General features: G+C 52.8%; 2 protein-coding genes across 2 annotated transcripts; one reads left to right on the forward strand and one right to left on the reverse strand.

Annotated features, from left to right (window-relative positions):
* The first annotated feature begins 20,337 nt into the window (after positions 1-20,337).
* On the forward strand, positions 20,338-44,626 carry STMN2 (stathmin 2). The gene is made up of 6 exons (XM_038766770.1): positions 20,338-20,367; positions 28,631-28,857; positions 40,196-40,291; positions 41,956-42,128; positions 43,220-43,411; positions 44,534-44,626. Exons 1-6 carry the CDS (start codon positions 20,342-20,344, stop codon positions 44,591-44,593), a joined length of 774 nt encoding a protein of 257 aa, XP_038622698.1. The 5' UTR covers positions 20,338-20,341; the 3' UTR covers positions 44,594-44,626.
* Positions 44,627-54,996: 10,370 nt separating this feature from the next.
* Positions 54,997-60,503, reverse strand: HEY1 (hes related family bHLH transcription factor with YRPW motif 1). The gene is made up of 4 exons (XM_038766716.1): positions 60,230-60,503; positions 57,744-57,827; positions 57,076-57,157; positions 54,997-55,607 (listed from the first exon to the last, which is right to left on the reverse strand). The coding sequence occupies exons 1-4, from the start codon at positions 60,479-60,481 to the stop codon at positions 55,015-55,017; spliced, it is 1,011 nt and encodes a 336-aa protein (XP_038622644.1). The 5' UTR covers positions 60,482-60,503; the 3' UTR covers positions 54,997-55,014.
* Between the last annotated feature and the right edge of the window lie 10,003 nt (positions 60,504-70,506).

Raw genomic sequence — 70,506 nt, forward strand, 5'->3', positions numbered from 1 at the left:
ACACAGGAGAGTGACACGAGACGGCCATGCACGACAACCGCGCTGCACCAAACAGCAACATCGCACGGGAAAACCATACGAGACAGCTCCACTGCACAGGACAGCCACGCTGCATGGGTCAGCCCTGTCGCACAAGACAGCTCTATAATATGACCAAGCAAGACTTCTATATAGAAAGATAATGCCACATGGGGCATCAACTCCAAACAGCACTGCCACAAGGGCCAGCCATGCTACACAGGTCAGGCACACCACCGAGAACAGCTGTATGAGACAGCTCCACTGCACAGGACAGTCACGCTGCCTGGGCCAGGCATGCCACACAGGACAGCCGTGCCGTGCAGGACAGCTCTACGAGATGACCACGACAGACTACTTCGTAGGATGGCAACGCCACACAGGACATCAACCCCGAACGGTTCCACCTCCCAGGCTAGCCACACCGAGTGGGACTGGGATGCCAAGCAGCTGTCTGAGGTGGCCACGGGGGACAGCGGGGCTTGACGCGGACCCTGGGGAAAGAAAGGGCTCTCAGCGCAACGGCTCGAGGGCTCACCGGTCCAAAGAACTCGGGGAAATGACTTTCTGGGAGACCTTCCAGGGAATTCCCTGCTCCTCCTGGAGAGGCAAAGGCCAGCCACCAGCAGCTCAAGCCCAGTTCCGGCTACTCCTTGCCGGGCCCACATCCCCACCCCGGCTGAAACCGACTGAACCCAGCCTCCTGGCCGACAGCCAGGCCAAGCAGGGTCAGTGTGGCAGACATGGCCTGCTCCACTCCCCCACATTTTCTCACCAGTGATCACCTCATGTCCTCCCGCCGGTCCGGGCCGCCACGGAGGTCCGGGGGCTCGGGGCCCCATTTCTCGGGTGAGGAACCCGCGGCCCACAAGAGGGATGCGACTTCCTGGGGGCTGGGCCGGAGCCGGGCCGGAGCCGGAGCCGGGCCAGCAGAGCTCCGTCCGCTCGGCTGGGCTGCCCTCTGTCTCCCGGGCTAAAGCCCTGGGACCGGCGGGAATCCGCGATTGGAAGATGTCACTCCCAGGGAATGTGGATTCTTATAAATGAGGAATGCCTACAGGATGTCAGCAAAGACCTCTGACCTCTAGAGTCCCGCCCTCAGCTGGCCTACAGCATCATGTTTTCCCACGACAGAGCCTCAGCCACCCGGTGCCGGGAAGGGTATGGGGGGAGCCAGGGACATCGCGGGGGCCTAAGAGTACCGGTGAGATGGGCGCTGTCGGGACTGGCTTCAGAAAAAACGGATCCTGGGCACAGAGGGGCTGGCCGGCTTCCTCTGTGCATGCGGGGGATGTAGGGGGCGGGGGTGGAGGGGTTCAGGGAGCAGACTGACTCCTCAGAGTCCATGGTTCAGAAAGCCCCCTCTTGGACTCGTTTTTGTAGCCCTAATTGAAAACACACCCTCCCTCCTACCCTTCTCTCTTTCCTTCTCCCATTCCTCAGGCCCCCACCCTCTCCATCCCCCGCACCCACTCCTCCATCTCTCTCCTGATAAAAAATGACCATCCAGTGACCGCAGAAGGCCCAAGGCAGACACATTTCTCACCAGCCCGCCAGGGAGAAGTGAGGCCCTTAGCAGAAATGTGAGAGAGCTTGTGGGAGTGCACTGCTTTGAGCACATGCGTGCCTAAGTGAGTGCACAGGGATTCATTCATTCATTCAATCGTATTTACTGAGCGCTTACTGTGTGCAGAGCACTGTACTAAGCGCTTGGGAAGTCCATGTCGGCAACATATAGAGACAGTCCCTACCCAGCAACGGGCTCACAGTCTAGAAGGGGGAGACAGACAACAAGACAAAACATGCAGACAGGTGTCAAAGTCGTCAGAACAAATAGAATTAAAGCTATTTGCACATCATTAACAAAATAAATAGAATAGTAAATATGTACATGGTACATGGATGCATACATTGTGGTGTATGTGTACATGTGCGTTTAGAGTGTGTGTGCATTTGTGTGTGTGTGTGTGAGCTTGCGTACATGTCTGTGTGTGTCTCTGTGTATACATGCTTTCCCCAGCCAGCCGGGCCTGGCCTGACTCTGGCTCTGATCCACAGAGCCCAGAGGCAAGAGCAAAGAGACAGGACACAGTGCAGAAAAAGGGGGTGAATACTGGGCTGGGCACCCCCTCCCCTCCTTCCGAACGGGCCCAGTCAGCGAGGGAGGGGCGGCCCTGGGCCTGGGAACTCTCCCTGGTCAGACTGCCCTGGTCACGGGCCCACAGGATGGAACAAGCCCACGATCTGGCCTAGATGTGTGGGGCAAAACCCAGCCAGAAGCATGGAAATCATCAACCTCTGCAGGGCTTGGCATGCAGTAGGTGCCCAGTCCAGGACTTCTGCACACAATGTGGGCACGGTCCAGGGCTCTGCACACAATGGCATCTGGTGGCTTAGTATTAGCAGCGTGGCTTATTAGCAGCATAGCTTAGTGGAAAGAACACAGGTTTGGGAGTCAGAGGATGTGGGTTCTAATTCCGGCTCCACCACTTGTCTGCCGTGTGATCTTGGGCGAGCCACTTAACTTCTCTGTGCCTCAGTTACCTCATCTGTAAAATGGGGACTGAGTCTATGAACCCCATGTGGGACAACCTGATTACCTTGTATCTACCCCAGAGCTTAGAACAGTGCTTGGCACATAGTAAGCACTTAACAAACACCATCATAATTATTATATTATTATCACTTAACTTCTCTGAGCCTCAGTTCCCTCGTCTGTAAAATGGGGATTAAGACTGTAAGCCCCACGTGGGACAACTTGCTCACCTTGTATCCCCCCCAGCGTTTAGAACAGTGCTCTGCACATAGTAAGCGCTTAACAAATGCCATTATTATTATTATTATTATTATTACCTGATCCAGTGCTCTCCCTGTAATCAGTCTATCACTTGTATTTATTGCACACTTACTATGTGCAGAGCACTGCACTAAGTGCATGGGAGAATACAATATGACAGAGTAAATAGACACATTCCCTGCCCACATCGAGCTTACAGTCTAGAGAGGGGAGACAGACATCAATATAAATTAATTACAGATATGTACATAAGTGCTGAGGGGTTCAGGGAGGGGTGAATAAAGGGTGTGAAGCCAAGTGCAAGGGTGAAGCAGAACAAAGTGAGAGAACAGGAAATAAAGATTAGCCAGGGAAGGCCTCTTGGAGGAGATATGATTTTAATTAGGTTTTGAAGGAGAGGGATCGTCTGTTGACTATGAAAAAGGAGGGCATTCCGGGCCAGAGGCAGGGTGTGGGTGAGAGGTTAGCTGTGGGACAAATGAGATTGAAGTACAGTGAGTAGGTTGGCATGAGAGGAGTGAGGTGTGTGGGCTGGATTGTAGAGGAAATTAGGAAGGTAAGGTAGAAGGGCACCAGACGATTGAGTGCTTTAAAGCTGATGGTAAGGAGTTTCTCTCTGACGGGGAGGTGCCTAAGCAATCACTGGAGGTTCCTGAGGAGTGGGGAAACATGGACTGCATGTTTTTGTAGAAAAATGATGCAGGCAGCAGAGAGAAGTATGGACTGGAGTGGCGAGAGGCAGGAGGCAGGGAGGTCAGCAAGGAGGCTGATGCAGTAATCGAAGCAGGATAGGATAAGTTCTTGGATGGACATGGTAGCAGTTTGGATGGAGAGGAAAGAGCAGATTTTAATAATGTTGTGAAGGTTGAACCAACAGGATTTGGTGACGGATTGAATATGTGCGTTGAATGAGAGAGGAGTTGAGGATAATGCTTGGGAGACAGGGAGGATGGTGGTACTGTCTACAGTGATGGGAAAGTCAAGAGGAGGACAGGGTTCTGGTGGGAAGATAAGGAGCCCTGCAGGCAGCGGGTCCCTCCCGCTCGCTGTCCAGGGAGCTCTGGCTCTTGAAACTTGTCAGAAAAGAGCCCAGCCAGAGTGTGGAGAGGCCGCTGACCAATCCCCATTCTGCCCAGGGCACACAACAGCCTTTTGCCCACTTGTGTCTGGCCATCAGGGCCCTTTCCCGGCTGGATCGTTCCGGTCACTCACGCCCAGCCACGTCAGCCCAGAGTGCCGGACTGTGTGCTGGGGAGAGCGGGGAGTCCAGGAAGTAACCTTCCATCCAGCTGCGCAACGACCCAACCCCGAGTCTGGACTCCCCAGCAACATTCCTTGGATAAATGTCGATCCCATCCTTCCTGCCCTTCCCGTCGGCCAGACCTGGGCCACCTCAAGGGCCACCCCACAGGCTGGATGCCCGAGGGTCAGAGCTGAACAGCTGACCATATGGCCCGGGCTTGGCTGAAACTGCCCTCTTTCCTGTTCCCAAAACAAAATTCCTTCCCTATAACTCCGCTCCCTCAATGAATCTCACTTCTCTCTCCCCGCTTTCTCTCTCTCTCCCCTACTCTCCCTCTAATAATAATCGAGCATTTGTTAAGTCCTTATTATGTAAGGTGGATGCAACATAATCAGACAGGACGCATTCCCTGTCCCATGGTCCAAGTAGGAGGGAGAATGGGTATTTAAACCCCATTTTCCAGAAGAGGAAAGAGGCATAAAGATGCTTAGCAACTTGCCCAAGGTCACTCAGCAGGCAAGTGGAAGAGCCAGAATTAGAACCCTCGTGGCACTGATTCCCAGGCCTATGATTCTTTCCACTAGACCACTCTGCTCCCTGTCTGTCTCTCTCCCTGTCCCAATTTCTGACCATCTGTCTCTGTATCTCTCTCAGCACTGTGCCAAGGTGGGGTTACCCTGGCCCCTCAAGGCATGGGTGTGTGATTACAGATTGTGGGAGAGGATTTTTTTTCTATGGCATTTGTTAAGTGCGTACTCTGTGCCAGGTACCGAACTAAACACTGGGGTAGATAGAAGCTAATCAAGTTGGACACAGTCCATGTCCCTTCTGGGGCTCAAAGTCTTAATCCCCATGTGACAGATGAGGAAACTGAGATACACAGAAGTGAAGTGACTTGCCCGAGGTCACACAGCAGACAAGTGGTGGAACCGAGATAATAATAATAATAATGACGGTATTGTTAAGCGCTTACTATGTGCCAAGCACTGTTCTAAGCACTGGGGTAGATACAAGGTCAGCAAGTTGTCCCACGTGGGGCTCACAGTCTTAATCCTCATTTTACAGATGAGGTAACTGAGATAAAGGGAAGTCAAGTGGCTTGCTCAAGGTCACACAGCCGATAAGTGGTGGAGCCAGGATTAGAACCCACGACCTCTGACTCCCAAGCCCTTGCTCTTTCCACTAGCCATGCTGCTTCTCTTAGAACCCAGGTTATTCTGATTCCCAGGTCCGTGGTCTATCCACCAGGCCATGTATATTCTCCAAAATACCATGTAACCCCCACCACCCCACCCCGTTCTTGAAGCCCAACCCAGCCCTCAAAATCACCCATGAATCACACACTTCAAAGGGTTCTGCTCCTATCAGACACGTTGCGATCAGTGGTTGGTTTCCTAAGGCCCCAAAGCTTCAGATATACACCTGTATATATGTATATATGTTTGTACATATTTATTACTCTATTTATTTATTTATTTTACTTGACATATCTATTCTATTTATTTTATTTTGTTAGTATGTTTGGTTTTGTTCTCTGTCTCCCCCTTTTAGACTGTGAGCCCACTGTTGGGTAGGGACTGTGTCTATATGTTGCCAACTTGTATTTCCCAAGCGCTTAGTACAGTGCTCTGCACACAGTAAGCGCTCAGTAAATACGATTGATTGATTGATTGATTGATTGATTGATTGATTGGGACTCACCTTGAACGCTCAAGTCAGCCACCCTGCGCTGCTGCTATTCGCGTGTCAAACGCCAGGGGGCGCGGACGAGCCCCGCACATGGTGCCTGGTTTTTTGTTTCTTTTTTTAAAAAAATGGTATTTGTTATTATTATTAATAATAATAATAGTGGTATTTATTAAGCGCTTACAATGTGCCAGGAACTGTTCTAAGCGCTGGGATGGATACAAGAAATTCGTGTTGGGCACAATCGCTGTCCCACGTGGGGCTCACAGTCTCAATCCCCATTTTACAGATGGCGTAACTGAGGCCCAGAGAAGTTCATTCATTCATTCATTCATTCAGTTGTATTTATTGAGCGCTTACTGTGTGCAGAGCACTGTACTAAGCGCTTGGGAAGTCCAAGTTGGCAACATCTAGAGACGGTCCCTACCCAACAGCAGGCTCACAGTCTAGAAGGGGGAGACAGACAACAAAACAAAACATATTAACAAAATAAAATAAATAGAATAAATATGTACAAGTAAAATAAATAAATAGAGTAATAAATATGTACAAACATATATACATATATACAGATGCTATGGAGAGGGGAATGGGGTAAGGTGGGGGGATCAATCAATCAATCAATCAATCGCATTTATTGAGCGCTTACTGTGTGCAGAGCACTGTACTAAGCGCTTGGGAAGTACAAATTGGCAACATAGGGGGAGAGAAAGGAGGGGGCTCAGTCTGGGAAGGCCTCCTGGAGGATGTGAGCTCTCAGTAGGGCTTTGAAGGGACCAGAGGTGGTCGGGTTGTGACTTGTCCAAGATCACACAGTAGACAAGTGATGGAGCCGGGGTTAGAACCCATAATATTCTGAGTCCCAGGTCCGTGCTCTATAATAATAATAATAATAATAATAATAATGGTATTTATTAAGCACTTACTATGTGCAAAGCACTGTTCTACGCTCTATCCACTACACCATATGTGCCAAGCATTGTACTAAGAGCTGGGGTACATAAAAGCAAATCAGGTTGGACACAGTCCATGGTCCCTCATGGGGATCACAGGTGTAATCCCCATTTTCCAGATGTGGTAACTGAAGTATAGAATAATGTAGTGATTTTCCCAAGGTCACACAGCAGACATATGTTGGAGCCAGAATTGGAACCCAGGCCCTCCTGACTCTCAGGTATGTATTCTAACCATTACGAGCCCGCTGTTGGGTAGGGACTGTCTCTATGTGTTGCCGACTTGTACTTCCCAAGCGCTTAGTACAGTGTTCTGCACACAGTAAGTGCTCAATAAATACGATTGATTGATTGATTGATTGATTCTAAGCCTCGCTACTGCCTCAGTGAAGCTCAAACCAACTCTGACTCCCGGGCCTGATGACAAGGCTGGTCTCTTGCAGCCAGCTGTGGGGTGTGTGGGTGTAATGTGTGTGGGTGGGCGGGCCTGGGGTGTGAAAGTGTAAATGGTAGAGGTGGGTTGGCCAGACAGTACTCCATTCATACGAGTCTTTAAACTCACTGTGGGCAGGGAACGAGTCTGTGATTTTATTCTATTCTAATCTTCCAAGCGCTCAATACGGTGCTCTGCACACAGAAAGCGCTCAGTAAATGTGATCGATTGATTGATACAAGACTCCCTCAGCCTTCCATCCTCAAAGAAACCAACCTCCCCCCGAGGCATAACTCTGTGCTCCCGAGGCGGCCCTGGACCTCAAAATAGAAGCTACAGGAGTTTCGGGGGGACGATAGCTGAAGAAGCAGCTCCCTCTGAGCTGAAGGAGAGAAGGAACCTCTCAGGTGCGCAGGGACATGGGAACCACTTCCAAGCGACGGGATCGGGCAGTAGCAGGAGCGGCGGCAGCTGGAAGCCAGAAGGTGGGCCCCCAAAGCACTGGACATTCAATCAATCAATCAATCAATCGTATTTATTGAGCGCTTACTGTGTGCAGAGCACTGTACTAAGCGCTTGGGAAGTACAAGTTGGCAACATATAGAGACAGTCCCTACCCAACAGTGGGCTCACAGTCTAAAAAGGGTTTTGCCGTGGACCCTAAGAAGGCCCTGGGAAGACAGGGACACGGAGAGACAGGGAGAGATAGAAAGAGAGAGAGAAATTGTGTGTGTGTGTGTGTACCCAGGAAGAGGATTTGGTGCCTGGGCATTCATTCCTTCAATCGCATTTACTGAGTGCTTACTGTGTGCAGAGCACTGTACTAAGCGCTTGGGAAGTACAGGTTGGCAACATCTAACATGGCTCAGTGGAAAGAGCACGGGCTCTGGAGTCAGAGGTCAGGGGTTCAAATCCCGGCTCCACCAGTTGTCAGCTGTGTGACTTTGGGCAAATCACTTAACTTCTCTCGGCCTCAGTGACCTCATCTGTAAAATGGGGATTAAGACTGTGAGCCCCCCGTGGGACAACCTGATCACCCTGTAACCTCCCCAGCGGTTAGAACAGTGCTTTGCACATAGCAAGCGCTTAACAAATGCCATTATCATTATTATTATCTAGAGACGGTCCCTCCCCAACAACGGGCTCACAGTCTAGAAGGGGGAGACAGACAACAAAACAAAACATGTAGATGCGTGTCAAAGTCGTCAGAACAAATATAATTAAAGCTATATTCATTCAATTGTATTTATTGAGCGCTTAATGTGTGCAGAGATCCAGAGCCACATCCACACTGCAGGGCGCGGACCAGCTGGAAACGGGACAGTCATCCTTGTTTCTAATCGGACAAGGGGCATCCTTCCCCAGAAGACTGAAGTCGGGTCCAACCTCCAATCCTGCCGGGACAACGACCAGAGCACGCAAGATGGCACAGTGGGTAGAGCACAGGCCTACGAGTCAGAAGGTCGTGGGTTCTAATCCCAGCTCTGCCACTTGTCTTCTGTGTAACCTTGGAAAAGTCACTTTACTTCTCTGGGCCTCATCTGTAAAGTAGGAACTGAGGCTGTGAGTCCCGCGTGGGAACTCGATTCGCTTGTGTCCACTCCGGCGCTTAGTACAGAGAAGCAGTGTGGCTCAGTGGAAAGAGCCCGGGCTTCGGAGTCAGAGGTCATGGGTTCAAATCCCAGCTCCGCCAGCTGTCAGCTGGGTGACCCTGGGCAAGTCACTTCACTTCTCTGTGCCTCAGTTACCTCATCTGTAAAGTGGGGATGAAGACTGTGAGCCCCCCGTGAGACAACCTGATCACTTTGTAACCTCCCCAGTGCTTAGAACAGTGCTTTGCACATAGTAAGCGCTTAACAAATGCCATCATTATTATTATTATTATTACAGTGTCTGGCACATAGTAAGCGCTTAACAAAGCCATAATTATTGTTATTATTTTGCCAGCTGCTCCTCCAGCGCCATCTGCTGCTTAGAGAAGCAGCGTGGCTCAGTGGAAAAGAGCCCGGGCTTTGGAGTCAGAGGTCATGGGTTCGAATCCCGGCTCCGCCACATGTCTGCTGTGTGATCTTTGGCAACTCACTTAACTTCTCTGGGCCTCAGTTCCCTCATCTGTAAAATGGGGATGAAGACTGTGAGCCCCATGTGGGACAACTTGATCACCTTGTATCCACCCCCAGCGCTTAGAACAGTGCTCTGCACATAGTAAGCGCTTAACAAATGCCATTATTATTATTATTATTATTATTATTATTATTATTATCTGCAGGACATGCTCAACAGCAGGACGGCTCCCCGAGGAGATAGATCGTTACTGTAGTGGTCGCACAACAAGGCAAGGCGCTGGGGGGCCGTGTGCGGAGGATGGACTGTATATATGTATATATGGTTGTACATATTTATTACTCTATTTATTTATTTATTTTACTTGTACATATCTATCCTATTTATTTTATTTTGTTAGTATGTTTGGTTTTGTTCTCTGTCTCCCCCTTTTAGACTGTGAGCCCACTGTTGGGTAGGGACTGTCTCAATGCGTTGCCGATTTGTACTTCCCAAGCGCTTAGTACAGTGCTCTGCACATAGTAAGCGCTCAATAAATATGATTGATGATGATGATGATGATGATGACAGCAGCAGGAGACCCAAGTGGTGGCTGCCTGGGGAGCTGGGAGTGGGAGACGCTGGCAAGAGAAGCAGCGTGGCTCAATGGAAAGAGCACGGGCTTTGGAGTCAGAGGTCATGGGTTCAAATCCCGGCTCCGCCAACTGTCAGCTGTGTGACTTTGGGCAAGTCACTTCACTTCTCTGGGCCTCAGTTCCCTCATCTTCTAGACTGTGAGCCCACTGTTGGGTAGGGACCGTCTCTATATGTTGCCAACTTGGACTTCCCAAGAGCTTAGTCCAGTGCTCTGCACACAGTAAGTGCTCAATAAATTCAATTGAAGGAATGAACATCAGTCTGTCAGTCAATCATATTTATTGAGTACTGACTGAGTGCAGAGCACTGTACTTAGCACTTGGGAGAGGGCAGTACAACAATAAACGGACACATTCCTTGCCCTTAACAAGCTTTCAGTCTAGAGGGGGTCTTGTAAGTTCTTCTGTCCCCAGGACTCCCCACAGCTGCAATGACATGCTTGGGCAGGCCTCAGTTCCACCAGGAACGTCTCCTCAGGTGATGTGGGGAGCCCGAGGTGGCCGGTCAACGCAGCCCCAGACCAGAGGGCGACCACCCCAGCCACCGTCGGCCAGACTTTGCTCCAGGTGACCAGGCTCTTCCTCAGGGAGGAGATCCCCCAAGTCAGTCAGTCAGTCAATTGTATTTATTGAGCGCTTACTACGTTCCGAGCACTATACTCAGCTCTCGGGAGAGGACACTATAACAGTATAACAGACCCATTCCCTGCCAACAGTTAGCTTACAGTCTAGTTGGGGAGTCGGACATTAATATAAATAAATAAATTACACATTTGGACATAATAATAATAATAATAATGTTAGCATTTATTAAGTGCTTACTATGTGCAAACCACTGTTCTAAGCACTGGGGAGGTTACAAGGTGATCAGATTGTCCCACGGGGGGCTCACAGTTTTAATCCCTATTTTACAGACGAGGTAACTGAGGCACAGAGAAGTTAAGTGACTTGCCCAAAGTCACACGGCCAACAATTGGCGGAGCCAGGATTTGAACCCACGACCCCTGACTCCAAAGCCCATGCTCTTTCCACTGGGCCATGCTGCTTCTCATGTGTTGCGGACACGTGTTGCGGGGCTGGGAGGGGGATAAAGAATAATAATAATAATGGCATTTATTAAGCGCTTACTATGTGCAAAGCGCTGTTCTAAGCGCTGGCACTGTTCTAAGTGAGCAAGTCAGGCGACGCGGAAGGGAGTGGGAGAAGAGGAAAGGAGGGCTTCATCAGGTAAGGCCTCTTGGTGGTGATGGGCCTTCAGTAAGGCTTTTGGGCGGGGGGGAGTCATTTTTGGATATGAAGAGGGAGGGTGTTCCAAGCCAGAGGCGGGATGTGGGTCAGAGGTCGGCGGCGAGATAGACGAGATTGAGGTGCAGTGAGAAGTTTGCCTGAACCCCCAGCCCCATAGACCATGCTGGGGCTGGGTCAGTTTAAAAAAATTAATTAATTAGAGATAATGGTATTTGTTAAGCCCTTACTATGTGTCAAGTGCTGTACTAAGCACTGGGGTAGATACAAGCAAATTGGGTTCGACCCTGTCCCACTTGGGGCTCCTGGCCTCAATCCCCATTTTACAGATGAGGTAACTGAGGTCCAGAGAAATGAAGTGACTTGCCTAAGGTCACAAAGCAGAGAACCCATGCCCTTCAGATTCCCAGACCCCTACGCTATCCATTAGGCAAGACTGCTTCTCTACCTGGCCTCACGCCCACCTTGTCGGCGACACAATCGCCACCAAAGGTGTTGGGGATACAGCTGCAGCCAGGACCCACCTGCTCGAACCCCCGGTGCCCACAGAGACCCAGAGTTGAACCCGCCTCGCCACCGCCCGGCTCCGGTCTACCTCGGCGCGGCCTGGCGCGGCCCGGGCCGCCTCCTGCTCCGCTGCCCGCCCCGGCCTTGTCCACCGGGTGCCTGAACACCGAGCCCAGAACTCGGCCATTTCCATGACAACCGCATTTTAACGAGATGAATTTCCCGTGAGACGGAGCAGCTAATCAAGGCGGCCCCAAAGAGGCTGAAATGGGGCGTCGGACCTCTGCCGCTGTGAGGCTGGGGCGCCCCGAGGGGAGCGGCACCCAGGATGGACCCAGGAAACGTGGGGGAGGAAAACGTGGACTCACCGCCCAGCTTCAACCACGCTCCAGCTTGTGACCCCTCCCGGGACGATCCCGAGTGGACCAGGCTCGGCTGGTCCAACCTCCAGACATGATAATCAATCAATCAATCAATCAATCAATCAATCGTATTTATTGAGCGCTTACTATGTGCAGGGCACTGTACTAAGCGCTTGGGAAGTACAAATTGGCAATATATAGAGACAGTCCCTACCCAACAGTGGGCTCACAGTCCTGGGTGGACCAGGGCCTGCTGACTGGACCTGGCTCTCTGGCAGGGGGCACGCAGCCACCCACTTCCAGCACTGTTGCCTCGGTGTGGGCGGGCAGGTGGGTCTCTCTACAATCAATGGTTGGGACGGAGGAGTCCAATATGCAGAAAGCCAAACTGAGCGTCCACGGTGGGCCTAGTCAAGGACAGAGAGGGCAGAGTCAGGGGCGTTAGAATGTCCAGGCAGGGTCACTGGGGGAGAGTCAGAGGGGTCGGATGGTCTGTTCTGGGTAATAATAATAATAATAATGGTGATGATGATCAATCAATCAATTAATCGTATTTATTGAGTCCTTACTGTGTGCAAAGCACTGTACTAAGCACTTGGGAAGTACAAGTTGGCAACATATAGAGATAGTCCCTACCCAACAGTGAGCTCCCAGTCTAAAAGGGGGAGACAGAGAACAAAACCAAACATACTAACAAAATAAAATAAATAGAATAGATATGTACGATATGATGATGATGATGATGAGGCATTTGTTAAGTACTTACTATGTGCCATTTACTGTTCTAAGCGCTGGGGTAGATACAGGGTAATCAGGTTGTCCCACGTGGGCCTCACAGTTTTAATCCCTATTTTACAGATTATTTGTTCAGCACTTACTATATGCCAAGCATCATCATCATCATCATCATCATCATCATCAATCGTATTTATTGAGCGCTTACTATGTGCAGAGCACTGTACTAAGCGCTTGGGAAGTACAAATTGGCAACAAATAGAGACAGTCCCTACCCAACAGTGGGCTCACAGTCTAAAAGGGGGAGACAGAGAACAAAACCAAACATACTAACAAAATAAAATAAATAGACTAGATATGTACAAATAAAATAAATAAATAAATAAATAGAGTAAAAAATATGTACAAACATATATACATATATACAGGTGCTGTGGGGAAGGGAAGGAGGTAAGATGGGGGGGATGGAGACGGGGACGAGGGGGAGAGGAAGGAAGGGGCTCAGTCTGGGAAGGCCTCCTGGAGGAAGTGAGCTCTCAGCAGGGCCTTGAAGGGAGGAAGAGAGCTAGCTTGGCGGATGGGCAGAGGGAGGGCATTCCAGGCCCGGGGGATGACGTGGGCCGGGGGTCGCTGGCAGGACAGGCGAGAACGAGGTACGGTGAGGAGATCAGCGGCGGAGGAGCGGAGGGTGCGGACTGGGCTGTAGAAGGAGAGAAGGGAGGTGAGGTAGGAGGGGGCGAGGTGATAGACAGCCTTGAAGCCCAGGGTGAGGAGTTTCTGCCTGATGCGCAGATTGATTGGTGGCCACTGGAGATTTTTGAGGAGGGGAGTGATATGCCCAGAGCGTTTCTGGACAAAGATGATCCGGGCAGCAGCATGAAGTATGGATTGAAGTGGAGAGAGACACGAGGATGGGAGATCAGAGAGAAGGCTGATGCAGTAGTCCAGACGGGATAGGATGAGAGCTTGAATGAGCAGGGTAGCGGTTGGGATGGAGAGGAAAGCGCGGATCTTGGCAATGTTGTGGAGCTGAGACCGGCAGGTTTTAGTCACGGCTTGGATGTGAGGGGTGAATGAGAGAGCGGAGTCGAGGATGGCACCAAGATTGCGGGCTTGTGAGATGGGAAGGATGGTAGTGCCATCAACAGAGATGGGAAAGTCAGGGAGAGGGCAAGGTTTGGGAGGGAAGACAAGGAGTTCAGTCTTCGACATGTTGAGCTTTAGGTGGCGGGCAGACATCCAGATGGAGATGTCCTGAAGGCAGGAGGAGATGCGAGCCTGGAGAGAGGGGGAGAGAGCAGGGGCGGAGATGGAGATCTGGGTGTCATCAGCGTAGAGATGATAGTTGAAGCCGTGGGAGCGAATGAGGTCACCAAGGGAGTGCGTGTAGATCGAGAACAGAAGGGGACCAAGCACTGAACCTTGGGGAACCCCCACAGTGAGAGAATGGGAGGGGGAGGAGGAGCCTGCAAAAGAGACTGAGAAAGAACGACTGGAGAGGTAAGAGGAGAACCAGGAGAGGACGGAGTCTGTGAAGCCAAGGTCAGAAAGCGTGTTGAGAAGAAGGGGGTGGTCCACAGTGTCAAAGGCAGCTGAGAGGTCGAGGAGGATTAGGACAGAGTAGAAGCCGTTGGATTTGGCAAGCAGGAGGTCTAGGAGGAGGCAAGCACCGTTCTAAGCACTGGGGAAGATACAAGGTAAGCAGGTTGTCCCACGTGGAGCTCACGGTCTTAATCCCCATTTTACAGATGAGCTAACTGAGGCATCAAGAAGTGAAGTGACCTGCCGAAGGTCACATAGCGGATGAGTGGTGGAGCCAGGATTAGAACGCATGACCTCTGACTCCCAAGCCAGGGCTCTTTCCACTAAACCACGCTGCTTCACTCTATGGGTCACTGTGGGAGAGCCAGGGGTGCTGGATGGTCCATGCTGGGTCAGCAGGGAAGAGTTAGGGAAGGGGAGGGCGGGATTTAGGGCATTGGATGATCCATGCCGGGCCAAGTCAGGAATGTGGGATGGTCCCTGCTGGGTGACTGGAGGGAGAGTCAGGGACAGAGAGAGGTAGAGGAGGTAGAGGGGCATTGGGTGATCCATCCCTGACCAGAAAGGTGGGTGCCCAGGAGGATGACCAGCCCACGGTTCTCCACGTGTTCTGGGGAAGCAGCGTGGCTCAGTGGAAAGAGCCCGGGCTTTGGAGTCAGAGGCCATGGGTTCAAATCCCGGCTCCGCCACTTGTCAGCTGTGTGGCTTTGGGCAAGTCACTTCACTTCTCTGGGCCTCAGTTCCCTCATCTGTAAAATGGGGATGAAGACTGTGAGCACCCCATGGGACAACCTGATCACCTTGTAACCTCCCCAGCGCTTAGAACAGTGCTTTGCACATAGTAAGCGCTTAATAAATGCCATCATTATTATTATTATTATTCAGGTCCAGGGCTGAGCCAGAAGTAACACTGCATGGTCTAATTCGCCTTCTGCTGTGGGCCAAGAGGTGACACGGCCTCTTGCAGAGAAGGGGCTCCTCTCCACCAAGCCCTGGCTCCTCAGTGCTGCTCTCCCGGACGCGGCCCTGAATAATAATAATAATTATGACACTTGTTAAGTGCTTACTCTGTGCCAGGAACCTTACTAAGCATTAGGGTATGATTGGGATATGAGGTAATCGGGTTGGATGCAGTCCTGTTCGACACGGGGCTTAAGGTCTTAATCTGGGAAGCAGCATGGCATAATGGATAGAGCCCGAGCCCGGGCGTCAGATGGTGTCATGGGTCATGTCAGGTCATGGATTCTAATCCCGGCTCCACTGCTTGTCTGCTGTGTGACCTTGGGCAAGTCACTTCACTTCTCGATGTCTCAGTTATCTCATCCGTAAAATGGGGAATAAGACTGTGAGCCCCATGTGGGACGGGAACTGTGTGCAACTAGTCACTTAACTTCTCTGTGCCTCAGTTTCCTCATCTGGAAAATGGGGATTAAGACTGTGAGCTCCACGTGGGACAACCTGATTACCTTGTATCCTCCCCAGTACTTAGAACAGTGCTTGGCACATAGTAAACACTTAACAAATGCTATAATTATTATTAATTATTAATCCCCATTTTACAAATGAGGAAACCGGGGCCCAGAGAAGTAAAGTGACATAGCAGACAAGTGGAGGTGCCAGAATCAGAAGCCTGGTCCTCTGACTCTCAGGCTCTTGCTCTGGCTACTAAGCCACGCTGTTTCTCCAATAGCTCCCCAGTCCTGGAGCAGCTGATTGGGCCGAGGGCATGCCCATTCCCATTCCCAGAGGGTAAGGGGCTGGTGTCCTCCTCCCCCGGAGTAGTGTGGGACAAGGCCACAGAGCTGCCATCGGCACAGGTGAAGCATGTGGGTCTGGGTGGTTTCCATGGTAATGACACACGCCTGTCCTTTGTCTGCATGCTATGTGGCCACCATGCAAGTGGGTCAAAATCCGTGGGCTGGAGACGTCAAAGATGGCAGAGTGTGAGCAGTAAACCAGAGCTGCGGTGTCCAGCGCAGGCTCGCCCTGATGGTGCCCCTATGGAAGCCAGCATGGTACCGGGTGACACCACAGAACCAGTCACTACTGAGCCCCAGAAGGGAAGTCAGGGCCCCCCGGCCTCAGAAAATCGCCCGGCTCGGACAGGTGGGTCACCCCCAGGTAGCAGGACTGACTGATTCCAAGTCATACTCCAGCTCCCTGGACTTCCACCACCAACCCCTCCCATCCCTTGCCATTCACCAGATGGCTTGCCCTCGGCCAGATGATCCTGAAAGACCCCTGAAAGTACAGTTGTTGGCCCTAAGGGCCTGGTCACGGCTAACGGGGGAAGAGGTCACCCTGAGCAAACTTAGTTATCAGAATGACCCCATATGGAAGACCAAAGTCTAGGAGGATGGCCCAGGCTGGGAAAGAAGGAATGACCAGCCCAGTGACGGGGCAGCCACGGCTGGGAAACTGTAGCAGTCTCCCCTTTAGGACTGCACTGCAGAATTGGACCCGAAGGCCCTTGGAGGGACCTGGAGTGGTCCAGAGCCTCGGCTGGCCCAGGACCAGTGCACCCTGGAGTAGCCCGGAGCCTCGGCTGGCCTCTCAGTGGAGGTAAGCGCACAACCAAGTCCTTTCCCGGGTCTCCAGAAACGGCCAGGCCCACAGTTCCGGCAGCCAATGTCCTCTCTGAGCTGTTTTTCCTCTAAGCCTGCTTGATTGCCTGATGAGCATCTTGTTTAAGTGAACAAGAGTAACACCGGTGACTAGAATTCCTGGAAGTGGTAGGAAACCAAGGGATGGAATGTGATGGACCTTTATGTCTGAACTCCATTTTGCCCGGCCAAGTTGCCATTTACTCAAACCAGGCACATCCTTTGTTTTGTCCTGTCCAGATGTCTGCCTTATCAGGGAGCTTGGCATGCCCAAGGTCCTGAGAAAGGATGGAGCCTTTTCTTCCTTAGCAAGGTCTGGACCTCTGGAAAGTGACACCGAGTAAAAGTTTACTGCTGCTTGGCTTAGAGTATATACCTTGTATTGTGCTCTTTGATCATGTGTGAAGCTCAGACACTGTACTAACCGTGTATAAAGAAACTCTGTATTAATAATAATTAAAATAAAATTTGTTAAGCGCTTACTATGTGCCAGGCACTGTACTAAGTGCTGGAGGGGTTACAAGCAAATCAGGTTGAACAAAGTCCCTGTCCCACATGGGGCTCACAGTCTTAATCCCCATTTTGTCTAGTCTTATGCTGTCAAGTTGTTTCCGACCCATAATGAGTCCATGGACATGGCTGTCCCAAAACGCCCTTCCTCCATCTGCAATCGTTCCGGTAATGGATCCGTAGAGTGTTCTTGGTAAAAAGACAGAAGTGATTTACCACTGCCTTCTTCCGCGCCGTAAACTTGAGTCTCCGCCCTCAGCTGTCCCATGCCGCTGCTGCCCAGCATAGGTGAGTTTTGACTTGTAGCCGACTGCCTTCCACTTTCTTGACTCTGTCCCATAGCCAAGACCGTAGAGTACTGGAAACTCTCCAGGTGCGATACTGAGAGGGGAATCTCCATTTTATAGATGAGATAACTGAGGCACAGAGAAGTGAAGTGACTTGTCCAAAGTCACACGGAGGACAAGTGGCAGAGTTGGGATTGGAGCCCAGTTCCTTCTAACTCCCAGGCACGTGCTCTATCCACTAGGCCATGCAGCAAAGTGCAAATCCGGGTTTAGAATCCAGATCCTCTGACTCTCTTTCCACTAGGCCAAGCTGCTTCCCAACTCCTGGACTCCTCTGGCATGGAGCTCTAGGCTGCAGCTCCTCCTCTAGACTGGAAGCTCCTGGTGGACAGGGGACATGTCTACCGACTCCATTGTATTGTATTCTCCCAAGTGCTTAGTACAGTGCTCTGCTTATAGTAATCACTCGATAAATACCACTGATCGAGCCTTACGGCCAGAACGCCCAGTCCATTGTCTCAAACTGGACTCACTGTTTTCACCTCCCGATCCCCGGCCAGGGCGGTGCCTCGGTTTCCCGGGGAGAACAAGTGACCAACCCCGTGCTTGGCCTCACTGGGGAAACGTTCTGTTTTCCTGGGGTTTAGCAGATGAGGGTGGGTGTCAGGGGCTGGGGCCACAGCACCACGGTGATGGGGGCCAGAGGGCACCGCTGGCTTAGAGGGTCAGTCAGAGCCGGACTGGCCCCTCAGGAGACGGGCGGCTGAAGCCCCGGGCCCACTGCTCTGTTGCTAGGGAAACATATTGATCTGTCTGAGGCGCTCCCAGCCAGCCTCATCTGCTTCTCTTCACACGGGTGTGGGGGGCGGGGGAGAGGGTCTGAAACAGGGAAGGAGGAGAACGAGGGGAAAGGGACTGAGAAGGAGGAGGAGGAAAAAGGAGGAGATGTGCAGAAGAGAAGCAGTGTAGCCTAGTGGAAAGCGCTTGGTTCTGGGAGTCAGAAGGTCTGAATTCTAATCCAACATTTGCTTGCTGTGAGACTCTAAGTCACTTAACTTCTCTGTGCCTCAGTTACCTCATCTGCAACATGGGGATTAAAGATGTGACCCCTATGTGGGACTGGGACTCGGTCCAACATGATTATCTTGTACTTACCCCAGCGCTTAGTGCAGTGCCTAGCACAGAGTAAGCACTTAACAAATGCCATTTAGAAAAACAGGAGGGAGGGAGAGGAATGGGGAAGAAGTGGCATTTCATGTGAATGGAAGACGGGCTTAGGTCTTGAAGCCTTCCGGGTCCCTTATTGCCCTTTGGGAAACAGCTCCCCGGCCTATGGTGGGGGTGGGCCGGGGGCTGTCTTGTCCCCTTCCCCATGCAAGATGGGGAGAGATGAGTGAATTGAAAGCCCCTGCTTTCTGTTCCGGCCATGTCTGTCGTCCTCTGGGTAGCACAATGGGCTCAGGGCTCCCCCGACCCAGAAAAGAGCCCCCTCCTGCCATGGCAGGCCCACCTGCTGCTCCCTCAGCACCCATGCACATCTGCACGCTCCGCGGACATTCTGCCGGTGCCTCAGCAGGTCAGCAGCCAGCCACTGGGCTCGGCCACTGTGGGCTCTGGGCTTGGCCACCATGGGCCCGGGGCTCAATCAGGAGCTCCTGGGGACCGACAGCCTCCCCCACCTGCCAAGCTTGGGCCCTGCACGGCAGCAAACTCAGAGCATGCCGACATAGTGGAAGGCCAGGAAGAGGCCAGCCGTTCAGAGGCCAGTACTCTGTCTGTGGTTCCTGGTTTACTCCTTCTTTAAGGAAGAGTCGGTGGGTTGGTCGGTCTGGGCTGGGTGGCTGGGGAGAGTCAGGGATGGAGAGGGAGGAGTCAGGGGTGTTGGATGGTCCATGCTGGGTCAGTGGGGGAGAGTCAGGGATGAAGTGGGGAGAGTAAGGGATGTTGGATGGTCTGTCCTGGGTCACTGGGGAGAGTCAGGGATGGAGAAGGGAGAGTCAGGGGGGTTATATAGTCCTCAAAGGAATGGACTTGTCTTTTATTTCTGCTTTCTATCCCCAAGTGCTCAGTCCAAGTTTGGCCCCTGGAAGGTGCCCACAACACCTATGTTACCATTGACGGATTGAGTGACCTCACTGCCCTGCACCCAGCTAAGTGCTGGACTGTTCCACTGTGAAAATGGGTGGGCTGGCCCGCCTAGGCCGGAGCGTGGATCCTTCGTCCGTGGCTGGGGAAGTGTCTCCGGACAGACTTCTGGCCCCCTGACCCACGCCGATGCCCGGCAGATCCCACTCCACCACGGCAGTGAGGAGAAACCTCTCCGCTGATTGTCCGACAACCAGAGAAACACTGCCGCGTCTCGTTATCGTCTCCATACCCGCTGCGGTCTTGGATCGACCCAAATTCAGCCTCAGCACAGCGAGGGAGAGCAGGTTGCCTTGGGAGTCAGATGTGGCCTGGCCTGGGTCGCTGACCAGCTGGGATCTCTGGAACCATCGAGGCAGAGAGGAAAGAGCATGGGCCTGAGAGTCAGGAGACCTGAGTTCTAATCCTGACCCTGCCACTTGTCTGCCGTGTGACTGTGGGCAAGTCACTTCACTTCTCTGGGCCTCAGTTACCTCACCTGTAAAATAGAGATTAAATCCTCCTTCCTCCTACTTAGAATGTGAAGCCTGTGTGGGACAGGGACGTGCCCAACCTGATGAACGTGCATCTACCATAATGCTAAGAACAGTGCTTGGCATGCGGTAAGCGCCTATCAGTTATTATTATTATCGTTACTATTGTTATTATTATCCTGAAACTGCCGCCTCTAGGCTATGTGACCTTGAGAAAGTCACTGAACATCTCCGGACTGCCTCAGTTTCCTCATCTGTAAAATGGTGGGATTCAACACCCATTGTCTCTCCCTCTTAGACTGTGGTACAGGATCTATTTCTGACCAGAAAATCTTGTGTTTACCTCAGTGCTTAATACAGTGCCAGGCACATGTAAGCATCTGACAAATATCGCATTTATTACTAGTAGTAGTACTATTAGCAGTAGTAGTAACAGCAGAGGACCAACGCATGATCCCATCCCGGGGTCCCAAGGAAAATCGAAACTAAAGAAAAAAGTCAGAGTGGGGAGGGAGAGTGAAGGATTGGAGGTGGGAGGAGTGATCAGGTGGTACAAAGGGTCTGATCAATCAATATGATTGATTGCATCCAGGAGACAGAAGGGCCCTTCCCTGATGATTTCCTGACAGGAATTTTCTAGCGACGTGAGTGTATTTCCACTCAGCACACAAAGCCAGTGCTGGATCCCGGGGGATGGAATCGCTTTAAGGCAGCCTGAGAGTGGCAGGGAGGGGGATAGAAAGAAGATGGAGTGGTGTGGGGGTGCGGGGGGAGATTAGGACCAGACCCCACCCCCTGAGGGGGCAGGGAGACATCAGGAGCCTTTAGCCCAGCTGTAATGCTGAGGGAGGAGCAGGGAGGGACACGTTCAGAAACCAGGTCCATGTGTGGGGGAAGATGGCAAGATGAACAACACCCCTCCAATTCACCCACCCTCCCAGGCCTTCCGCCACTGAATAATAATAATAATAATAATAATAATAATAATAACGGTGCTGTTTGTTAAGCGCTTACTGTGTGCCAAGCACTGTACTAAGTACTGGGGTGGCTACAAGCAAATCAGGTTGGACACAGTCCCTGTCCCACATGAGGGCTCTCAGACTTCATCCCCATTTTACAGATGAGGTCACTGAGGCCCAGAGAAGGGAAGTGACTTGCCCAAAGTCACCCGGCAGACAAGTGGACGAGCTGGGATTGAACCCAGGTTCTCTAACTCCCAGGCCCGGGCTCTATCCATAATAATAATAATGGCATTTGTTAAGCGCTTACTATGTGCGAAGCACTCTTCTAAGCCCTGGGGGGATACAAGGTGATCAGGTTGTCCCACGTGGGGCTCACAGTCTTCAACCCCATTTGACAGATGAGGGAACTGAGGCTCAGAGAAGTGAAGCGACTTGCCCAAAATCACACAGCTGTCAATTGGCAGAGTCGGGATTAGAACCCATGACCTCTGACTCCCAATCCCGGGCTCTTTCCACTGACCCACGCTGCTTCCATCAGGCCATTCTGCATCCAGTTTTCAGCTACCACTGTCTGGGACTTGGCTGGCTAGAATTTATTTCTCTTTCTTGTGTGTCTCTTCTCCCCCAGTCTAGACTGGAATTGGGTCCTATCTACTTTCCCGGGACCTGCCCCACCACCTAGGCATAGGGCTTGGTTCATAGTGAGCACTGAATCCCCTCCATCATTAACTATCTCAAACACATTCTCATCAGTGTTATTGCAACAGGGATTCATTCGCGCCTTCAATCGTATTTATTGAGCGCTTACTGTGTGCAGAGCACTGTACTAAGCGCTTGGGAAGTACAAGTCGGCAACATATAGAGACGGTCCCTCCCCAACAACGGGCTCACAGTCGAGATGCTCCCTATGGGCTGCCCCACTGACACCAAGGCCACCTGAACAACCCCAGCTGGGCAATCTGGGATTGGCTGTTTGCCGAGGAATGGGGCAGGGCATTCCAGGATGTCCCAGCCCATTAGTTGGCAGAGGAAAGCTCGGAGCCTCTCCCCAGGTTGGGAGTGGACTTCTAGTCGGCAGGACTGAGGGTCTCTTTCTGGCTGTTATTATCATTATAACTATAATAATAATAGTGGTATTATAATTCGAATAATAGTGGCATTTGTTAGATAAACTATGTGTCAAGCACTGTACTGAGCTGGGGCAGATAAAAAATAATTTGATCCTGCATGGGGCTCACAGTCTAAGAAGGAGGAAGAACAGGTATTGAATCCCCATTTTGCAGATGAGGGAACTGAGGCACAGAGAAGATAAGTGATTTGTCCAAGGTCGCACAACAGGCAAGTGGCGGAGCTGGGATTAGAACTCAGGTCCTCCGACTCCAGCCCGGGTTCTTTCAGCTAGACCACACTGCTTCTCACAGTGGTTCCCGTGATTCCCCAGCCCCAAACCGTTTTTAAAAAAACTGGCACTGATCCAGCTCTTAAGGGGAACAGAGCATTGGATAGATTCCCCAATAATCATATCAGGATCAGTCCCTGCTCCACACAGAGTTCACAGTCTAAGAGAGAGGGAGAAGAGATGTCTCATTCCCATTTTACCAGTGCTTAGAACGGTGCTTGGCACAGAGTAAGCACTTAACAAATACCATCATTATTATTATTTTACAGGTAAGGAAACTGAGGCCCAGTTTCAAAGATACACTAGAGTGAGTAGCCAAGATCTCTGCCCTCAAGGAGCATGCAATCCAGCCAGGGAGGTGGGTAACTAAATTAAATTCCAGATAGGAAGAAGCAACAGGGTTTAAGGATGCATGCTTTAAGTGCTCTGTGTGTATGATTGTGTATGTGTGCATGTGGGTGGGTGGGTGGGTGTTGGGGGTGGGGAATAGAGTGGGGAGATGAGAGACTAATCGGAGAAGGGCTCCTGGAGTTGGGATTTCAGAAAGGTGTTGGAAGTGGGGAGAGCTGGGGTCTGTGGGAACGGGAAGCCGGAGGGTGGTCCTGGCAGGGGGAGCGTTCATTCATTCATTCAATCCTATTTATTGAGCGCTTACTGTGTGCAGAGTAAGCGCTCAATAAATACGATTGATGATGATGATGATGATGCAGAGCACTGTACTAAGCGCTTGGGAAGTACAAGTTGGCAACATATAGAAATGGTCTCCACCCAACAGTGGGCTCACAGTCTAGAAGGGGGAGTGTATGAGCAAGAGAGATGAGAAGGAGGCTCAGTGAGTTGGTTGGCTTCACAGGAGCTGAGGTGTAGCGAGAGAGGAGTGAGGGTAAAGTAGGTGGGGAGAGAGAACTGATTGCGCGCCTCGAAGCCAAAGGTCAGGAGCTTCCACTTGATGGGGAGGAATGGGTAACCACTGGAGGTTTTTGTGGCATGGGAAGATGGCCCAAACCAACGGTTACCAAATGTTTCAGAGGATATAAGCTTCCAAACCTCTCCGGCTACTTGTAGATAACAGTTCCCAGTCCCAAGCCTTCCAGTGTCGGGATCACGGACGCTTGGGCTCCCCAGGCCCCTAGGCCCCCGCTTCACCCCGGGGGTGCTTCCCTCTGGCCTCCCCTTCTTCTCCGTGGCCACTCAGGGCTACCCACATGGCCAGCAGCCCTGGCCAGTCATTGTGAGAAGCAGCCTGGCTTAGTGGAGAGAGCACGGGCCTGGGAGTTTATTCATTCATTCATTCATTCATTCATTCATTCATTCATTCATTCAATCGTATTTATTGAGTGCTTACTGTGTGCAGAGCACTGTACTAAGCGCTTGGGAAGTACAAGTTGGCAACATATAGAGACGGTCCCTACCCAAAAGCGGGCTCACAGTCTAGAAGGGGGAGACGGACAATAAAACAAGACATATTAACAAAATAAAATAAATAGAATAAATATGTACGAGTAAAATAAATAGAGTAATAAATACATACAAACATATATACATATATACAGGTGCTGTGGGGAGGAGAAGGAGATAAGGCTGGGGGGGTGGGGAGGGGGAGAGGAAGGAGGGGACTCAGTGTGGGAAGGCCTCCTGGAGGAGGTGAGCTCTCAGTAGGGCTTTGAAGGGAGGAAGAGAGCTAGCTTGGCGGGTGTGCAGAGGGAGGGCATTCTGGGCCAGGAGGAAGATGTGGGCCGGGGGTCGACGGCAGGTTTATGGGTTCCAATCCTGACTCTGGGAGAAAAGGAAAGGGACTTAGTCAGGGAAGGCCTCTTGGAGGAGAGGGGCCCTAAATAAGGTTTGGAAGTGGGGAAGAGTAATTGTTGTGAGATTTGAAGATTGACGGCATTCCAAAGCAGAGGCAGGATGTGGGCTAGGGGTGGGTGAAAAGACAGGGTAGACTGAGGCCCAGTGAGAAGGTTGGCATTAGAGGAATGAAGTATAAGGGCTGGGTTGGAGTAGAAGAGTACGAAGTGAGGTAGGAGGAGGCAAGGTGATTGACTGCTTTAAAGTCAATGGGGAGGAGTTTTTGTTTGATGCAGAGGTGGATGGGCAACCATTGGAGTTTCTTGAGGAGTGGGGAAGCGTGTCCTGAGGATTTTTGTAGAAAAATGACCCGGGCAGCGGAGTAAACTTTGGATTGGAGTGGGGAGAGACAGGAGGCTGGGAAGTCAGCAAGAAGGCTGATCCTGTAATCCAGGTTGGGTAGAGTGTGATTGGATTAATGTGGTAGCAGTTTGGATTCATTCAATTGTATTTATTGAGCACTTACTGCGTGCAGAGCACTTGTAGAGGACAGGGTGGATTTTAGCGATGTTGTGAAGGTGGAACCAACAGGATTTAGTCACGGACTGAATATGTGGCTCGAATAATAATGATGGCATTTGTTAAGTGCGTACTATGTGCCAAGCACTGAAGGAGTCAAGGATAACGCCGAGGTAAGTGGCTGTTGTTGCTGTCATGCACTTGGTTGGAGTCTGGGGGGTGGGAGTGGGAGTGGGAGGCAGATGGACAGGGGGCCATCAAGGTGGGTGCAGGGGGCTGTCAGTCAGGGAGGACAGTCAATCCGCACCCAGGTCTGACAGCCAGGTTCCCTCGGCCCCGACGCCAGCTGGCTATTTCCCGAGCAGTCCCCGTCCCTCCCTGAACAGTGGTCAGAGGGTCTGGCCGAACTTCCTCCAGGCCCCATGTCTAGTTCAGCTCCCCCAGCCCCACCATGCTGGACAGCGGGACCTGCCAAGGCCATCAGCTCGCCCCCTCCTACCTCACCTCCCTTCTCTCCTTCTCCAGCCCAGCCCGCACCCTCTGCTCCTCTGCCGCCGCTAACCTCCTCACTGGGCCTCGTTCTCGCCTGTCCCACCATCGACCCCCGGCCCACGTCCTCCCCCTGGCCTGGAATGCCCTCCCTCCACACACCCGCTAAGCTAGCTCTCTTCCTCCCTTCAAAGCCCTACTGAGAGCTCACCTCCTCCAAGAGGCCTTCCCACACTGAGCCCCCTTTTCCCTCTCCTCCTCCCCATCCCCCCACCCTACCTCCTTCCCCTCCCCACAGCACCTGTATATATGTTTGCACAGATTTATTACTCTATTTTACTTGTACATATTTACTATTCTATTTGTTAATGATGTGCATTTAGCTTTAATTCTATTTGTTCTGACAACTTGACACCTGTCCACATGTTTTGTTTTGTTGTCTGTTTCCCTCTCAATGGGGGTACCAGCCCCCATTGCCCCCACACCGGGGGCACTGGAGCCCCACCCCCCAGCACTCCAGCAGAGCTGGAAGAACTCTTCCATTTGTGGCTCAGACCAACCTCAGAGCAAAGCACTAATGGCCTCACAAAATGGCTACCATCATTCCCCCCAGGGACCCCAGAAAACCTCTGAAAGAGGAGACACTGAAGCAGGAGCTCCTAGGCAGCTCTGGAAATCACTCCAGCTCCAAAGTCCTGGGAAGACTTGGCTTATGGATACCATAACTGCAAACCGACATTTTTCCATGGAGGAATACGAGTTACTAAAGAAAACCGAAAGCCTTTTGTTTTCAAGGCCGTCGGGTACCTCTAGTTATTAAATCTTCCATCAAGCCTTGTGGACCTTCCTCTGAGGGTGAAGAGTTAACTTCCAGAAACCCTCAATTATTGACCCCCCTCCCCGCTTCAGGGTTGAGGAATGTAATTCAGATAGTTTGCTCCAGGCCTCGTCCTCTTAATTACCAATTTCTGTACGTCTCCTTGACGTCCAAGAAAGACTTCAGGAAAGGAGATGGAAATGGACTAAACCAATTCTGAATTCTGAAGCAATTGACTATAGATAACCGCCAATGAAACCCACGACAGTGGCTCACTGTGGCAGGATCCAAAGGAAGGATGGCACAGATCCCATCCTCTCCCCCTGAGAAGAAGCAGTGTGTGGCCTAGTGGAAAGAACCTGGAGCCTGGGAGTCAGAGGGCTTGGGTTCTAATCCCAGTTCCACTGCTTATGTGCTGTGTGACCTTGGGCAAGTCACTTAACTTTTCTGTGCCTCAGTTATATCTATAAAATGGGGATTATGATGGTGAGCCCTGTGTGGGACAGGGACTGTGTCCAACTTGATTAGTTTGTATCTACCCAGAGCCTAGTACATAGGAAGTGCTTACCCATATGCCATACCCGGCATTAATGTATCTGTTCGTCCCCCTCCTAGCACTTGTTTATATGTCTATTCAATTATTTCTTTTGATTATTCTAAAATATTTTTATGTCTTTCCCCCCGGTTAAACTGTAAGCTCTTTATGTGTAAAAATGAGTCTTTTCTTCATTTTGTACTTACCCAAAAACTCCTGGAAGTTCCAGAGTGAGCCCCCTCCTTCCTCTCCCCCTCCTCCCCCTCTCCATCCCCCCGGCCTTACCTCTTTCCCACAGCACCTGTATATATGTATATATGTTTGTACATATTTATTACTCTATTTATTTGATTTGTACATGTTTATTCTAATTATTTTATTTTGTTAATATGTTTGATTTTGTTCTCTGTCTCCCCCTTCTAGACTGTGAGCCCACTGTTGGGTAGGGACCGTCTCTATGTGTTGCCAACTTGTCCTTCCCAAGCGCTTAGTACAGTGCTCTGCACACAGTAAGCGCTCAATAAATACAATTGATTGATTGATTGATTGATTGCTGGCTGGACCCCGGAGGCCGCTTTCAGCACCGCGGAGAGCTCCCGCCCGCTTCCCAGCCTCCACCGGCAAACCGGCCCTGGACCCCGGGGCCAGGGAGAAGGAGGACGGAGGAGAAGGAAGAATAGGAGGAGGAGGAGGAAGAGGAGGAGGAGGAGGAGATGGGGATGAGGAGGAGGAAGAGGCGAAGGAGGAGGAGAGAGGAGGAGGACGAGGGAGGAGGAAGAGAAAAGGAGAAGGAGGAGGAGGAGGCTCCTTTACTCAACCAGCAGTGCTGGGAAATGGTGGAGAAGCGGGGGGAAGATGGGGAGCAAAGATGGGATTTGGGAATTCTTGTTTCTCTATCCTAGGCCTCTGGAGGTCCGTCCACCTCTGAAGCTTCCCTGGAGGGGACAGGGGTCAAAGACCGGGCCAACCTTGCAGGTTCGGGAGCCCCGCCCCCCGCTCACCCCGGTCCCCAGGTATGGTCCAGTCTGGTGTGGCCCAGTGCGGCCTGGTGCAGTCCGATGTGACCCGGTGAGGCCTAGAGTGGCCTGGTGCAGCCCGGTGAGGCCTTGTGCGGCCCGGTGAGGTCTGGCGAGGCCCGGTGAGGCCTGGTGTGGCCTGGTGATGCCTAGAGTGACCTGGTGCAGCCCAGTGTGGCCTGGTGCTGTCCGGTGAGGCCTGGTGTGGCCCGATGTGGCCTGGTGAAGCCTGGTGCGGCCCAGTGCGGCCTGGTGAGGCCCGGTGCAGCTGGCTCTATCCTTGACTGACATGTCCGAGGACCCATTGTAGCGACCTCCCTGTCCGGGCCCTGGGCCTCTGTCGGGGCAGCCGACACCCACATGTAAGTGACCCAAAGTGCGTGCCACGTAATGGGCATCTGCCACCCGGGCAACTGCAGCCGGCGAGTGCCGTCCACTATGTGTGTGACAGTCGCCATGCCTGGGCAGACCTTGTGAGCAGCCCAATGTGTATGTGCTGGCTGTGGGAGCCCGGCCCATGCGTCCCCCGGAACCAAGACCGGCCCGCTCCATGGACCGTGTCTGGCCTGGACACCCGCTTCCCCCCAGCCCTCCCCCCGGCCCGTGTCTGGCCTGGACACCCCCTTGCCCCCACGGATGGTGTCCTGGCTGGCCCCCCGCCCCCGCAGGACGGTACCCTGGGGACCCCCGCAGGGGGGGTGTTCTTGGGCAGGGGCATTTGTGTTTCAGGCTGCAGGCTGGGTGGGCTGACGCCCCTCGGGGGCCGGGGAGGAGGGGCGGGGGTCCGGGCTCCGAGCCAATCCGCGGTCCCCGCCCCTCCCCTTCCCCTCCCGCTTCGGCTGCGCCGCCCCGCCCCGCCCAGTACAGCACAGCACCGCCCAGCACAGCCCAGTACAGCCCAGCACAGAACCGGACATTCGCGCAGAACCCGCCGGCCGCAGCAGCAGCAGCAGCAGCAGCAGCAGCAGGAGCGGACCCGACCGGACGGGACCCGACCCCCCAGCCCTGTCCAGCCCAGTGCTGCCCAGCCCAGCCCAGCCTCCCGCCCCATCCCGGTCCACCAGCCCGGTCCAGCATGGCTAAGACGGCGATGGGTGAGCGCAGAGCGGGGCGGGGGCTGGAGGATAGGATGGGGCCGGGCCGGGGGCCGCGAGGGGGGACCCCTCCTCCCTCCCCCTCTCTCCCCCCTCTCGCCCACCGCCCGGTTCCGGGCCTGGGCCGGGGGTCTGCCGTCCGGTTTGCCCCGGGAGAGGCGGGATGCGATGGGGTGGGATGGGGTAGGATGGGGTGGGGTCGCTCCTGGGAAAGGCGGGTTGTAGTAGGCTGTCAGAGGTGGGTCGGGGGGCGATGGGCGGCGGGGTGGGGTCCATTTTAGTGTGGGAGCCCGGGTCCTGGTCCTTTGTTTTGGGGAGGGGGCGGCGGGCGGCCCCGCCCTGGATGTCTTTGTGTCGGAGAGCGGCGGGGGGCGGGGCGGGGCCTGCGGAGCCCAACCGGGTCCGCCCAATGCGGGGGCCGCACCCCCGTCCCCCCCTCCCCCCTCCCCCGCTAGTCCGCTCCCCCCACCCCCATCCCCGGGAGACCCCCTCCCCAGGAACCCCATCTCCACCCTGAAATGGAGGCGCGGAGAAAGCGCAAGGCCTTTGCCGGCCCCGCCCTGGGGGGGGGGGGGGAGGGGGCGGGGGTCCTGAGGGGGAGAGGGGGACGGGGGGCGGGGGTCCGGCGGGAGAGGCAGCCCCTCCCCCCGCAGGGCGCGGCTCCTCCTCGGACCCTCCGCTGGCTGAGGGATAATAATAATAATATAATAATACCTGTGGTATTTGTGAAGCGCTTACTATGTGCCAAGCACTGTTCTAAGCGCTGGACGCGGCTTCGGTCCCATTTTGAGGGTCCGAACCGCAGGACCCGGGACCCGCCGCCCCACGAGCAGGGAATTTGGTCCCCCGGAGACCCCTGCGCCGGGAGGGGGATGGTCTTTATTCTCACCGCCCCAGGCCCGCCCCCGGGGCCGATGAAAACCTCGGTTCTGCCCCTCCCACCCACCCCCGACCCCCGACCCCCGACCCTGGTCACCCGGGGGTTGAGAGGGAGGGTCCGGATTCCCGGAGGACCCCCCCCCACCATCTCCCACGACCCGAGACCCCCAACCCCAGTCAGGGAGGGCGGCCCCGCCCAGCGCAACAAAAGCCACAGTAATAACGACCGTGGTATTTTTGAGCGCTTTTGAGGTGCCAAGCACTGCACTGCGCGCTGGGCGAGAGACAAGACAATGGGGTGAGACCCGATCCCTGGGCCACCCGAGCTCGAAGTCTAAGGGGGCAGGCGGCTGGAGACGCAGTGGCCGCGCCCCGCCCGCCACCGTGGGCCCCAGCTGCTGCAGGCCTGCCCACTCCCCTCCCCACCCCCCCCTATTTCTGCAGCAGAGCCGCCCCTCTCCTCCCAGCCCCCCGCCACCCCTGCAGCACTCGGGGTTGGGGGGCAAGCAGAAGCCCCGGCCTGAGACCCTCCTACAGGGAGCTGGATGTGGAAATCCCCCCGCAGAGGACAGTCTGGGAGTCGGAGTTGACCCCAAGCTGAGTCAGCAGCGCGGCCCTGACCTTAAGAGAGGCACCACATGGGGCAGGGATGGCGAGGCCCCCATCCACCCCAGGGTGGTGGTGGTGGTGGGCAGCGGCGGCCCATCCTGTGCCATCCTGCATCCAGCACTGCGAGCTGGTCGGGAGTGGAGGCAGGAGGGCCACACTGAAGAAGGCCCAGAGAAGAGCCACAGAAATGACCACAAGGTGGAAAGCGGCACCTGCGGGCAAAGGTTACGGGGATGGGCAGGGTGGGGGCTTGAAGCCCAGAGAATCGAAGGCCGAGGAGGAGAAGCTTCCAGCCACCCGGTCACTGCAGGGTGTTTATAGGGAGAGCTGACCGGGGATGACCCACGAGGAGGAAACCGGTTTGAGGGGAAACCAGGTACCAGGTAGGACTTCCTGGCCACCGGGGTGATGGGCATTGGAACAGGGGTCTGTCGTGATCTCTAGGGTGCCAAGAAAAGAAAAAATACTCCTCCTTGGTTGTTGGCCCGCAGGCAGGGGGCTGGACCAAATGACCTCTCAAGGTCACCCCCGCCCAGCTCGGAGTCTGATTCATCTTCCAGGAGAAATTGGGGGGCCGGAAGTGGAGGGATCCGGTGATGGTGGGCGAGGTGCCCAGCCAGGGAGAAATGGGCACATTCCCGACGACCCCTCCTGTGGAGGGAGGGGGAGGGTGGGTTTGGGGCCAGGGGCCATCTGGGCCGGTGCAGGTGGCGGGCTCCGGGCAGAGCCTCGTCCTGGGCCTGCTCCTAGAGGGGGTGGTTTCCCGGGCTTGGAGTTCGTTCCGGGGCGGGGTGGGGGGCACTTGGCGGTGACTCGGCTGTAGAGGGGCTGGGGCCTGGGGGAGGCTCCGCAGTGGGCCTGGGCTCCAGGGGTGGACACATTCAGCGGGCTCAGCCCGTCGGAGCCTCACTGGCCGCGCCCTTGTCGCATTTTCTCCGTGTGGTGCTTGGGCGTCTATGAGCCGTGGGGCGAACCGTCTGGAGAAGTGTGGCTCCTTTGTTTCCAGAAGAGACCCTCCCCTCCGCTGACCAAAACCTGGGGACCAGCCCAGAGGGGAAGCATTTATGTCTGACTAAAACGGAATTCCCAGCAGGGGGAGGAGGAGCCCAGAGCAGGACGGGTGGGGAAGTCTTCCTCATTGTCCTCCTCATCCTCATCATCGTCACACCTGCTGGACTGACTGCAGCCTCCGGCTTGCTGGCCTATGGCCCGGGAGGGAGGCAGCGGGGTGAGGCCAAAGGTTGGGGTGCTAGGGTGAAGAGTAGGGAGTCCAGGGTTCTAGTCCCGGCTCTGCCACCTGCCTGCTGTGTGGCCTCAGGCAAGTCACTGAACCTCTCTGGGCCTCAGCTTTCTCATCGGTAAAATAGGGTTAAGGTTCTCTCTTAGAGCCCCGTGTGGGTCAGAAATTGGGTCCAAACTGTTCTGTAGTTGGCAAGGTAGCTGGCACAGAGGAAGCGTGGTACTAACATGGTCGCTAACTAAAGGCAGAGGGTCTTTCTGGTTCAGACGGTCCAGTCTCATGGATATGAACCTTAGAGGACAGACAGGATTACCTAGGGTGGCTAGTTAACTAATCAAGTAGTCAATGGTATTTATGGAATGCCTACCGTGTGCAGAGTCCTGTAATAATATTGATAATAATAATGATAACAATGGTATTTGTTAAGCGATTACTCTGTGCCAAGGATTGTCTTAAGAGGTGGAGTAGGTACAAGATAATTAGGCCCCAAATAGGGCTCACATTTTAAATAGGAGAGAGCACAAGTTTGGAATCCCCATTTTGCAGATGAGGGAAATGAGGAGGACCCGGGGCCAGGGCCTCCCAGGCCATGGGAAGGGAGGGCATCCTGGGCTCTTTTCACCAGTTGGCCATCAGCCAGCCCAGAGACCCCTTGCAGATCCCTGCCCAGGTGGCCTGGGGGCCATTTTAGGCTCTGGCCCGTCCCCCAGATCCCACCCCCTGGGCAGCTCCCTGCTTTCCCTTTAAAGGCATGACCTAGATGAGGGTGCGGACAAGAGGAAGGGACAGCTGAGAAGGTGGCTTCGCTTTGGGCCCAGGGAGAAAACAAAGGGGCCAGGTGGGCGTGGCCGGCTCTTCCTGCGGCTCCGGCTCCCCGAGCTGCCCGACTCCCTGACTGAAGGGTGGTGGCAGCTCACTGATCTGGGACTGGGGACCCTGCTCGCTGCCCGGGGACCAGTGTCCAGTTCCCTGACCAGGGACCGGTGCCCGGCTCGCTGCCCAGGGACTAGGGTCCAGCTCACTGACCAGTGACAACTGACTGATCAGCGGCCAGTGCCCGGCTTGCTGACCAGGGCTTTCCTGATTGAGAGAGACCAATTCCAGTTCACTGACCAGGGGCTCATTTCATTCATTCATTCAATCGTATTTGTTGAGCGCTTACTGTGTGCAGAGCACTGTGCTAAGCACTTGGGAGAGTGCAGTATGACAATAAACCGACACATTCCCTTCCCAAAACGAGCCTACAGTCTAGAGGGACCCACGACGGTTCACTGACCAGAGGCCAAGGCCTGCCGCACTGACCAGAAACCAGTGACAGTTCATTGATCCAGAACCAGCGCCTAGCTCACTGAAAGAGACCAGATCACTGACCAGGAACCAGAGCCCAGCCCACTGACCAGGGACCAGTGCACAAGTCACTGGCTAAGAGTCAGGCCTCAGCTCACCGAGCAGGGATCCGGGCACGGCTGACCGACCAGAAACCAGGGTCCGGCTCCCTGACGAGGGACCGGGCCTCGGCCAGCTGCCCAGAGGCCAGTTTTTGGCTCTCTGGCCAGAGACCAGTGACAGCTCCCTGACCAAGTGTCATTGCACAGTTTTCTGGCCAAGATCCCGAATGCGTCAGAGCCCCGGACCGGCTAACTAGGGTCCCTCTAGAGTCTCTCTTAACCACCCGCCATCCACAAGATCGCCACCAGCCCTGCCTGGGTGCCTCCTCTGTGTGCAGAATGTTGTACTGGCCGCCTGCTGTGGGCAGGGCACAGTACTGGGTGTCCTCAGTGTGCAGAGTGCTGTACCGGATGCCCAAGGGCACATACAGTAAAAGTACAGTAAAAGGACGTACAGTAAAATAAAAGACGCGATGTAGTGGGGTGTGGTTGTGGTTTTCGGGGCACCGCTTGCCCTCTCTTATCCCTTGCTGGTCCTTTTCTGCCAGGGCAGGGATCCAGTGACCGGACGGCTATGGTGTCCTCACCATAGTTGACTCCCACCCCCGGCCTGCGTGGGAGAGGCCACGGTTGGGAGCAGAGATTTGCCAACCACCCCTCTCCGCCGGGGACCCCCAGACCCTTGAGGCCGGGGGGTGACTGGTCACTTCTCTGCTTGTGGCCTGAGGCACGCCTGCCCCATGGGCCAGACTGGACTTAGCGGAGAGTGCTCAAGCGCTTAGTACAGTGCTCTGCACACAGTAAGCGCTCAATAAATACTATTGATGATGATGAAAGCATCTTCCATCCATCCCGCAGTCTTTGTCCAATGTCAGCCCCTCCACGGTCCCACTGAGGCAGTGCTTCCCTCCCAGTTCATCATCACCAATCTTCACTGGGTGGCTCAGTAAAAAGAGCCCGGGCTTGGGAGTCAGAGGTTGTGGGTTCTAATCCTAACTCGCCCACTTATCTGCTGTGTGACTTTGGGCAAGTCACTTAAGAAGCAGCGTGGCTCAGTGGAAAGAGCACAGGCTTTGGAGTAAGGGATCATGGGTTCAAATCCCGGCTCTGCCACTTAGCTGTGTGACTTTGGGCAAGTCACTTCACTTCTTTGTGCCTCAGTTACCTCATCTGTAAAATGGGGATTAAGACTGAGCCCCATATGGGACAACCTGATCACCTTGTATCCCCCTGCAGCACTTAGAATGGTGCTTTGCACATAGTAAGCACTTAACAAATGCCATTATTATTATTATTATTATTATTCATGCCTCAGTTATGTAAAATGGGGATTAAGACTGTGACCCCCACGTGGGAAAGCTTGATTACCTTGTAACCCCCCCAGCACTTAGAACAGTGCTAGACACATAGAAAGCGCTCAACAAATTCACATCACTTCTCTGTGCCTCAGTTCCCTCATCTGTAAAATGGGGATTAAGACTGTGAGCCCCCCGTGGGACAACCTGATCAACTTGTCACCTCCCCAGCGCTTAGAACAGTGCTTTGCACATAGTAAGCACTTAATAAATGCCATTATTATTATTATTACATGCAAGCAGAATGCTGAAATGGACACTTACTAAGGGTAGAGCACTGTGCTGGGCACCTACTATGTGGAGAGTGGTATTTTCTTTTTAATGGTATTAGTTAAGTATTTACTATGGATCTGCAGTACTATAAGCCCTGGGGTGGACAAAGCAGTGTGGCTTAATGGAAAGAGACTGGGCTTGGGAGTCAGAGGACGTGAGTTCTAATCCCGGCTCTGCCACTTGTCTGCTGTGTGGCCTTGAGCAAGCCACTTCACTTCTCTGTGCCTCAGTTACCTCATCTGTAAAATGTGGATTAAGACTGTGAGCCCCAAGTGGGACAACCTGATTACCTTGTATCTACTGCAGTGCTTAGAACAGTGCTTGGCATATAGTAAGCACTTAACAAATACCATAATTATTATTAAGTTAATTAGGTTGGACACAGTGCTGTACTGAACGACTACTGTGAACAGAACACTGTACCAGGCACCAGTTTCATGCAGAGGTCTATGCTGCATGAAGCGCTTAACAAATACCATTATTATCATTATTATTATTATTACACTGGGCACCTACTGCATGCAGAACACTTTTGGGTATCTAAGTGCGAATGAAGAACTAAAGGGGGAAGGAGAAACAGGGTGGGGAATAGGAGAGGTTTGGAGCCCTGGCAGTCTAGAGCAAGGAGGGGATGAGGTTTGGTTTCGGAACCTGCTGTCGGTTTCTTTGTGCCCATTGGCAAAGGGAGGGGCTAGAGCAAGGAGGAGATGAGGTTTGGTTTCGGAACCTGCTGTCGGTTTCTTTGTGCCCATCGGTAAGGGGAGTGGCAAGACTTTTTGAGCTATTGCATTCCCAGCGTCCTTTTCACTCACAAATGCGTAGGCAACTCCTCCTGCAGGAACCTTAGGGTGAAAGTTAACACTATCCATTCTCATTCCTCAGGTACCAAGCCATTATAGAGGCAGTGTGGCCTAGTGGCAACAGCCCGGGCTTGGGAGTCAGAAGATCGTGGGTTCTAATCCCAGCTCCACCACTTGTCTGCTGTGTGACCTTGGGCAAGTCACTTAACTGCTCTGCGCCTCAGTTCTCTCATCTGGAAAAATGGGGATTGAGACTGTGAGCCCCAGTGTGGGACAGGGACTATTTCCCACTGGATTTGCTTGTATCTACCCCAGCGCTTAATACAGTGCCTGTCACACAGTAAATGCTTAACAAATACCACAATTATACTTATGATTATTATTATGATTACCGTGGGCAGGGCACCGTACCAGGAGATTGGGCACAGACAATAAAAGATGACAACATGGCTTAAAGTCTAGTGGAAACGGCTACTTACCAGGTTTGGGTTGGACCCACCCTCTCCTTGAAGTCTGCTCCCTGAGCACGGAGCCTGGGAGTCAGAAGGTCATGGGTTCTAATCCTGGCTCCACCTCTTGTCTGCTGTGTGACCTTGGGCAAGTCACTTCGCTTCTCTGTTCCTCCGTTACCTCATCCGGAAAACGGAGATTGAGATAGTAAGCCCCACATGGGACAGAGTCCCAGAGTACAAACCAATCTGCTTGCATCCACTGCAGCACTTAGTACAGAGCCTGGCACACAATAAGCTCTTAAATACAACAGTCATTATTATTATTACTATTATTGCCCATCATCGAGGATCACTCCCCTCTCCCCATTCCATGTTGTTTCCAGAGGATGGGGGTAGCAAAGAGGGATCTCCGGCCCTCACGGACAGCCGGTTGGACTGTAATTTATTCATTTCTATTAATGTCTGTCTCCTCCTCTAAACTGTAAGCTCGTTGAGGGGAGGGAATGTGTCTTTTTATTATTCTATTGTACTCTCCCTAGCGCTTAGTACAGTGCTCCGCACACAGTAAGCACCCAGTAAATACGACTGACTACCCAACAGCTGCCAGCACTCAGGCCTGAGGCGGAGACCCCAGCACTCCAGGCCCGGCCACCCCCAACCCCTCTGCTCGTCCTCTCATGGGGAGAGCTCCAGGAGGATGCTGGAAGGTCCCTGGAGCCCCTCCTCACCCAGGGGGGAATTTCATCCGGCCCCGTTGATGGAAGCCACTCCTATGAACTTGAGAAAAGGCAGCATGCAGCTGCTTGGTTCCAACTGGTTCCTCTCACACAGTGGGAAGGACTTTGCAAGCCATATTTTAAATAATAATAATAATAACAATGGTATTTGTTAAGCGTTTACTATGTGCAAAGCACGTTCTAAGTGCTGGGGTTGTTACAGGGTGATCAGGTTGCCTCCCCCTTTTAGACTGTGAGCCCACTGTTGGGTAGGGACTGTCTCTATATGTTGCCAACTTGTACTTCCCAAGCGCTTAGTACAGTAAGTGCTCAATAAATACGATTGATTGATTGATTGATTGTCCCACGGGGGGGCTCACAGTTTTAATCCCCATTTTACAGATGGGGTAACCTGAGGCCCAGAGAAGTTAAGTGACTTGCCCAAAGTCACACAGCTGACAGTTGGCGGAGCTGGGATTTGAACCCATGACCTCGGACTCCGAAGCCCAGGCTCTTTCCCCTGAGCCCCGCTGATATTTTTCCTCTGGGAACACCTGGGCACTCTCGCTTAGCTCAGGATCTGAATCCAGGCCAGCCTGCCAGTAATAATAATAATAATAATAATGGCATTTGTTAAGCGCTTACTATGTGCAAAGCACTGTTCTAAGCGCTGGGAGGGGATGCAAGGTGATCAGGTTGCCCCACGTGGGGCTCACAGTCTTAATCCCCATTTTACAGATGAGGGAACTGAGGCCCAGAGAAGTTAAGTGACTTGCCCAAGGTCACACAGCAGACATGTGGCGGAGCTGGGATTCGAACCCATGACCTCGTGGAGTGGCCAGGACCCTCCCACCGAGATTTCATTCTAGAGAGGCAATACGGCCCGTGAAAAGCCGTATTCTGGCAAGAGAATTTTACAAGGCACCTCGGAGGTCATCCCGGCCGGCCTCCTGCCCTAGAGCAGGAGTAGGCCTCAGCCAGAAAATGCTTTCTAGTGTCTGACTTAAATCTCCCTCGGGGGAACTGAAGCTCATTTCCTCAGGTCATGTCTGGGGAACCGCCTCGTGGGATGTGTCTTTAAGGAGATTTGCAGAATGTGTGATCATTATTATCATCTTCGAGCACTTTCAGAGTGCAGAGCGCTGGACTGAGTGCCTACCGGGCACCAAGCACAGTCCTGGGAGCTGGGGAGCAACTAGTAAAACTGAAAAGCGCAGTCTGTAAGCTCCTCGAGGGCAGGGACTGTGCTTATCAACTCTATTGTTGCCAACTTGTACTTCCCAAGCGCTTAGTATAGTGCTCTGCACACAGTAAGCGCTCAATAAATACGATTGATGATGATTGATGATATTGTATTGTCCTCTCCCTAGCACTTAGTACTGAATGTTTGATAAAGGATCTCTAACTGTGAGGAGTTTACAATCTAATAGAGGAGCTTCCGCTGATGAAATACTTGATTCTTGACGTCTTGCATAGAGCCATCTGCACATTTAGAATCATTTTAGCCTCTGTGGTAAAGTTGAAAGCAGCCCCCCCAAATCACCAAGGATTTCTGATCTCAGACACCATACTGAGCATCGGGAGAGTACTGTAGAATCAGTAGACACAATCCCTGCCCCTAAGAAACTTATAATTTACCATGTGCATAGTGCTGTACTAAGCACCTGGTGAGGATGATAAAGTAGAGGACAATAAAGTAATAATAATGATGGCTTGGGTTAAGCACTTACTATGTGCCAAACACTGTTCTAAGCGCTGGAGTGGGTACAAGGTAATCAGGTTGTCCCACGTGGGGCTCACAGTCTTAATCCCCATTTTACAGATGAGGTAACAGAGGCACAGGGAAGTGAAGTGACTTGCCCAAAGTCACATAGCTGGTAGGTGGCAAAGCCCAGATCAGAACTCATGACCTCTGACTCTCAAGCCCAGGCACCTTCCCCTAAACCACACTTCTTCTCTAAAGTAGCCCTCAGGGAGCTTCCAACCCAGCATCTGAATGCTGTTCATTCATTCATTCAATCGTATTTATTGAGCGCTTACTGTGTGCAGAGCACTGTACTAAGCGTTTGGGAAGTACAAGTTGGCAACATATAGAGACGGTCCCTACCTAACAGTGGGCTCACAGTCTAGAAGGGGGAGACAGATGTGACTGATATTCATTCATTCATTTAATCGTATTTATTGAGCACTTACTGTGTGCAGAGCACTGTACTAAGTACAAATCGGCAACATTGAGAGACGGTCCCTACCCAACAATGGGCTATGCCAAAACAGCCTACTTCACGAGCCTCTAACAGTGCTCTGCACCCTGCAGGCATCCAGTACGGTGCAGCGTGGCTCACTGGAAAGAGCACGGAGTCAGAGGTCAGGGGTTCAAATCCCGGCTCCGCCAATTGTCAGTTGTGTGACTGTGGGCAATTTAACTTCTCTGTGCCTCAGTTACCTCATCTGTAAAATGGGGATTAAGACTGTGAGCCACCTGTGGGACAACCTGATCACCTTGTAACCTCCCCAGTGCTTAGAACAGTGCTTGGCACATAGTAAGTGTTTAATAAATGCCATCATTATTATGATTATTATTACTCTGCACATTGAGGAAACCTATTACTGTGCTCTGCCCACAATGGGTAACCAGTGCAGCAGTCTGGACACAACAGGGAGCGGTGTGGCCTAGTGGTTAATGCATGGGGCTGGGAGTCCGAAGGACCTGAGATCTAATCCCAGCTCTGCCACTTGTCTTCTGTGTGATCTTGGGCAAGTCGCTTCACTTCTCTGTGCCTCAGTCCCCTAATCTGTAAAATGGGGATTAAGACTGTGAGCCCGATGTGGGACAGGGACAGTATCCAGCCCAATTGGCTTGTATCTTCCCCAGCACTTAGAATCGTGCCTAACATGTAGTTAGCACTTAACAAATCCCATCATCGTCATCAACAGGCACCCAGGCCGGGCTGGTGGTAATGGTGTGGAGGGTGGGTGGTAAGCACTGTACTTCCCAAGCGCTTAGTACAGTGCTCTGCACACAGTAAGCGCTCAATAAATACGATTGATGATAAGAGGAATTGTAGCATCCTCCTGCTTAGCCGGCCCAGGGCTCTGACGTGTCTAGCAGAGCTTTGAGGTCCAAACGTCCAGGGCTTCAGTACCATTTCCCTGCGTACTCTGGAGCCAACGTGGATCTTGAGAAGCAGTGTGGCTCAGTGGAAAGAGCCAGGGCTTGGGAGTCAGAGGTCGTGGGTTCTAATCCCACCTCTGTCACTTGTCAGCTGTGTGACTTTGGGCAAGTCACTTCACTTCTCTGGGCCTCTGTTACCTCATCTGTAAAATGAGGATGAAGACTGTGAGCCCCACGTGGGACAACCTGATCACCTTGTATCCCCCCCGCACTTAGAACAGTGCTTGGCACATAGTAAGCGCTTAACCAAAGCCATCATTATCGTTATTATCTTCCTACTTGGTTCGGGAGCTTTATGTGAGTCTATCCGATCCAGGACAATGGCAGAGCGGCTGGACCCACCTGGGGGCCGCTGGGGGTGGACGGTAAGGTGGGAGGGCAGGAGAGGAGGCCCAGGGGCTCCAAGAGGCCCTTCGCCTGGCCCCGAGCTCCCGGACCACCCCTGTCGTTGCAGCCTACAAGGAGAAGATGAAGGAGCTGTCTGTGCTCTCCCTGATCTGCTCGTGCTTCTACCCTGAGCCGCGCAACATGAACCTCGGCACATACGACGGTGAGTGACCCGAGTGGGACGCGTCCCCGCCCCCACCCCGCTCCATCCTCAGTGTGGATCCGCCGTGCTGACCAGCGATCCGAAATGCCGGTGGTCTCTCCGCTGTGCGGCTCTTGCTCCAGCGGCACCTGGAAATTAGGCCCAAAACATCATCCTCGGCTTGACAGGTCCCACTCCCCGGCCCTGGGAAAAGCTCCCGGGACACGAGTGGGAAAAGCTTTTTCCAAACCACCTCCTCTTGGATTCCTCCCACGGGGAGGTCCTCCCCCCCCCCAGGTGAAATGCTGGGGTCCCCGGCTCGGATGGACCTGGACAACTGGGCCCCACAAGGCAAGCTAGGGACCCGCAGGGGTGACGCAGCCCTGTGCCAGACTGGGATGATTGAGGAGATGGGAGACGAGTGGGTTGATTGTCACTGGATAGTCACCCTGCCACCCGACTGGCCAAGAAGTGGCTGGGGGAAATTGGGATAGCTGCACCAGGTTCCAGGCTCTGAGGGACCCCTTTCCTCTCCCAGCCCAGGTGGCAGAACCTCCAGACCCAGTGGTTCCAGCCCCGGGGTGGTCAAGGGTTGAAACCTCTATGTACAGAAGCATTTCTGCTTCTCAAACTCCCTCCCCTCCCCTTCAAATAAGGACATCCCACCAACAACCAATCGTGGGCCTCAGTTGAGAGCCCATCTTCCTGCCCAAAGCTCCTCCCCATTTGAACCAGTCAGCCTCTTTCCTATCGGGGGCTGGAGCACCTCTCTCTCCATCCCTCCGCTCCTGGACGCAGATAGTCGCGATCCCACCACAGTTCAACTAACTTCATTCGTCTAGGGTTGAATCTCGTGGCCTCCCCCGGGGACCCCTTGCTCCAGGCAGGAGAGGATGGAGGTGCAGGCCTTGCTGGATGCAAACTCATCCCCTGAAAGGGCCTGGGCCTCCGGCCAGTGTCTATCAGGCAGACCGCTGCAGGGCCTAGAGAAGCAGCGTGGCTCAGTGGAAAGAGTATGGACTTCAGAGTCAGAGGTCCCGGCTCTGCCAATTGTCAGTTGTGTGACTTGGGGCAAGTGCCTCTTGCTCAACTTCTCTGTGCCTCAGTTCCCTCATCTGTAAAATGGGGATTAAGACTGGGAGTCCCCCCGTGGGACAACCTGATCACTTTGTAACCTCCCCAGCACTTAGAACAGTGCTTAGCACATAGTAAGCACTTAATAAATGCTATTATTATTATTATTATTATTACTGGGGATTCCACCAGGTAGATGGAGCCGCCCCTGCCACCACCGCCTCCATCACCACGGCACTCCACACTCCCTCCTGAACATCAGTGGCTCGGTCCAGCCGGGGTCACTGCCAGGAGGAGGTGCGGCCCACACAGTGGCACAAAGGGTTTCCGTTCGTGCCGTGGCAAATATGCCCCAAGCCTGCCCAGGAAACGGGGACAGGGAGCTTTCTCTTCACATGGACTGCCCCCTCCCTATTCCCCATGGGACCCCTAGAGCCCCCAGGTCTCCCCCACGAAGCCCCATAAATGGACCTGAGGGGCGCCGGGCGGGGGCTGGCCACCTCACCCTGGCTTCGACTGGACTGGCGTGGCCATAGCTCGCCTGGCCTGGTTCCCAGAGCTCCTCCAATCGCCGACAATGGCGCAGTTTCCTTAACCCTTCATTTCCCTAGACATGGAAGTGAAACAGATCAACAAGCGAGCCTCCGGCCAGGCCTTCGAGCTCATCTTAAAGCCGCCCTCTCCGGTCTCGGAAGCGCCGCGGACTCTGGCTTCCCCGAAGAAGAAGGACCTGTCCCTGGAGGAGATCCAGAAGAAGCTGGAGGCTGCAGAGGAAAGGAGAAAGGTACCATCTCCCCCCTCCTTCCTCTGATTTCTGCTGCCAGGCCAGCTCCGCTGAGCTGGACTGGGAGCCCGTGAGCACCGACCATGCAGGAGTGACCTCTGCTGCAGCCAGGCTGGGTGGCGGCAATTCCCCAGAGAGCCTCCGCCCCCGACCCCCGCACAGCCTTCCGGCCTCAGCCTCCTCTGGGCTGTCGTCCTCGCTGCTGCGTTAGCCTGATGGCTCCACAACCCTCTCCCGTGGCTGCCATTCAGGGAGGGGAGTCAATCGGAGGTGGCCTCCTGGGGGGCAGAGTAGTCCCCTCCAATCCCGACAGGTAGGGTGCCTCCGTTCGGACTCCTAAATCAGTCCGGTGGCAGGCCGAGGGGCCACGCTCCCATTCTTGAAAATCAATCCGCCGTATTTGTTGAGCGCCTACTGTGTGCGCAGTACTGTACTGAGCGCTTGGGAGAGTATACTCTAACACAGGTGGTAGACGTGCTCCCTGCCCACAAGGAGCTTCCAGTCTAGAAGGGGAGAGAGACATTAATATAAATTAATATTCATTCATTATTATTAGGGACACGAACAGAAGTGCCGTAGGGCTGGAGTGGGGTGGATAAAAGATGCAAATCCATGTGCAAAAGTCACGCAGAAGGGAGAAAAAGGAGGGCTTAGTCGAAGCAGGCCTCTTGGAGGAGAGATGCCTTCAGAAGGCTTTGAAGTTGGGGAGAGTGGCAGTTTGTCAGGTATGAAGAGGGAGGGGGTTCCAGGCCACAGGCAGGAGGAGGTTGAGGGGTCGGCGGCGAGATAGATGAGAAAACCCCGGCGGCCAGGCCTCAGACTGACAGCGCCAGCCAGGCCGGGGAGGAGCTCTTTGCCCGCAGCTACCCGTCCCTCCCGTTCATCATCATCATCAATCGTATTTATTGAGCGCTTACTATGTGCAGAGCACTGTACTAAGCGCTTGGGAAGTACAAATTGGCAACATATAGAGACAGTCCCTACCCAACATTGGGCTCACAGTCGAAAAGACTGTTCAGAGACCCATTGGGCAGTGGGGTGGGCGCACTGGACGGTCGGGTCCCGGCTGAGCGCGGCGTGCCCCTCCGCAGACGCAGGAGGCCCAGGTCCTCAAGCAGCTGGCCGGGAAGAGGGAGCACGAGAGGGAGGTGCTCCAGAAGGCTCTGGAGGAGAACAGCAACTTCAGCAAGATGGCGGAGGAGAAGCTCATCCTGAAAATGGAGCAGATCAAGGAGAACCGCGAAGCCAACCTCGCCGCCCTGATTGAGCGCCTTCAGGAGAAGGTAACGGACCGCCGTCCGAGCTGGGGTGCTGGGAGCCCGGGGGACACGGCGAGGGGTGCAGGGGATGCGGGGGGACCAGTGGGAACACCAGCCGACGCCAGCCAGTAGGCTTGCCAGCCAGGCACTGCCCTGCTTCCCACCAGTGCCAGCTAGGAGGCCCTGCCAAGCAAAAATATATGCATACACATGCACGCGCGCGCGCACACACACACACACGCATGCATACACAACCACCCCAGACCAATCAGTTAATCAATCAATCAATCCATCGTATTTATTGAGCACTTCCTGTGTGCACAGCACTGTACTAAGCACTTGGGAAAGGACAATGTAACAATAAACACACATTCCCTGCCCACAGTAAGCTTGCAGTCTAGAGCGGGAGACAGGCATTAATATAAATAAATACATGACGGATGTGGACGTAAGTGCTCTGGGGCTGAGAATGGGAGGTGAATAAAGGGAGCAAATCAGGACGACGCAGAAGGGAGTGGGAGAAAAGGAAATGAGACCAGAGTCTATTCCTGAGAGTCTGGCTAGTGATTGATGATGATGATGATTATGGCATTTATTAAGCGCTTACTCTGTGCAAAGCACTGTTCTAAGCGCTGGAGAGGCTACAAGGTGATCGGGTTGTCCCACGGAGGGCTCACAGTCTTAATCCCCATTTTACAAGATGAGGTCACTGAAGCTCAGAGAAGTTAAGTGACTTGCCCAAGGTCACACAGCGGACATGTGGGGGAGCCGGGATTAGAACCCACGACCTCTGACTCCCAAGCCCGGACTCTTTCCACCGAGCCACGCTGCTTCTTCTGCAGCCAGCTGCCTCTTTTCCCAAAATGGTAGCCTGTGAGGAGTAGGCCAGTAGCACCCCGCTGATCCCTTGCCCTCACCAGCCCCCGAGTTTTTCTCCCTCTTGCTTCTCAGGGGCCACGCGGGCAGGGCTGGGCCAGTGGCCAGGGCAGGCAGTGGCCAGCGCGGGCAGAGAAGTGGTCGGGGCAGGATAGAGTCTGGAGCAGTGGCCAAAGCAAGAAGGGCTGGGGCGGGCAGGGAAGTGTCCGGGGCAGTGTCCGGGGCAGCTGGGGTCAGTGACGGCTCGGGGCCTTACGTGGTGTGTTGCAGGAGAGGCACGCCGCCGAGGTCCGCAGGAACAAGGAGCTGCAGGTGGAGCTGTCGGGCTGAGGGCTCCCTGGAGGAGGTGGGGCAGAGGCCGGGGCGGGGTGGGGGTGGGGGGGGTGTCCCTTCTCCCCCCACCCCCACCCCCGCCACCCCTACCCCCCCCTCCCCGCCGGGGCTGCCTCGGGTCCTGCCGCGGGATGGCTCTCAGGGTGGGAAATGTACGGCACGGTTTCGAAACAGAGGAGAACTCACGATAGAAAACAGAAACGCCAATTAAAACAATGCAGTCTCTTTGCAGAATGGTTTGCTTGATGTTTAAAACAGAAACACACCCAAACACCTTGGATCTTGTTTTGTAAATACTTACATTTTTGTTAAAAAATACAAGTATTGCATTATGCAAGTTATTTCATAACTGATGTGGCCCGTCCCGGCCTCCGCTGTGCGCCCCTCTGCCCCCGCCCCATCCCTCTCCAGGCCCGGCCTGCCGTCTCCACCCCCGTCCTCGCGCTGCTGGCGAGGCGGCGAGGCCTTGGGGAACCGCCGGCCCGGGGCGGCCCGGCCACCCAGTGGGCTTTGAGATCCCCAGGCGGGGGCGGTCCCCGGTCACGGGGGTCTCCTGGGACACGGGGCTGAGGGCTCTCAGGATGACCGTGCCGCTTGAGGGCCGTCCCCGGCCTGGCGGCTCAGGGCATCTCGGGGACCGTGTGCTCCCGATGCCGGCCACCGTTCCCTGACCTGCCCCACTTGCCCCCATACCTGCCGCCGGGTCACGGTGTCCCCCCCGGTGCTCGGGGCCACTACAGGTCCTCAAGCCTGGGCAAGCAGAGCGCTGATCCGGAGACCCCGCCGGATGCCTGGCAGACCTCTCGGGCCCCACTTGGCCACGAGCCACTCCCCAGCGTGGGCACGGTGGTCCGGGCGGAGAGATGCCCCAGCATGCCGGGGGCTGACTAGCCCCTGTGGCCACCTGCCCGGTCCCTCCCGCACTCGGCCCGATTTCTCCCATTCACATTTCCCCCGGGCCCGGAGCCGGCACAGGCTGACCTGCCCTCAGCGGGCTGGCCGGTGCGGGGCTCCCCGCTCCCGAGGCCGGGGCCGGCTCCCCAAGATTCCCCCTACCCTGCTCCCAAAAGCCGTCGCAGTTTCGAACCCGCCTCCTGTCCCCCGCCTCCCGCTTCCCGGCGGTTGCTGCCTGCATTCTCGACTCCCCATGCGTGCGATCTCCCTGTCTGTCATTGTGAGCAAGCTGTGGTCAATAAAGAATTGGGGTTCTGTGAACTGACAACGGTCTGGCCTCTTCTCGTCGTCCCTCCCCCACCCCCCGGCACCCTGAAAAGACAGAGGCACCAACTGGACCCCCCAACACACACACCGGGCCGCACCCACGGGTGGGTGTAGGGAGTCTGAGAGGGGGATGCCACGGTGCCACCTGGCACGGGGACAGTAATCATAATAATTATTGTGGTATTTCAGTCAACCGTATTTATTTCACTCATTCAATCGTATTTATTGAGCGCTTACTGTGTGCAGAGCACCGTACTGAGCGCTTGGGAAGTACAAATCGGCAACATGTAGAGCCAGTCCCTACCCAACAACGGGCTCACAGGCTAGAACTTGTTAAGCGCTTACTATGTGCCAAACACTGTTCTAAGCACTGGGGTAAATACAAGCTAGTCAGGTTAGACAGAGTCCCTGTCCCACTTGGGGCTCACCGTCTTAATCCCCGTTTTACAGATGAGGTAACTGAGGCACAGAGAATCAATCGATCAATCAATCAATCGTATTTATTGAGTGCTTACTGTGTGCAGAGCACTGTACTAAGCGCTTGGGAAGTACAAGTAGGCAACACATAGAGACAGTCCCTACCCAACAGCGGGCTCACAGTCTAGTTTTACGGGTGAGGTAACTGAGGCACAGAGAAGTGAAGTGACCTGCCCAAGGTCACTCAGCCGGCCCCCGGCCAGCCCCTGCCGCATACCTCGCTTCACAGTGGCGGAGGGAAGCTGACCCAGAGCCGGCCTCAGGCGTCACTCCTCAAGCCCCTCTTTGCCGTGCTGCCGGATGACATAGAAGACTTCTCTTAGACTTAAGAGAAGCAGCGTGGCTCAGTGGAAAGAGCACGGGCTTGGGAATCAGAGGTCATGGGTTCTAATCCAGCTCCGCTGCTTGTCAGCTGGGTGACTTTGGGCAAGTCACTTCACTTCTCTGGGCCTCAGTTACCTCACCTGTAAAATGGGGATTAAGACTGTGAGCCCCATCCGGGACAACCTGATCACTTTGTATCCCCCAGCGCTTAGAACAGTGCTTTGCACATAGTAAGCCCTTAACAAATACCATCATTATCATTAGACTTTTAGACTGTGAGCCCACTGTTGGGTAGGGACTGTCTCTATATGTTGCCAACTTGTACTTCCCAAGCGCTTAGTCCAGTGCTCTGCACACAGTAAGCGCTCAATAAATACGATTGATGATTATCATTATCATTCTTATTACAAGCAAATCGGATTGGACACAGTCCCTGTCCCTCTTGAGGCTCACAGCCTTAATCCCCATTTGACGGACGGTGTTACTGAGGCCCCGAGAAGTGAAGTGACTTACCCAAGGTCACACAGCGGACAAATGGTGGAGCCAGGATGACCTTCTGATTCCCAGGCCCTGCTCTAACCGTGACACCATGATGTTGATCCACAAGAGGTCAGAGGTCAGATGGCCTTTTCCCCCGATGGCCGGATAAGCCCAGCACAAATCATTTAACCCCTCAGCCCAAAAGATCTGGGGGGTGTAGTCTGTAGTCTCCCCGTGTTCCCCTTATTGACTGTGAGCCCCCCGTGGGACAACCTAATTACCTTGTATCTACCCCAGAGCTTAGAACAGTGCTTGACACCTAGTAAGCACTTAATAAATATTATTATTATTTTATTATTTTTATTATTATTATTATTATTAATTGGGTCAGCCACCAGAGGGCAGACGGGTTTCATCGATGAGCACAAGGAGACGCAGCCCAGCCCCTCCCCTCATGTCTCCCCCTGCCCTCCCCTTCCTTGCCCAGGGTGGGGGGTCCGCCACCCCAAAATGCCCGAAGTGGTCGGAGACTAGGCCTGGGCGAAGGAGGGGTCGTGACGGGCCCCCAGACCCACAACATCCGCCGGGTCCTTCTAGCCCTTTGCAGTGAAAAATCCCTGCCTGCAGTTGGGGGCAGTGGCAGGGGAGAAGCCCCTACCACTAGAGAATAATAATAAGAAATAATAGTTGCGGTATTTGTTAAGTGCCTACCGTGTGTTAGGCGCTGTACTAAGCGCTGGGTTAGAAACTAATCAGGTTGGACCCAACTCTTGTCCCACATGGGGCTCACGATCTTAATCCCCATTTTACAGATGAGATAACTGAGCTACAGGGAAGTGAAGCGATTTGCCCAAGGTCGTACGGCAGACGCGTGGGAGAGCCGGGAAGGGAACTCGGGTCCTTCTGACTCCCAGGCCGTTGCTGTATCCACTAGGCCTCGCCTGGCATCTATCCATTATTCATTCAGTCGTATTTATTGAGCGCTTACTGTGTGCAGAGCACTGTACTAAGCGCTTGGGAAGTGCAAATTGGCAACATATGGCATACTTCTAAGTGGCATATGAATGCCACTGAATGATTGATTGGCTGCTGCCACAAGAAGGTTGGTCCACCCCAACTATGCCCTACCCAGGACTCATATGTTTATCAACGTGGCTCAGTGGAAAGAGCCCGGGCTTTGGAGTCAGAGGTCATGAGTTCAAATCCCGGCTCCGCCAACTGTCAGCTGTGTGACTTTGGGCAAGTCACTTAACTTCTCTGGGCCTCAGTTATCTCATCTGTAAAATGGGGATTAAGACTGTGAGCCCCCCGTGGGACAACCTGATCACCTTGTAGCCTCCCCAGTGCTTAGAACAGTGCTTTGCACATAGTAGGTGCTTAATAAGTGCCATCATTATTATTATCTAGTGGTTATCAATTTATTTATTAAAGGACTTCTCACTTTGTTTTTCTCACTTTCTCTGGACTCTTACTCTTTTTTCTATGTATTTTGCAAATTATGTCTACGTATCTTCCCATTAGATTGTAAACTAAGAGAAGCTTGGAAAGGGCATGGGCCTGGGACTCAGAGGACCCCGTTTCGAATCTTGGCTCCACCACTTGCCTATTGGGTAACCTTAGGCTAGTCACTTATAACATCTCTGGGCCTCAGTTTCCTCATCTGTAAGACTGGGATTCCTTCCCCTCAGATTGTGAGCCCCTTGTGGGACAGGGACTGTGCCCGGCCTGATTATCTTGCATCTGCCGCTATTGTTGTCATGATTAATAAATGACTCTAGGGCAGGGAAGGAAGGGTAGGCCATGTCTCTTGTTTCTATTGCAGTTTCCAGGAACCAACAGAGGCCCAGTACAGGTAACTTCAAGCAGTAGGTGCTCAGTAAGTGGAGAGGCTCCGTAGGTAAGTGCTCAATAAATACCATCGATTGATTCATTGAAGGAGGAGATACAGGAGGAGGAGGAAGAGCAGAAGGGCAGAAGCTCTGGGGGGTGGGCGCTGAGCTGGCCGTTCCCCGCCTGCTCACCTCTCCCACCCCGCCATCCCAGCTCGGCTGCACAAGGCGGGCTGAGGGGCCGGAGGGCAGAGTGACCCTGGCGGTGGCCGGGGCCGGGCTGGACTCAGTCATGGGGCGCGCCGCTCTTGCTCGGGTCCTTTCGGCTCGGGCCAGGCCAGTCCCCTGCCGTGCGGGGAGCGGCGTCCACAATTGTTGGTGCTGGCAGGGCTCCCGGGCCGGGCCTGACCTGTCCGGGCCTGGCCGTTCCCACGCAGGCCCCACAGCAGTGGCGGTGGCGGGCAGGATTTCCTCTGCTTGTTGATCGCTTCCGCCCAAGTGGGGACGCAGTGCGCCCGGAGCCCAGCCCAGCAGGAACAGGAGCAGGACCAGGAGCGGGAGCAGGAGCAAGAGCAGGATGAGGAGCAGGAGCAGAACGAGGAGCAGGAGCAGGAGTAGGGTCAGGACAAGGAGCCGGAGCAGGACGAGGAGGAGGAGGAGGAGGAGGAGGAGGAGAAGCAGCCTGGAGCTTGGAGCCCAGAGGAAGAGGAGGAGGGGAAGGAGGAAACAGAGGAGAGGTGTGGGTGTCTGGTCGCCTTGTGCGGGATCATTGCTCCTCCCGGCGGATGTTTTCTTTGGGGTCTGGAGCGGGGGCTGTTGGCAAGCCCCTTCCTGGGGTGCGGGGGTCTGAGTCCCAGCCCGTCCCTTCCCCAGCTGACACTTAGCCAGTGAGGAGTGGGTGCCCATGGAGGCCTTTTCTGCTGCCACCCCCTCCCTCCCCGCACTCCCCCGGGGAATGGCCAGCTCCTCAAGGACAGCCAGCGACCAAGCCTTTCCTGGCCTTCCGCCTGCTTCCAACCACCCTGCCCACTGCAGCCGCTGCACTGCCCGGAACAACACTGTAGTGATGTACTTAAAATCTAACCGGAGCTGAAAGCCAACCCTAGGTTTCCCTGGAAATAACTCTCTTCCGTGACCCTGGCCTCAACTTCCCACTTTCTTTGGGCTGCCCAGGTGACATACAAGTAGCCTAGTGGTTAGAGCACGAGCCTGGGAGTCAGCAGGTCACGGGTTCTAATGCCGACTTTGCCACTTGTCTGCTGTGTGACCCTGGGCAAGTCACTTCACGTCTCTGGGCCTCAGTTACCTCATCTGGAAAACGGCGATTGAGACTGGGAGCCTCACATGGGACAGGGATTGTTTCCAACCCCATTTGTTTATAACGGTAATAATAATGATGATGACGGTATTCGTTAAGCACTCATTATGTGCAACACTGCTCCAAGTGCTGGAGTAGATACAAGGTAATCAGGTTGTCCCACATGGGGCTCACAGTCTTAATCCCCATTTTACAGATGAGGTAAACTGAAGCAAAGAGAGGTTAAGTGACTTGCCCAAGGTCATACAGCAGACACGTGGAGGGGCAGGATTAGAACCCACATCCTATGACTCCCGGGTTTATGCTCTTGCCACTGGGCCATGCTGCTTCTCTTCTACCCCAATGCTTAGTACAGTGCCTGACACATAGTAAGCACTTAGTAAATACCACAATTTGAAGGTTTGGAAGCCCGATCCCCCACTAGCCTAGCCCAGCCCATGTTTCCTGATCAGTTCCCCCTCCCATATTGCATCACTCAGGATTACTGGTATCTTTATCTGCTGGCAACTAAGAACTTTAATAAAATTTACTATCCACATGACCAGACTAGGTTAATTCTTCCAGTCCATAGCCTTCCCGACATTTAACGCTCTGCAGCTGTAATGGGGAGGAGGGAACCTGGGAGTCAGAATTTTTCGAAATAAATCACCTGATGTGATTGAGTTGAGGCCCAGCAGGTTCAGTTTTGAAAATTAAATGGGGTGGATTTCATAAACAATTATGACCCTTAAAGTGCTGTTGGGGGAGGAGTGGATGGCTAGCAGAACACTGGATGAAGCACTTGGGAGAGTACAAGTGAGTTTTGTTATTTTTTTACGGTATTTGTTAAGCACTTACTATAATAATGATGATACTTGTTAAGCGCTCACTATGTGCCAAGCACTGTTCTAAGAGCTGGGGTAGATACAAATTAATCGGGTTGGACACAGTCCCTGTCCCACATGGGGCTCACACTCTTAATCCCCATTTTACAGATGAGGTAACTGAGGCCCAGAGAAGTGAAAATCTTGCCCAAGGCTGTATGGCACACACATGGCGGAGCCGGGAATAGAGAGGTCCTTCTGACCCCTAGGCCCGTGCTGTAGCGACTAAGCCATGCTGCTTCAGAAGCACTGTTCTAAGTGCTGGAGTAGATACAGGTTAATCAGAATAGACACATTCCCCTTCCCTCACTGGACTCAAAGTCTAAGTAGGAGGGAGAACAGGTATTGAATCCCCCTTTTACGGTTGAGGAAACTGAGGCAGAGAGAAGTAAAGTGATTTGCTCAAGCTTATACAGCAAGCAAGTGGCAGAGCAGAGATTAGAACTCAGGTCCTCTGACTTCCAGGCCATGCTTTTTTTCTTTTTAATGGCATTCGTTAAGCATTTACTGTGTGCCTGGCACCGTACAAAGCACTGGGATAGATACAAGCTAATTAGTTCAGACATTGTCCCTGTGCCACATGAGTCTCACTGTCTTAATTCCCATTTTACAGATGAGGTAACTGAGGCACAAAGAAGTTAAGTGACTGGCCCAAGGTCACACTGCAGACAAGCGGCAGAGCTGGGATTAGATCCCAGGTCCTTCTGAGTCCTAGGCTCGTGCTCCATCCACTAGGCCATACTGCTTCTCCTAGTAGATGTGACCCTTGCCTTCAAAGAGATTACAATCTAGCTGTGGAGACAGACCCTGAAATAACTTATTTGTAGGAGGAAAGAAATTTGGGTATTGGTGAATTAGTGCCAAGCTAATAGAGTGGGCAAGATACACAGGAGGGCTACGGGAAATCCTGCGTCCCCTCTCGGGCACACTCCCAGCAGGACTGCAGGGAGAGCCAGTCACACTGCAATCCCCTGTGCTTTGTTTGTTTTTGGGGTACTTGTTAAGGACTATGTGCCAAGCACTGTTCTGAGCACTGGGGTCCATACAAGTTAAACAGGTTGGACGCAGTCCCTCTCCTACTTGCGGCTCACAATCTAAGTAGGTGGGAGAAGGATTTAACCCCCATTTTACAGATGAGGTAGCTGAGGCGTAGAGAAGTTAAGCGACTTGCCCAGGTCACACAGCAGACAGGAGGCAGAGCCGGGATTAAAGCCCAGGTCCTCCGGTTCCCAGGCCTGGCCTCCTTCCACTAGGTCATGTGGCTTGGTCTCAGGCACCGACATCCTGATGCAATCTCAGGAAGGGGACCATCTGCTCCCTTGGCGGTCGAGACTGGCAAAGAAAGTTACGCAGAGATAACCCAGGCCCTGGAGGCGGCAAAGACGTGTAGAATTTGCACCAGGGTCCGGTTCTGCGAATCCCCAGGAGGCTGAGTGCACGCCGCTGAACTGCCAGCGGCCAGAGCTTAGACCGTAACCGTCCCAGGCCAGCAAGCCAGGGGATCAGGGCAGCCCCATGGGAAGAAACGGAGAGCAGAGGGCAGCAGCGGACGTCTCTTGACCGGCCTGTTCGGTCTGTAAAAACCATCCAGCCCCAGGGCGCGTTTCCCCACGTTATTAGAATGCTTTCCAGAGTAGTTTCTCTGGCAGCCTTGTTTCCGACAGGGTGATGCAGTGCTGTGGCACAGACGACCGAAGGTCTGAAACTGGAATCTCACCCCTTAGCTTTCTAGCGGCATCTCAGTTCCCTCGGGACTCTGAAATGTCAGAGGCTCCTGGAAGAAGCCCTAATGTTTAAAAATCCAATCAGTGTGCTTCCTGTCTGGCAGCGCTTCTGCCTCTAGGCAGGAGAGGTGGGCGGGGAAGAAGAAGGAGGCCGGGAAAAGGAAAAGAGTCTCTTCCGTCCTCTGCCCAAGGCTGCCTTCCTCTCCTCCTGCCTGCCCCTGCTCCCAAGCTGCGGTGAGCTCCTTCCCTGGGGCTCACCTGGCTCAGAGACTTCAGCTTGGCCTTTTCCAGGATCCCTGGAGTCCTCGCCACGCTCAGCCTGCCGCCTCTGTACAGGCAGGACTTTGGGGTCACTCCAGCAGGGGCCGTTTCCACTGTTCCCCAGTTCTAGAGCCTGAAAGAGTGGACTGGGGAGAGGAGGTTGTTGCGGGGGAGATGGGAGGGATGACAGGCCCAACCTAATAATAAAAAAAATTATGGTATTTGTTAAGCACTTAACAAATACTATAATTATTACTATGTTCCAGACACTGTTCTAAGTGCTGGGGTGGATACAAGCAAATTGGGATGGACATGATATCCCCTCCCCAGACCATGTGGAGCTGACAGTCTCGATCCCCATTTTACAGAAAAGGTAACTGAGGCACAGAAAAGTGAAGTGACTTGTCCAAGGTCACACAACAGACACGTGACGTGGTTGGGAGGGATTAGAATCCATGACCTTCTGACTCTAAGGCCCGTGTTCTATCCACTACACTACGTTGCTTCCCTACCTGCCAATCCAACCCTTGTTGAGCCCCAGAGCCCCGACTCCTTAAGGAAAGCATCCAACTCCCAGCTTTCTTTCCAATGGCCAGTACTGCCTCATCCTCATTACAGCTATCCTAGACTGAGCAGGTTCCCTCATGCAAGGAAGATTTTGGCCTTGTCCCCTGGGGCCTGCAGGTCACCCAATTGGAATTTCAAACCCAGGCCTCAAACCAAGTAAGCACCAGGCCCCCTCTTTACTTCTCCCATGGCTCCAAAGGCGGAGGTGAGTCATGTCAATCCAAATACTTTGTTCTTTCTTTCTCCTTTATTTAGCCACCGCACAGCAATACAATAGAGACCAAGTTCAGTTCACCGGGGCCTCTTGGGACTACTGGGGAGTCAACCTGTTCCAAAGGAGATTTCTATGGGCCACTCCAAGCCAAGTCAACCTGGCAGAAACGCAGGGAAGACCAAAAGACCGGGGGAGCCAGTGGGGCTCCGAGGGTCCAGTTAAGGAAAGCCTGGTGGTAACATCCTGACTGAGAGAACCAGCTAGGCTGGGCCCCCCCTTCCCATACCCACTGGCACTTGGGGCAGTTGACCCATTTTCCCATAGAGCCGCCCGTGCCGGGGCCCCGCAGCGTCTACACAGCCTCATCTGGGGCTTGGGACCCAACGGGAGGCTTGGTGCAGACGCTGCAGCCTTCTCCCCAAGGTGTGCCAGGGGTATTGCTCAGATCCTGGGCGGCTCGTTTCTTGGATCCGGTAGGGAGAGATTCCCCCACCCCAGGATGGCAACATGGGAAAGTTCCCCCAACGGATGCGGGAGAAAGCGCTAGCTTTCTTTCTAGGATGACGCCATTCAGTCTGATTTGTCAACGCTTTTTTCCAGATGTAGAAAACTGAGAGTACAGTTTACCTAAAAAGTCTTAAACTGTCAATATAGGAACCCAACAGAAGTTACGTGACTGTGGATGTTAGTGGTTTGGAAAAAATAATGACTAAAATAAGCTGTTGCTAAAGAAGGACAATATCGTCCCCCGCGAAATGCATTAGAGGTTAAGGAATCCAACGCTTTCAGGCCAAAATCGGACCTCTTTGAAACAAACAGATACGAGGCACTCGATACAAACCTATCACAACTGGTTTACATCTGCTATTGCCATTTAATGGCTTGGACCAAAAAGACACTAGATTAAAAAAAGGCACCTGCTAATTATATAGATAAAAAATCCCTTTAGTTTTTAAACTAACTTTCTTCATCTGCCATTGTACCCTTTTCTTCCCTCCCTCTCGGTGTGAGCAATCTGAATGTGATTAGGTCAAAACCCAGCTCAGCTGGACCTTTAAGACCCCTCTGCCCCCCTCCCCATGGCAAGCCCCCTGGGCTCCCAGCTCCCCCCACAACCCCCCACTGCCAAGCACCAGTCCTCTAAAAGGCCCCGATCTCTGTCCCCCAGGGTCTGTAGGGCTTGCCCAGGCCTACCGCCTGCGTCGGGACAGAGGGGTTCAGGGCGTTAGGGGCCAGGAGGTGGAAGGCGCCGAAGGAGAAGGGGAAGGCGGACAGGGACACCACGGAGGACAGCAAAGGTGGAGCGAGTTTGGAGGCTGAGGTGGCCCCAGGGAGCAGCGGTCCCAGGCCCCCCGCGGGGGTCACCCTCGGAGATGGTCCCAGGCCCCCGCCGAGGGGCATCCTTGGAGACGCGGCTTCCGGGCAGGAGGAGCTAATCCGGGCCGGGGTCTGGGGCTCCGCGGGCAGCGCCGTGGGGCTGGCGTGGCCACGGCCCCCCGGGGACGGCAGTAGCGGGTGGGCGAGGGGCGGGTGCGGCCCGAAGCCCCCGCCCCAGGGGGCCGCGGCTTCCCTCTGGGAGGCGTAGTGGTGCAGGTGGGAGACGAGGCGCGCTCGCAGGGGGTCGGCCGGGTCCAGGCCCTCCATCAGGCCCAGGTAGCGGGCCACTTCGGCCAGGCATTCCCGGAAGCCCAGACTCCGGTAGTCCATGGCGAGGGCGTGCGCGTCAAAGTAGCCTGGGAAAGACGGAGCGGAGGGGGAGGCTCGAGGCGCGGCCAGCCTTCGCCCGGATCCGCGAGGGCTAGAAGACCCAAATCGCCCTCGCCCCCGGGGCCTCGACCACATCCACACTGCCACTACGGGTCGGGTGGGAGCCTCGACTCCCAGCTCTTTGCGAGCTGCCGGAGAGAGACCGCAACTCCACCCCAGCTGTGGCAAGCGGATGCTCCATCCTCCCTCTAATGTTTTCCCTCAACGCCAGAAGAACCCACCGGGGATGGGGAAACCGCACCACGAGGAAGTTCATTAGACACACAGAGGCACCGCCTCTTTATAAAGCTTTTAGCGAGAGCACTTTCCTGAGACTCGGTCCTCAGGCAAGGGATTTCATTTGGACATTTCTGTCTTGCTCCACTAAGCCTCTCTGAATAACGTTAGGTCTGGCTCCCAGAGAGGGTCCGATAGCATACTGATCCTAAAAGATCACATTTACTCGAGGATAAAAGCGCCCAGGCATCCTGTAATGAAAGGTGCTTTTAGATGTCATCACTTTAGCGTGCTTTGGAGAGAACCAGGCTGCTTAAAAACGAATTGGATTTTTGTTTCATGGGTGGTGGGGTGGTGGTATCCCTTTAGTTTTGGGAAGGCTCCCCTAAACCGGGAGAAAAGCACTCACACGTCCTTTAGTTTGTGCGAGCTTCACGAGGGACAGGCACAGGGCACCAACTAATAATAATAATAATAATAATGGCATTTATTAAGCACTTACTATGTGCCATGCACTGTTCTAAGCTCTGAGGAGGTTACAAGATGATCAGGTTGTCCCATGGAGGGCTCTGAGTCTTAATCCCTATTTTACAGATGAGGTAACTGAGGCACAGAGAAGTTAAGTGACTTGCCCAAAGTCACACAGCTGACAACTGGCTGAGCCGGGATTTGAACCCATGTCCTCTGACTCCACAGCCCGAGCTCTTTCCACTGAGCCACACTGCATCATCCTACACCTACCCCACCATTTAGAATGCAGTGCATATCCCAGCATTTATTATTAACAATAATAACAATAATAATAATGGCATTTGTTAAGCACTTACTATGTGCCAAGCACTATTCTAAGCACTGGGGTAGATACAAGGTAATCAGGTTGCCCCCCATGGGGCTCACAGTCTTAGTTCCCATTTTAAAGATGAGCTAACTGAGGCATAGAGAAGTTAAGTGGCTTGTCCCGGGTCACACAGCGGACAAGTGGCAGAGCGGGGGATTAGAACCCACATCCTCCAACTCCCAAGCCCGTGCTCTTTCCACTAAGCCACGCTGCTTAGTACGGTGCTTGGCACACAGTAAGCCCTTAACAAAGGCCACTACCACCCTTATCAATCGGGCCTTCCCAAGGCCAAAGGAGCTGGCGTCGGCGCGATAAGGGGAACAGTTTAACTGCGGTCACCGAGGCAGGGGCTCTGGCAGCCGAAAAGAAATGCAACTGACCTTTCCCCCCCGCCGTATGCAACATTTTAAGGTGGTCCACGGTCATCTGCAGGATCTCCGCTTTTTCGAGCTTCGCCGATCCCTGGGGGCGGGAAGGGGAGGGAGGTTTTAAGCTTCCATTCACTCAATCGTATTTACTGAGCGCTTACTGGGTGCAAATATATATATGTATATATGTATATATGTTTGTACATATTTATTACTCTATTTTATTTGTACATATCTATTCTATTTATTTTATTTTGTTAGTATGTTTGGTTTTGTTCTCTGTCTCCCCCTTTTAGACTGTGAGCCCACTGTTGGGTAGGGACTGTCTCAATATGTTGCCAACTTGTACTTCCCAAGCGCTTAGTACAGTGCTCTGCACATAGTAAGCGCTCAATAAATACAATTGGTGATGATGATGATGATGCAGAGCACTGTACTAAGCGCTTGGAAAGGACAATTCGGCCACAGGGGCAATCCCAACCCAACAACGGGCTCACAATCTTCCAGCGTGGGCCCACTTGGAAGAGGTGCAGACACACACACACACACACACACACACACACACACACACACACACACACACACACACACACACACCCCACACCCCCCCCCCCACCTTCCCTGGCCTGAGGCCCCGAAGCTGGTGGTGAGGGGTGGCACCGAGAGGGTGGCACCCTTACCTGCTTCTCGAAGGCGCTGGGCACCAGCCTCCGCAACTCGGACAAGCTGTTATTGATCCGGTCTCGGCGGCGCTTCTCGATGATCTGCGGGACGGGGGAGCGGGGGTAATAATAATTCAATCAATCGTACGTATTGAGCGCTCACTGGCTGCACAGCACTGGACTACGCGCTTGGGAAGAACAATTCGATAATAATGGCATTTGTTCAGCGCTTCTTAGGTGCCAAGCACTGTTCTAAGCTCTGGGGTAGATGCAAGGTAATCAGGTTGTCCCCTCGTGGGGCTCAGAGTCTTCATCCCCATTTTCCAGATGAGGTAACAGAGTCACAGAGAAGTGAAGTCTGTCTCCCCCTTCTAGACTGTGAGCCCGTTGTTGGGTTGGGACAGTTTCTATACGTTTCCGACTTGTACTTTCCAAGCGCTTAGTACAGTACCCTGCACACAGTAAGCGTTCAATAAATACGATTGAATGAATGAATGAATGAAGTGGCCTACCCAAGGTCACACAGCAGACAAGTGGCGGAAGCAGGATTAGAACCCACTTCTTCTGACTTCCAAGCCCGTGCTCTTTCCACTAAGCCACGCTCCCTCTCGGGGTGAGCTCAGCCCCAAGCAGGGGGACTCTGGTTTGGCTCGTATCCATCCTAGCGTTCAGTACAGTGCCTGGCACAGGGTAAGCGCTTAACAGATCCCATAATGATCATATTATTTTGGGTTGGTGTGGGGGGAAGAGTGGGGTCGGGGCCACTCAATCAATCAATCAATCAATCGCATTTATTGAGCGCTTACTGTGTGCAGAGCACTGTACTAAGCACTTGGGAAGTACAAGCTGGCAACATATAGAGACAGTCCCTACCCAACAGTGGGCTCACAGTCTAGAAGGGGGGGGGGACAGAGAACAAAACCAAACATACTAACAAAATAAAATAAATAGAATAGATATGTACAAGTAAAATCAATTAATCAATCGTATTTATTGAGTGCTTACTGTGTGCAGAGCACTGTACTAAGCGCTTGGGAAGTACAAGCTGGCAACATATAGAGACAGTCCCTACCCAACAGTGGGCTCACAAGGGGGAGACAGAGAAGAAAACCAAACATACTAACAAAATAAAATAAATAGAATAGATATGTACAAGTAAAATAAATAAATAAATAGAGTAATAAATATGTACAAACATATATGTACAAACATGAGAAACATAGTGGCTCAGTGGAAAGAGCCCGGGCTTTGGTGTCAGAGTTCATGGGTTCAAATCCCGGCTCCGCCAATTGTCAGCTGGGTGACTTTGGGCACTTCACTTCTCTGTGCCTCAATGACCTCCTCTGTAAAATGGGGATCAATACGGTGAGCCCCCCGTGGGACAACCCGATCACCTTGTAATCTCCCCAATGCCTAGAATAGTGCTTTGCACATAGTAAGCGCTTAATAAATGCCATCATCATTATTATTATTATATACATACATAGGCACTCATGCCTCTTTGTAATCTCCCCAGTGCTTTGCACATAGTAAGCGCTTAATAAATGCCATCATTATTATTACTATTATATACATATATAGGCACTCACGCCTCTTTTTGTAATCTCCTCAGTGCTTAAAACAGTGCTTTGTACATAGTAAGCGCTCAATAAATGTCATCATTATTATTATTATTATTATATACATATATAGGCACTCACGCCTCTTTGTAATCTCCCCAGTGCTTAGAACAGTGCTTTGCACATAGTAAGCGTTTAATAAATGCCATTATTATTATTATTATATACATATATAGGCACTCACGCCTCTTTGTAATCTTCCCAGTGCTTAGAACAATGCTTTGCACATAGTAAGCGCTTAATGCCATTATTATTATTATATACATACATAGGCACTCACGCCTTTTTGTAATCTCCCCAGTGCTTTGCCCATAGTAAGCGCTTAATAAATGCCATCATTATTATTACTATTATATACATATACAGGCACTCACGCCTCTTTTTGTAATCTCCCCAGTGCTTAGAGCAGTGCTTTGCACATAGTAAGCGCTTAATAAATGCCATCATTATTATTACTATTATATACATATATAGGCACTCACGCCTCTTTGTAATCTCCCCAATGCTTAGAACAGTGCTTTGCACATAGTAAGCGCTTAATAAATGCCATCATCATTATTATTATATACATATATAGGCACTCACGCCTCTTTGTAATCTCCCCAGTGCTTAGAGCAGCGCTTTGCACATAGTAAGCGCTTAATAAATGCCATTATTATTATATACATACATAGGCACTCACGCCTCTTTGTAATCTCCCCAGTGCTTTGCACATAGTAAGCGCTTAATAAATACCATCATTATTATTATTATTATATACATATATAGGCACTCACGCCTCTTTTTGTAATCTCCCCAGTGCTTAGAGCAGTGCTTTGCACATAGTAAGCGCTTAATAAATGCTATCATTATTATTATTCTTATTAATTATATCCAGGCACTCACGCCTCTGCGCCGCTTCCTGGCCAAGACGTGCGAAGATGCGGTGGGGGACAAGGGTCCGGGGTTTCTGGCAGGGAGGCGGGAGAGGGGTGTCGGTTGTAGGGGGTCCCCGGGGTTGGCCGGTCTCCTCGGGACCCCCGGGACCCCCGGGACCCCCACGCCCGGGGCCTCCTCCTGGGAGGGCTCCTTCTCCCCATCGGCGGGCTGGTCCAGCTCGCTGTCCTCGGAGCCGGCCCCGGCCCGGCTCCGCTTCATGCTGCCGCTCTGGTCGATCAATCAATCATCAATCAATCGTATTTATTGAGCGCTCCCTGTGTGCAGAGCACTGTGCTAAGCGCTTGGGAAGGACAAGTTGGCAACATCCAGAGATGGTCCCTACCCAGCAACGGGCTCACAGTCTAAAAGGTCCCACCGCCGCCCGTTCCCACGCGGGGCCGGGAGGGGGCGGGCGCGAGCGGGTGGGCGGGGCAACCCGCCGCTCTGCCGTCCAATCAGGAGCGCCGCTCCGTTGATTGGCAGCGGCGCCCGGGGCGGGGAGGGAGGGAGGGAGGGCCCGGCGGCTGAGGGGAGCCCCCCCCCCCCACACAATCATCATCATCATCAATCGTATTTATTGAGCGCTTACTATGTGCAGAGCACCGTACTAAGCGCTTGGGAAGTACAAATTGGCAACATATAGAGACAGTCCCTACCCAGCAGTGGGCTCACAGTCGAAAAGGGGGAGACAGAGAACAAAACCAAACATACTAACAAAATAAAATAGAATAGATATGTCCAAATAAATTAAGTAAATGAATAAATAGAGTAAAAAAAATATGTACAAACATATATACATATATCCAGGTGCTGTGGGGAAGGGAGGGAGGTAAGATGGGGGGATGGAGAGGGGGACGAGGGGGAGAGGAAGGAAGGGGCTCAGTCTGGGAATCAATCGTATTTATTATATATGTATAATATATATGTATATATGTTTGTACATATTTATTACTCTATTTATTTATTTATTTTATTTGTACATATCTATTCTATTTATTTTATTTGGTTAGTATGTTTGGTTTTGTTCTCTGTCTCCCCCTTTTAGACCGTGAGCCCACTGTTGGGTAGGGACTGTCTCTAGATGTTGCCAATTTGTACTTCTCAAGCGCTTAGTACAGTGCTCTGCACATAGTAAGCGCTCAATAAATACGATTGATGATTTATTGAGCGTTTACTGTGTACAGAGCACTGTACTGAGCGCTTCGGAAGTCCAAGTCGGCAACACGTAGGGACAGTCTTCTAGACTGCGAGCCCGCTGTTGGGTAGGGACTGTCTCTAGATGTTGCCGACTTGGACTTCCCCAGCGCTTAGTCCAATCAATCAATCAATCGTATTTATTGAGCGCTTACTGTGCACAGAGCACTGTCTCTATATGTTGCCAACTTGTACTTCCCAAGTGCTTGGTCCAGTCAATCAATCAATCGTATTTATTGAGCGCTTACTGTGTGCAGAGCACTGTCTCTAGATGTTGCCGACTTGGACTTCCCAAGCGCTTAGTCCAATCAATCAATCCATCGTATTTATTGAGCGCTTACTGTGTGCAGAGCACTGTCTCTATATGTTGCCGACTTGGACTTCCCAAGCGCTTAGTACAATCAATCAATCGTATTTATTGAGCGCTTACTGTGTGCAGGGCACTGTCTCTATATGTTGCCGACTTGGACTTCCCAAGTGCTTAGTCCAATCAATCAATCAATCGTATTTATTGAGCGCTTACTGTGTGCAGAGCACTGTACTAAGCGCCTGGGAAGTACAAGCTGGTAACATATAGAGACAGTCCCTACCCAACAGTGGGCTTACAGTCTAGAAGGGGGAGACAGAGAACGAAACCAAACATACTAACAAAATAAAATAAATAGAATAGATAGGTACAAGTAAAATAAATAAATAGAGTAATAAATGTGTACAAACATATATACATATATACAGGTGCTGTGGGGAAGGGAAGGAGGTAAGATGCAGGGGATGGAGAGGGGGACGAGGGGGAGAGGAAGGAAGGGGCTCAGTCTGGGAAGGCCTCCTGGAGGAGGTGAGCTCTCAGTAGGGCCTTGAAGGGAGGAAGAGAGCTAGCTTGGCGGATGGGCAGAGGGAGGGCATTCCAGGCCCCGGGGGAGGACGGGGGCCGGGGGACAGGAAGGCTGAGTAGGTGCGAATGAGGCTGTCCTTAATGTAACTTGGTGATAACAAGGGCCTTTTGGTGATATGTTGCCAATTTGTACTTCCCAAGCGCTTAGTACAGTGCTCTGCACACAGTAAGCGCTCAATAAATACGATTGATGATGACGATGATGATAACAAGGTGATAACAAGGGCTGCAGCGGCGGGTTTGCTGTCTAGCAGGGGGAGACAGACAACAAAACCAAACAGACTAACAAAATAAAATAAATGGTATAGATAGGTACAAGTAAGATAAATAAATAGAGTAATAAATCTGTACAAACACATATACATATATTCAGGTGGTGCGGGGAAGGGAAGGAGGGAAGACGGGGGGATGGAGATCCCTTCAAGGCCCTGCTGAGAGCTCACCTCCTCCAGGAGGCCTTCCCAGACTGAGCCCCTTCCTTCCTCTCCCCCTCGTCCCCCTCTCCATCCCCCCCGTCTTACCTCCTTCCCTTCCCCACAGCACCTGTATATATGTATATACGGTTGTACATATTTATTACTCTATTTATCTTACTTGTGCCTATCTATCCTATTTATTTTATTTTGTTAGTATGTTTGGTTTTGTTCTCTGTCTCCCCCTTTTAGACTGTGAGCCCACCGTTGGGTAGGGACCGTCTCTCTATGTTGCCAATTTGTACTTCCCAAGCGCTTAGTCCAGGGCTCTGCACATAGTAAGCGCTCAATAAATACGATTGATGATGATGATGAGATGGGATGGGGATGTGCGCGCGCACACACACACACACACACACACACACACACACACACAGTGTGTTGGCGCGCGGCCCCGCCCCCCCCCCGCTGCCAGCGCGCCGGTCCCGCGCCGGCCGCTGGGGAGCCGCACGCGCCGCGGGCCGTGGGAAAGCGGCCGGCTCCGCGGCCGCCAGCCAATCGGGGCCGCCGCCTTCCGGGATCAATGGAGGGCGGCGGGGGGAGGGGGGAGGGAGGGAGGGAGGCGGCGCGCGGGCGATTGGGCTCCCCCGTGTGAACCCGTAATGGGAGCCGCCTCCGGGAGCGGTGGCGGGCGGGCGGGCGGGCGCCGGGCGGACACGGCCCCCGGCCAGGAGGGCGGGAGACAGGCAGCGCCGCCCGTCAATCCCCGCCGCCCACAGGGCCCAGGGGAACCCCGGGGAACCCCGGGGAACCCCGGGGGACTCGGGACACCCCACCCCACCCCGATCCCTCGATCCATCGATCCGGCACAAGTTATCAGTCCCCGGGAACGGGCGGGGCGGGGGGGATTTGTCCCTCTGGGGATCGGTTCTGAAGGGCCGTTCCCGGGATCGTTTCGAAGGAGCCGTTTCCGGGCCTCGGTTCTGAGGGACCGTTTCTGGGGAACATTTCTGAGGGGCCGTTTCTGGGGATCGGTTCTGAGGGAACATTTCTGGGGAACCTTTCTAAGGAGCCGTTTCTGGGCCTCGGTTCTGAGGAACAGTTTCTGGGGAACGTTTCTGAGGGGCCGTTTCTGGGGATCGGTTCTGAGGGACCGTTTCTGGGGAACATTTCTGAGGGGCCGTTTCTGGGCCTCGGTTCTGAAGGACCGTTTCTGGGGAACATTTCTGAGGGGCCGTCTCTGGGGATCGGTTCTGAGGGACCGTTTCCGGGCCTCGGTTCTGAAGGACCGTTTCCGGGGATTGGTTCTGAGGGGCCATTTATGGGGAACATTTCTAAGGAGCCGTTTTTGGGCCTCGGTTCTGAGGAACAGTGTCTGGGGAACGTTTCTGAGGGGCTGTCTCTGGGGATCGGTTCTGAAGGACCGTTTCTGGGGAACATTTCTGAGGGGCCGTCTCTGGGGATCGGTTCTGAGGGGCCGTTTATGGGGAACATTTCTAAGGAGCCGTTTCTGGGCCTCGGTTCTGAGGAACAGTTTCTGGGGAACGTTTCTGAGGGGCCGTCTCTGGGAATCGGTTCTGAGGGACCGTTTCCGGGGATTGGTTCTGAGGGGCCATTTATGGGGAACATTTCTAAGGAGCCGTTTTTGGGCCTCGGTTCTGAGGAACAGTGTCTGGGGAACGTTTCTGAGGGGCCGTTTCTGGAGATCGGTTCTGAGGGACCGTTTCCGGGGGTCGGTTCTGAGGGAACATTTCTGGGGAACATTTCTAAGGAGCCGTTTCTGGGGATAGGTTCTGAGGGGCCGTTTCTGGGGATCGGTTCTGAGGGACAGTTTCTGGGGATCGGTTCTGAGGGACCGTTTCTGGGGAACATTTCAGAGGGGCCGTTTCTGGGCCTCGGTTCTGAAGGACCGTTTCTGGGGAACATTTCTGAGGGGCCGTTTCTGGGCCTCGGTTCTGAAGGACCGTTTCTAGGTAACATTTCTGAGGGGCCGTCTCTGGGGATCGGTTCTGAGGGACCGTTTCCGGGGATCGGTTCTGAGGGATCATTTCGGGGGAACATTTCTAAGGACCCGTTTCTGGGCCTCGGCTCTGAGGGTCAGTTTCTGGGGAACGTTTCTGAGGGGCCATTTCTGGGAATTGGTTCTGAGGGGCCGTTTCTGGGAATCGGTTCTGAGGGACCGTTTCTGGGGAACATTTCTGAGGGACAGTTTCTGGGATCATTTCTAAGGGCCCGTTTCCGGGGATCGGTTCTGAGGGGCCATTTCTGAGGTCATTTCTTAAGGGTCGTTTCTGGGCCTCTGTTCTGAGGGGACATTTCTCGGCCTCGGTTCTGAGGGACAGTTTCTGGGGAACGTTTCTGGGGATCGGTTCTGAGGGACCGTTTCTGGGGAACATTTCTGAGGGGTCGTTTCTGGGCCTCGGTTCTGAGGGACCGTTTCTGGGGAACATTTCTGAGGGGCTGTTTCTGGGCCTCGCTTCTGAGGGACCGTTTCTGGGGAACATTTCTGAGGGGCCGTTTCTGGGCCTCGGTTCTGAAGGACCGTTTCTGGGGAATATTTCTGAGGGGCTGTCTCTGGGGATCCGTTCTGAAGGGCCGTTTCCGGAGATCGGTTCTGAGGGGCCATTTCGGGGGAACATTCCTAAAGAGCCGTTTCTGGGCCTAGGCTCTGAGGAAACGTTTGTGGGGACCATTTCTGAGGGACCGTTCCTGGGGATCGGTTTTCAGGGGCCGTTTCTAGGGATCGGTTCTGAGGGGCCGTTTCTGGGCCTCGGTTCTGACGGACAGTTTCTGGGGATCTCTGCTCTCCAGGGGCTTTCAGCCAGGGAGAGGTAGACCCAGAGTAATTTACAGATACAGTGAAAATGAGGAGGAAGGCATTTTAACCTTTCTCATATCCGAGTTGTTCAACCACAATGACCTCCTTAAATCAGGTCTCAAAACTGTAGAGGTGAGGGAGAAGTGAGGGGGTCATTCATCCTGATTTGTTCACTCAAAGGAAACCTCACTTCCCCGCTGCTTAGACCTACGATCAGATTAGAGAAGCAGGACGGGCTTTGGAGTCAGACGTGATGGGTTCAAATCCCGGCACTGCCAGTTGTCAGCTGTGTGACTTCGGGCAAGTCACTTAACTTCTCTGTGCCTCAGTTCCCTCATCTGTAAAATGGGGATTAAGACTGTGAGCCCCACTTGGGACAACCTGATCACCTTGTATCCCCCCAGTGCTTAGAACAGTGCTTTACACATAGTAAGTGCTTAACAAATACCATCATTATTATTATTATTAATATCAGAGACTCCGCCCCAGAATGGTCTGATAGTCCACCTTTTATCTTGGTCTGCTGTGTGACCTTGGGCAAGTCACTTAACTTCTCTGAGCCTCAGTTCCCTCATCTGTAAAATGGAGATTATGACTTTGAGCCCCACATGGGACAACCTGATCACCCTGTGTCCTCCCCAGCGCTTAGAACAGTGTTTTGCACACAGTCAACGCTTAACAAATGCCATTATTATTATTATTATTAATCTCATGCTTATGCTTGAAGTGGGATTAAGAAAGATCAGTCTTCTTTGTCACTTGGGGTGCGCAGAGTTGACTGATTCTGAATAATAATTAAAGTCATCATCAATCATATTAATTGAGTGCTTACTGTGTGCAGAGCACTGTACTAAGCGCTTGGGAAGTACAAATTGGCAACATATAGAGACATTCCCTACCCAACAGTGGGCTCACAATCCCCAGGATGATAATTAAAGCCCCCAGGATGATGGGGTGGGTCTCCCAGGGCTACCTCTGGTTACGGCCCTGTTGGAGGATTCAAATTCCTTCGGGGCACTGACTGGGAAGGTTGGAGTGCTGCCCTGGGGAGGCCACGGAGCAGATCCTTCAATAAATCGTATTTATTGAGCGCTTACTGTGTGCAGAGCACGTTACTAAGCGCTTGGGAGAGGACAATACAACTGAATTGGCAGACTCGTTTGCTGCCCACAAGGAGTTTACAGTCTAGTGAAAGGTCAAAGGATCCCAAGGCAGCTTCTGAACTGGGGTTCAGAAAGGTGGTGGGCCTCACCTCTCACCCCAAGTTTCTCTGCTCTCATCCCTTATTACTGTCACCCATTTTCAACTGCGTTTGGGGAAGCCGGAGGGGAGATAAAGTGGCCCTGGGCTAGGATTTCTGGAAGGGCAACATTTCACCAAGCCAGCGCAGGGTCCTGTAGCCAGGTCTCCAGACTCCTCTAGACTGTAAACTCGAGTGGGCGAGAAGCAGCGTGGCTCAGTGGAACGAGCCCGGGCTTTGGAGTCAGAGGTCATGGGTTCAAATCCCGGCTCCGCCAACTGTCAGCTGTGTGACTTTGGGCAAGTCACTTCACTTCTCTGGGCCTCAGTTACCTCATCTGTAAAATGGGGATGAAGACTGTGAGCCCCCCGTGGGACAACCTGATCACCTTGTACCCCTCCCAGCGCTTAGAATAGTACTTTGCACATAGTAAGCGCTTAAAAAATGCCATTTTTTTATTGTTATAGTGTACGTTCCCAAGCGCCTAGTACCGTGCTCTGCACGCAGTAAGCGCTCAGTAAATACGATTGACTATGAATTTTCCGGGGCCAGCTCTCAACCAGTCAATCAAGAGTATTGATTGAGCACTTAGCAGACTACTGTTTTGTTTTGCTAAGGACAATGCTTGATGTGTAGTAAATGCTTAACAAATGCCCTTGTTAAATGTTTGAGTCAGTAGGATAGAGTTAGTAGGCATGATCCCTGCTTTCAAGGAGTTTACAGTCTAGCTGGGGAGACGTACACGTAGAGAAAAGGAATGGAATTTAGAGATATACAGAAATTCGGGGTGGGGAGGGGGTGGAAAGTGGTTTAGGTGATAGGGAAATGATAGAGTGCCTCTCTTGTTATGCCATTTGCATCTCTATTCAAGAGTAAATTCAACAAACCCCCCTCAGGGGAGCAGCATCATCACCATCAATGACATTTATCGAGTGCTTGCAATGTGCAGATCACTGTACTAAGCGCTTGGGAGAGTACAGTATGGTACAAGAAGCAGTGTGGCTCAGTGGAAAGAGCATGGGCTTGGGAGTCAGAGGTCATGGGTTCCAATCCCGGCTCCGCCACTTGTCAGCCGTGTGACTTTGGGCAAGTCACTTCACTTCTCTGGGCCTCAGTTACCTCATCTGTAAAATGGGGATTAAGACTGTGAGCCCAATGTGGGACAACCCGATTACCTTGTATCTCCCCCAGCGCTTAGAACAGTGCTTGGCACATAATAAGCGCTTAATCAATCAATCAATCGTATTTATTGAGCTCTTACTGTGTGCAGAGCACTGTACTAAGCGCTTGGGAAGTACAAGTTGGCAACATATAGAGACGGTCCCTACCCAACAGTGGGCTCACAGTCTAGAAGGGGGAGAGAGAGAACAAAACCAAACATATTAACAAAATAAAATGAGTAGAATAGATATGTACAAGTAAAATAAATAAATAAGTAGAGCAATAAATATGTACAAACATATATACAGGCTTAACAAATGCCATCATTATTGTTATTATTACAACAACAGAGAGTTGGCAGACATGTTCCCTTCCAGTCTGGACTGCACTCTTCTCTCCCAGGAGATGAGTGGCAGGAGTTCGGGGATCCATTTTCTTCCCTGGAATCGGGATGCTGATTTTCCTAATGGATGAGTTGGGAACTCACGAGGCAGCGCGTCCAAGGACGAGTGGGGGAGTGGGGGTTGATTGCAGGGGAGCCTGACCATCGGGAATGGCGGAGGAGGAAGGGGGAATTAAGGGAAGGGTGTGGTACTGCCCTCGGGGAAATTGGGTAGGGACTGTCTCTATATGTTGCCAACTTGTACTTCCCAAGCGCTTAGTACAGTGCTCTGCACACAGTAAGCGCTCAATAAATACGATTGATTGATTGATTGATTGTGGACCCAGCGACAGGCCAGAGTCCTGTCAGTCGGTCAGCAAAGTAGAATGTCCTGCTCTTTTTTTGCTTGTCTTTGGAACCCTCCCTTTCTAACCCCCCAACTCCTTCACACTAATAATAATTATGGTATTTGTTGAGCTCTTACTATGTGCTAGTCACTGTACTAAGCGCTGGGGTGGATACAAGCAAATCGCGTTGGACACAGTCCCTTTCCCACGTGGGGTTCACGGTCAATCCCCGTTTTCCAGATGAGGTAACTGAGGCACAGAGAAGTGAAATGGGTTGCCCGAGGCCACACAGCAAACAAGTGGTGGAGCTGGGATTATCGCTCGTGATCTTGCACGGGCTTGGGAGTCAGAGGTCATGGGTTCTTATTCCGGCTCTGCCACTTATCAGCTGTGTGACTTTGGGCAAGTCACTTCCCTTCTCTGTGCCTCAGTTACCTCATCTGTAAAATGGGGATTAATAATAATAACATTTGTTAAGCGCTTACTATGTGCAAAGCACTGTTCTAATTGCGGGGGGGGGGGCGGTTACAAGGTGATCAGGTTGTTCCACGTGGGGCTCACAGTTTTAATCCCCATTTTACAGGTGAGGTAACTGAGGCTCAGAGAAGTTAAGTGACTTGCCCAGGGTCACACAGCAGACATGTGGCGAAGCTGGGATTAAAACTGTAAACCCCACGTGGGACAACCTGATTACTTTGTATCAACCCCAGCGCTTCGAACAGTGCTTTGCACATAGTAAGCACTTAACAAATACCATTATTATTATTATTCTGACTCCCAAGCCAGTGCTCTAACTACTAAACCATGCTGCTTCCCATCTAATCTAATCTCTCTAATCTTCCTTTCCCTTAGATAGTGTGGCCTCGTGGTACACGGAGGAGTATTAATAATAATAATAATGATGATGATGGCATTTGTTAAGCGCTTACTATGTGCCAAGCACTGTTCTAAGCGCTGGGGAGATGCAAGGTGATCAGGTTGTCCCACGTGGAGCTCACAGTCTTAATCCCCATTTTACAAATGAGGTAACTGAGGCCCAGAGAAGTTAAGCGACTTGCCGATAGTCACACAGCTGACAAGCGGTGGAGCCGGTATTAGAACCCATGGTCTCTGACTCCGACGCTCGGGCTCTTTCCATTGAGCCACGCTGAGTCTAGGAGACTGGAGTCCCAACTCTGCCACCAGGCTGCTGTGTGACCTTGGGCAAGGCTCTTAACTTCTCTGGGCCTGGGATAATAATCCCTGCCCCTCGTTGCCCTGGAGGGACGTTGTGAGGTCAAAACGAGATAAGCAGTAAGAAGTAAAAGGGGTCTTCTGATTCCAAGTACCATTGTTGTGATTTTTTTCAGCCCCACCCAACCTTGTCACCCAGTCTCACCAGGGAGGCTCCCCCGCCCCCCCCCCGCCCCCATCACTGCAGCGTGGCTCAGTGGACAGAGCACGGGCTTGGGAGTCAGAGGTCATGGGTTCAAAATCCAGCACCGCCACTTATTGGCTGTGTGACTTTGGGCAAGTCACTTAACTTCTCTGTGCTTTTCAGTTACCTCAGCTGTAAAATGGGGATTAATCAATCAATCAATCAATCGTATTTATTGAGCGCTTACTATGTGCAGAGCACTGTACTAAGCGCTTGGGAAGTACAAATTGGCATCACATAGAGACAGTCCCTACCCAACAGTGGGCTCACAGTCTAAAAGGGGGAGACAGAGAACAGAACCAAACATACCAACAAAATAAAATAAGTAGGATAGAAATGTACAAGTAAAATAAATAAATAGAGTAATAAATATGTACAAC

This window comes from Tachyglossus aculeatus, chromosome 25 (assembly GCF_015852505.1).
Source record: "Tachyglossus aculeatus isolate mTacAcu1 chromosome 25, mTacAcu1.pri, whole genome shotgun sequence".
Lineage (NCBI taxonomy): Eukaryota > Metazoa > Chordata > Mammalia > Monotremata > Tachyglossidae > Tachyglossus > Tachyglossus aculeatus.

Excerpts from the sequence above, each read along its gene's own strand:
- STMN2 (XM_038766770.1), top strand. The coding sequence starts at position 20,342 with ATGCTAAGAACAGTGCTTGGCATGCG. Across the intron at positions 28,858-40,195 it reads CATGGCTAAGACGGCGATGG|CCTACAAGGAGAAGATGAAG; the intron begins GTGAGCGCAGAG and ends CTGTCGTTGCAG. Across the intron at positions 42,129-43,219 it reads CTGCAGAGGAAAGGAGAAAG|ACGCAGGAGGCCCAGGTCCT; the intron begins GTACCATCTCCC and ends GCCCCTCCGCAG.
- HEY1 (XM_038766716.1), bottom strand. The coding sequence starts at position 60,481 with ATGAAGCGGAGCCGGGCCGGGGCCGGCTCCGAGGACAGCGAGCTGGAC. Across the intron at positions 57,158-57,743 it reads CCAGCGCCTTCGAGAAGCAG|GGATCGGCGAAGCTCGAAAA; the intron begins GTAAGGGTGCCA and ends TCCCGCCCCCAG. Across the intron at positions 55,608-57,075 it reads GCATACGGCGGGGGGGAAAG|GCTACTTTGACGCGCACGCC; the intron begins GTCAGTTGCATT and ends CGTCTTTCCCAG.